The sequence below is a fragment of the Macaca thibetana genome, chromosome 8 (genome assembly GCF_024542745.1).
Source record: "Macaca thibetana thibetana isolate TM-01 chromosome 8, ASM2454274v1, whole genome shotgun sequence".
NCBI lineage: Eukaryota > Metazoa > Chordata > Mammalia > Primates > Cercopithecidae > Macaca > Macaca thibetana.
This window is the reverse complement of record NC_065585.1, coordinates 10,270,446-10,342,534: the sequence shown is the minus strand read 5'-3', so window position 1 is coordinate 10,342,534 and position 72,089 is coordinate 10,270,446. Positions and strand designations below refer to the sequence as shown.

Below are 72,089 nucleotides of genomic sequence, written 5' to 3'. Positions count from 1 at the left end.
CCACCACGCCCAGCTAATTTTTTTGTATTTTTAGTAGAGACGGGGTTTTACCACGTTGGCCAGGCTGGTCTCCAACTCCTGACCTCAGTTGATCCACCTGCCTCAGCCACCTCCCAAAGTGCTGGGATTAGAGGCGTGAGTCACCGTGCCCGGCCTGCCATCTAATTCTTTATAGAACTATAATATAGTGTTCAGGAATCACTGAATATTCTCAAAAATGTATGCCATTTTGATTTTATACACACATACACACGTCAAAGATACTCCTTTGTAGATTAAAAAAATACATATATATATTATTACTCTTTAAACAAAGGGAGGCTCAGGGGTATGGCAACAAGTCATACACAAAAATTACAAATATGAACATTCTTTGTGTGGAAGACAAAAAGTTAGTATCTTTCCTTTTTAATCAAACTTTATAACACAGAATCAAGAGAAAGAGTAAAACACACCTGCCCAAAGGATAATATTTGGTTTTTACAGAAAATTATAAGCTCTTCAAAGACAAAGAGCTTACAAGAAAACTACCATTTTCCCCTAATTATAGCAGTGCTACTTTATCTACTTGTTCTATGAATGTATTTTTGGTACCTTGTTTTAAGATTCAGAATATGTTATAAAATCAACAATGAACTCATGTGCTAATGTTCTTAGGAATGACTACACTTCAAAATAAAATACAGTAAAGGAGCCAAAATTAACAAAATGATAGCTGTTTCTCAATTTCCTTTCAGGATTTTTCAAAATACAAGAATTGATAAAACCTATATCGCTTAAGAGAAGGAATACATCTATTCAAGACCAACTATTCCTATATTAGTCTCTAACCAGGTTTCTATTTAAAATAAGACATGCTGTCATCATGGTGACTGTCAAGATAAGTAGGTCTTACTGGTCAGACACAGATTAACCCACTAGACCTGATGTATCATGGCCTTCAAACTGGCTTATGGCTGGGAGGCAAACAAGTGCAAGGAAAGCCAAACAGCCAAGGCAATATAATATATATTAAATTGAAATGAGGAGCCAAGGACATTCAACTCTATGGGTAACCAGACTCTAAACAGGAACACTTAACAGACACACCCATCATGTCCTCTGCAACACACTAAGCTTGCCTTTATCATATGATGCCTGCACCTTGTGTAGCAACTGTGTACTTGTCTGTTTCCACACTAAGGGAGCAACTGTTCGACACATACCAATATCCTAAGTCCAAGGGTAAGTGTGAAACAGCATAGATGTAAAATAAATGAGCAACAGAGAAGGCAGCAGATACAAAGCAAAGAGATGTCACTATCTTCGCTCATTTCACATTTTGCCTCAAGAACCTCTCATCCTACAACTAGAAGAATAGTAAAATCCAGGTTTATTTTTTAAATGTTTAAATAATGTGAATCACTTAACCCCTTTGAATCTAAGTTCCCTCTTCCATAAAGGAAAAAGGACCAACTCTTAAGGTCCATTCAGCTAAATAATTTCATAATCCTATAATGAAATATATTCTGGCAATAGATACTTGTCACTATTAACCTAATGCTTCTATGTGATCAATCATCATGCTCGTATCTGAAACCAGAGTTGTACTCGTTACTGCTATGCTAGTCAATTGCCACATGGACTTATAAAAGGAAAACAATCCACAAAGCACTATTTTTGAAAACATTTGTAACATCTATAAGTACATAACAAGTCTTAGTAAAATTAAAAAGATATAAAATGGTATTTGCTCTAGATAACCTAGACTTGCCTTTGCTAAAGACTTGCTGGGATTTTTGTATCAGGGAAAATAAGTTGTTTACCTTCATGTTTCTTGGGCAACTAGAAATCCAAGTTGCTAGTATTTAGTTTGCTAATGTTTCACAGCTAAGTTCTCATTTCCGAAACTCCATAGCAACATTTCCATCTCATGATCACACCACCTCTGTTTTAAAACCCTCCAGCGGCTTCTCTCTGCACCTAGAATAAAATCCAGTCTTCTTATTGTGCTCTGTAAGACCCTACACTAGCTTCTCCACTACTTGCAGCACCTCTAGGCTTCATTCAGTTCTCTCAATTTGTCACATTTTCCCCACTTTAGAGGCTTTGCACTATCTCTTCTCTCTGCCAGGAAACTTTTCACTCAGGTCTTCACATGCCTAGTTTCTCCAAAATCTTAAGGGCGTTTCTACTCAAGTGTCACCTTTTTAAAGACGTCTTCCCTGACTACTCAGTCTGAAGTGTGCTCTCACCACAGCAATTCTTTATTACCACATAGTCTTTGATTTTCTTTACACTTCTTATTACAATCTGAAATTGTTTAGTTTATTCCTTTCCTTATCATCATCTTCCTCTTCTGTCAGAACAGCCAAAATAGAGGCTCTGTAAGAACAGGAATGTTGCCTACCTTTTCACTCCTGTAATTCCAGAGTCTGGAACAGTGTCTGGCACACAGTGAGTGTCAAATATTTACTGAATAAATTAAAAAAAAAAAGTAATGGGAGCTGCATCTATTTAGCAGCACTATTCCAGGCTCTTTACACAAAGCATCTCATTTAACTTCATGACAATTCCACAGGAAGTGGATATGACTCCACTTTACAGATGAGGAACTAGAACTCAAAGAAATTAAATGACTTGATCAAAGAAAGAGACTAGTATAAAGGTGATACTTAAAATATGAACCTTATCTTCTCTCCCAAATTTCCTATATCTCTTTTTTTGTAACATGTCTATTTTGCCATTTATGCTCTAAATCGACCTAGAATTTTAATCTCTAAAATATTTAAGGATTGTTACAATCATGTGATGGAAAAGAATAACCAGAACATGGTCCAAACAAAATAAGACAAGACTGTTAAAATGAACTTGCCATTTCTGTCAGATGATTCCAGTAAAAATAATACAAAAAGTGAGAGATTAAGTAACAACATTAGGACTTTTCTTTAAAAAATTTATATTTTTAAAGGATATGCCTAAAAAATAGAGGGTAATCCTAATTTCAGATGAAAAGGCTGCTAGTCATGTGTTCAAGAATAATGAAAAGAAGGCTAAAGTATTTTTTAAAAAGTAATAGTGAACTAGCATCAATCAGAAACTGAGCTTAAAAATGCATACCACTGGCTGGGCGCAGTGGCTCACACCTGTAATCCCAACACTGAGAGGCCACGGTGGGCGGATGAGGAGGTCAGGAGTTCGAGACCAGCCTGGGCATAAGGTGGAACCCAGTCTCTACCACAATAAACTGGGCATGGTGGCACATGCCTATACAGCTACTCATAAGACTAAGGCAGGAGAATGGCTTGAAACTGGGAGGCGGAGGTTGCAGTGAGCTAAGATTGCGCCACTGCACTCCAGCCTGGGCGACAGAGTAAGACTCCATCTCAAAAAAAAAAAAAAAAAAAAAAAAAAAGTATACCATTAACAATAGCATTTTAAAATATGAAATATTCAGGGACTGCAATGATATTAATAGCTAATTTAATGTGTCAACTTGGCTAGGCTATGCTGCCCAGTTGATCAAACACTAGTCTAGATATTGCTATTCTGTAGATGTGATTAATGATAACAATCAGTTGACATTAAGCAAAAGAGCTCTCCTCCATAACATGGGTGGGTCTCATCCAATCAAATGAGGCCTTCAGAGCAAAAACAGGTTACCCAGGGAAGAAGGAATTCTATCTCAAGATTGTAAGAGAAATCCTGCCTGCCAATTTAATGAATTTTGGACTTGCCAGCCACCATAATCACATGAGCCAATTTCTTAAAATCACTCTCTCTCTCTCTCTACACACACACACACAAAACGCACCCTTATTGATTCCGTTTCTCTGGAGAACCCAACTTACAGAGGCATATACGAGACCAAAATATAAAAGACTTGCATCCTATAAACTACCAAATATTACTGAGAGAAATAAATAAAGCCCTAAACCGAGTGCTATACCATGTTCATGGGTCAGAAGACTCAATAATTTTTAAATGTCAATTATTTTCAAACTGACTTACAGATTCACTGCAATTAAAATCAAAATGTCAAGCAAGCTTTTTTTTAAAAAAATGACACTTATTCTAAAATTCATAAGGAAATGTAAAATACCTAGACTAGCAAAAATAACTTTGAAGAAAACTGGAAAACTACATGATTTCAACACTGAATAATCAACGCAGTGTAGCACTGGTGTCAAGATCAACAAATACCTCAATGGAACAAAATTGAGTCCAAAATAGAACTACATATATAACATCAACTGATTATTCACAAGGGGAAAAGGGAATTCAATAGAAAAAGGATAAATTTTCAATAAACGGTATTTTAAGAACATCCAGGCAGAAAAGTTTTCTATACTCAAAACTTAACTCAAAACGGATCACTATATTTACACAGAAAACCTAAAACTACAGGGAGAAAGCACAGGAGAAAACCTTTGTTGACCCTGAATTACACAAAAAACCATTTTTAGATACAGTACCAAAAGTATAATCCATAAAAGAACAAACTGATAAATTAGATATCAAAATTAAAACCTTTGTCCGTCAAAAGACACTGCTAAGAGAATGAAGAGACAAACCACAGTCTGGAAAAATATTTGCAAATCATAAATCTGATAAAGGATTTATACATAAGAACCCTCAGAACACAGTTAAGAAAACAACCAACCAGGTATTTTTAATGGGTAAGAGCTTTGAACAGATGCTTCACAGAAGAGAATGGGATGGCAAATAAACATATGTAAGCATGCTAACCACTAGTAGTCATTAGAGAAATGCCAAATTAAAGCCACCACTACTCACTAATTAGAATGGCAATAATTAAAAAGACTGACCATACCAATTGTTAGCATAATGCTGGTGGGAATGTAAAATGGTACGGCCACTTTGGAAAACCATTGGCAGTTTAAGAAGAAACTAGGTAGGTATAGAACATATAGCTACCATATGATTCAGCCATTCTACCCCTAGGTATCTGCCCAGAGAAATGAAAAGTATATGTCCATACAAAGACATGTACATACATATTCATAGAAGCTTTACTTTAAAAGTCAAACACTGGAAACAACCCAAATAGACCATCAAAAGGTGAATGGATACACAAAATGTGGTATATCCATACAACAGAATACTACTTACCAACAGGAAAGACTAACAACTGGTACATGGTACAACATGGATGAATCTCCAAATAATGCTGGGTGAAAGTAGCCAGACAAAAAGAGCGCATACTGTATTTTAAGACATGCATGCCAATGTAAAGTAAAAGAAAACAATGGTTGCCTAGAGAATGCAGGGGAGGGTTATCAAGGGACATCAGAAAACTTTTGGGGGTGTATGTTTAGTATATTGACTGTGGTGACGGTCTCATGTATAAACACATGTCAAAACTTAACAAACTGCACATTACAATATTTGCCATTTATTGTATAACAACTATATGTCAATGAAGTTGTTTCAATAAAAATAGAGACCTGCCAAAAGTGTTAAGGACAATAAAAAGATTTAAATACATTCTCAACAACAACAAAAAACAAAAGCCAGGTTACTTAATTGGAACAAAATTGCTAACAGATAACCTAAAGAATTGTTTTACTCCTGCCTTGGTCTGGGAATGGGAAGGGTAAGATGAAGGGGGTGAAGGGAAAAAAAAAGAGGAAAAAAGAATGATCTTTTAATCTGGCAAAGATAGGGATTAAAAGAAAAAAAGAAAAAGTCCAAGATAGGAAGGAGACAGCAAAAGAAAAATAATTACTTTACATTTATGTTTATAGGTCAAGAAAAATATTATCCCAAGACATTAAATGTATCTGCAGATTTGGTAATTTCCAAGGAATCACAGTGAAATGCCATGAGAACTGCCCGATTTACGCCCCCTTCCCCCAACATGCCACAAAAGCTCTGATTAATAAGGAACTGGCTTCTCTGACATTACCTTTGCTCCCGGTCCTCAAATATTCTAATTAACTATACCTTCTCTGACTTCTTTCTGGGCTCCTATTCCACCTGTCCCTTAAACACTGGGGCTCTCCAGATCCTTGTTCTACTTCTGGTCTCACTCTACAACAGGGTTTACAACCTTCCAGGGGAGTTTTTGATTTCCTTTGATAATCTGATGAAAGCTAGGGATCAGAACAATGTATATTTATATAAAATTTTACATGTAATTATTTAAAAGGCTTCAAAACTCTTCTGAACCCTGGCCATGTATGTACTCCTTAGGGGATACGTACATGTATCCCCTCGGGGGAGGGCGGGGGGGGAATTCCTTTTGGAATTCTAGTCAAGGCTTTGTTTCTTTAAAATCCCATGCGGAGTGAGGAGCACACATAGACATGGTAATGGGAAATTTAAATGCTCACAAGTAAAATTCACATAGAATCTAGGACATCATGATATCTTTCTGGATACTAAAGAAACAGTTCAACTGGGTAGATTCTTAGCTTGCTGTTAAATGCTGATTAATAGATTTATGAAGGAAGCTCATAATCACAATTCTGTAGAAGTTCATCCTCTTTAACGTTTGTTTTAAAAAAGGTGATCTGAATGAGGGCATAGAAAATATGCTATCAAATTTTGGACAATAAGAGGTTGTGACAGTGAGTAGTGGATCACAAACCCAAGGTTTAAAACATATTGACTGATTCAGCCTAGGGATGAGATGAAGGTCAGGAAAGATCCTCAATCTCAAAGATCCTTATGTAATATTACTCTCCTTTTCCTCAACTCCCAATAACCTGTGGAAATGCAATACATTTACCAAGACTGCAAGCTCCTTTAAGACAATGCCCAAGTCTTATTATCATTATACAGCACCTTCAGTGATGCCAGTATCATCACTTGAACTATATTCTGCTATGGTAACAAATGTCCAAAATCATGGTGCCTTACAGCACAGTATTTATCTCCCACTTATACACCTATCACAGCTTCAGCTCTGCTCCATTATTCTGGGACCAGCCATAGCTAAGGCATGCTGGTTTCATGACAGAGGGCCAAGGGCCACTGGCAGAACCACAAGATGAAAAATACCTGCTCAAACGTGGGACATGTCACTTCCTCTTAACATTTTATTGGTCAAGGAAAGCCAAATGGTCAAACTTGATGTCAACAGAACAAGAAGTATAATCTGACTACAGAAAGAACCTGATAGAGAGAAGCAATAAATATTTTTGAAATAATAGTCTACCACAGTGCCTTCCTTATGAAAAGTGCCTAGTAATTGGTAGTAATTATTTATACACCAGATCATAAACACAAGGATAGAGACTGCAATGTGTCTCGCCCCTGACACACCAGCACCACATGGTACCTACCACATAGGAATGGACACACTAAATGCATATTAAGTGAATGAATAACAATGAGATGAGCATGAGATCTGGAATCAAAAAGCTTGCAATGAAGTTCTACATGTGCCAATTCTAGACTTAGTGGAAAGTCATTTTTTCTGATTCTCAGATGGTTGTTAAGATTAAATAGATGTGAAAACACTATGAAAACTGCTATTTTATACAAATGTTAGTTGATATCTTCAGATAGATAAATTCATTTAAAGTTTTATAGTAATGCAATAGATAATACCCTATGCATCAACTGGCTAGTAAAGAGAGACAAAGATTAGACTTAAAGCAATTCACATGAAAAAAAGACACGGTTTCAGTTGATCATATGCTCAATGTGATCAAAGGATAATGTGGCTGCCAAAAAAACGCAATGCAAATTTCAGACTACATTAATAGAAGCACAGTATCCTAGATAATCACTTCACTGTATTCGGCAATGGTCAGACCACGTCGGAAGTAGTCAGTTCAGTTCTGGCCACTGTATTTTCAGAGGTAAACTGACAAAGACTTTGTCATGAGTTGAGCGATATGGATGGGGAAAGGTCTGTAAACCATATCACATGCATGTGGTTTGGGAAAAAAAAAAAAAGAATTTTTTCCCTTAGTTTGGCAAAAAAGAAGACTCAAGTAGAATAGTCATTTTCAAATACTTAAGAGTTATTGTGTACAAGAATAAGAAGTTTCACATACATAGTCTTAGATTTCCAAGAACGAGTAAGAGAGGAAATACGTTTAGCTCAATGAAAAGCTATTTCTAAGAGAAACCTGAAACAGGGAAAAGTGGATGAAAACATGGTTAGAAATGCACTTGAGGAGATCAAATTGGGTGTGAGTCCTATAAATCTAACTCACTCTTCTGTATAACCAAACATTTTTGAGGCATATGAAAAGGCCCAAACAGTATTTCTCTTTTCTAATTAAGTAACAACAACAAAGAACGAGAACCAAGGTAAGAAGTAAAACAAGAAGTTGTTTGGTCTAACAAACATTTGGAAATGCATGCTGTTGAGGGAAATGAAATTTTAACACTAGATAACATTAAAGATAGATACAGTGTCTTGGATTTTTACAGAGAAAATAAGTTTAATCAAAATTGTATTTATTCTAAAACTTATTTTTCCTAATATGACCTAACTCACCATTTTCAGAGGAAAAGCACAAACTATTTTAAAAGTTCCTACAACAGCTGTTGAGAAAAAATCTCTTAATATTTAGTGTTCAAATTACAAGACAATATTAGTATATCGACCAATTGTATAAGCATTCAAATTTCCCATGGTAGACTATTACACAGCATGGCACTGGCATTGAAAAATGATCCCTTGCTAAGTCTTCCTTTATTTCCTGGCACTATTCAAAATCCAGCACTTTTCCAATCTCCATTCCCAGCTTCCAAATTCCCTTATGTTCTCTGCATACTCTGGACACCCTAGTAGGTCATAAGTAGTAAAGTACCTGGTTTAGCTTTATATCCCAGCCCCTCATCTTCAACTCATTCACAGCTGGCATAATAAACACTAAAATTTATTAAAATTTGAAAAATTTCTGATTTTCAAACCACATTTCCTTCCTATAATGAAATTTTTTTTAAGTTACCCAAATAACTTTGAATATATTTTAATTGTTATGATAGCATAAGTGTGAGAAAGTAAAGGTGGGCTAGAGGGACAGATAGGGGATTGATTATTACAAGAAATATACTTTTATAAAGAGTACTTTATAACTTGGAAAAAACTCTTCTTCCCTTAAATTTTTCTTTGTGTACGAAATGTGCATATTTAATAGGATTTAATAGGACATGGTTCCTGACACAAATTACTAAAGCCCTACCTACTTCTCTCACTGCTGGTATGCATCTTACAAAGTAAGATTAAAAAGCAGCTTCATTGACTTAGGAAAATTAACTTACACATGCCTTTTTGGAATATAAATTCAGATTTTTAAAAAATCTATTCTCCCAAGCCAAAATAAAGGAAAATGTGGGGGAAAAAAAGGGGAACACCTGTTCTCTTCTAAGGAATATGAAAGTTTAGGACTCACTCAGTACAGGTTAAGGATTAAGAACTTGCCACTGGAATCCTGTACTATTTCTCTCCCTGCTCTGTTGTGGACACTACCAAGACCTGTGCAGATCATGGGAACTGAATGCTAAGCTCAGAAATCAGAACTAGTCTCAAATCTCCCATATCCATCCATCCAATGGGAACAGCCTACATTCCACTGGGAGATAGGACAATACCTCAGTAGAGATAGTACTTTTGGAAAGTACTCAAACAGTTGTCAGTCTAAAGCACAGTAACTAACTAAAAATCTTAAGTTTAAAAAAATTAGATGCTCAAGTATTAAAGCAATTATCTTTAAAAGATTAAACAATGCACAATAAATATTGATTTGTTTAAGAAGCCACTTCAAATTAATTACAGTTAACATGTATTGAATATTTTCTGTATGTCAGGCATTCTTTTAAGTGCTTTATACACATTAATTCCTGGGTACTCTTTACCACAGTCATATAAAGTAATATTATCATTGTCTTCATTTTACAGATGAGAAAAAGGAGGTATAGAATGGTTAAGTAACTTCCCTAAGACAACACAGCTACCGAGAGACAGGACAGTGATAGGAACTCAGGGCGGATAGCTCCAGGTTCCATTCTACCTTTAGAGTTGGTATTGCTGTATTATATATCTTGACACTTGAAGGCCCCTTTAAGTCTATTAGCTTTAATCACATATGAAATATTATCACAGGCAGCCAAGGCTGTATAGAATTATTATTAAAATGCTTTCACAATCAACTTTTTTTTTTTTTTTTTTGAGACACAGTCTCGCTGTGTTGCCCAGGCTGCAGTGCAGTGGTGTGATCTCGGCTCACTGCAAGCTCCACCTCCCGGGTTCAAGCAATTCTCCTGCCTCAGCCTCCGGAGTAGCTGGGACCACAGGCGCCCACCACCACGCCCGGCTAATTTTTTTTTTTTTTTGTATTTTTAGTGGAGACGGGGTTTCAACGTGTTAGCCAGGATGGTCCCGATCTCCTGACCTCGTGATCCGCCCTCCTCAGCTTCCCAAAGTGCTGGGATTACAGGCGTGAGCCACCGCGCCTGGCCCACAATCAACTTTAAGACCAGATGACTGAATCTAAGACATCACTTAAGCCACCAGAATCTAACATAATTTTTAAAAACAGTTTGGCTTTATTATACTTCATCATAAGTGCAACTGGGTGTCTTTTACATATTTAGCATAATGTCTGACACTGTCACTAAGACTCTTTTGCACAGATCTAGATCTGGGATATTTTATTCACATTAGTATTTATTAAAGTAATTTTACTACTTCTCAAATTCTAAATGCAATAATTTAACAGACATTTGAATACTGAATAAACACCAAGTAGTATGAATATAAGATAAATTAGATGGTCTCTGCTCTCAAAGGAGGCCACGGTTACAAAACAATGTAATAATTGCTTTTATGGAAAGATGACCAAGGTTCCAAGGGAATTGAGTGCTGCCTAGCTCAAGTGAGAATGGTGGCAGTTCCATGTGCAAAGGCATGTAGATGTCAAAATAACATTTTCCTCTCAGGGAACATCAAACAATTTAAGTAGAACTAGAATGCAGGGTTTACACAGAAAGCAAAAGAAAGTGATCAGAGATAAACAATGAAGCTGGAGGTAGGAAAAGAAAAGTCTTATCAGTCATAATAACAATAAAAAACATAGCAAGGATTTAAGCAGGCGAGTGATAAGATCAAATATGGTAACAATAGAGGCTATCGTATTTTTAAACAACAGAACCTTGCTCAACTAAAATACTATGCAAACTTCCACGCTTAAAATTAATCAAAATAAAACAGCACTGGTTGAAACCGGGATGAACTGCTTGACTTCCTCTAGCACACTCTCGGCAGAAAAGTTTCAAAACCACTGCTTTAGAAAGTAAAATTACTATCTCTACACAAATATGTTCTACTTCATGCCTCTCCTGACATGATTCTAACTGCTCAAGTACAATAATTCATTCTAGTAGCTGTTCATCAATTACAGAAATAGTCATATACAGAACTAATCATATAGCATGAGATCTTCAAAATTAATGACAAAAAAAGGAAGATAAAAATTATCAGCTTTTTCACTCAAGTTAAAACTATAACTTAAATGAACACATTTTCTAACCTAAAAGTCAGAATTCATATTTGGACAAATACTAGTGTATTTATGGCCACAGAATATTCAAAACTGGTACAGTGCAGTGCTGAAACATATAGAATGTAACTGGCATAACTGTAATTTTTTTCCAAGATTGGTAAATCTGAATTTTCCTAACAATGACCTTCTGTCCAAAAGCCCTTCTCCATCTATAGCTATGGCGTCTATTCTTCCACCTTATAAAATTTGGAAATCTAAATGTGCTTACTAAAAATGATCATCAATGTGAAATTGTTTATCTTCCTTATGGCCATCTAATATGCCCAGCAATACATGTAAAACTGGTTAAAGAGGTACATATGCCTCTCTTGCAATTCACTACTCCTCACTCTTCACAGTGAGAAGGGTGAATTAAAAATCAAGGTTATAATCCCAGGGAAAAGGCATACAATGATTACCTCAACATGTTTTAGAACGAAACAATTATACTTACTTTATACAATCTAAACTAATCCCTACTATCTTTCTCTTTACCTTTACCCCCTTCCCTCCCAGCACTAACATTTGTGGGGAACATAATCACTCAGTCTTAAGAATTTTTAAAGAATCATCTGCTTTATAATTAACAGATTGAAAAGAAATGTTCAAAACAATGTTTAACACACAATAAGAGTTACACAATGATCTCAGATAGTTATTTCTTTACTCCATCAGATAAAACATTAGAAAACAACAACCCTGGAGCACTCTATCGTGCATTTAAAGTTCGTGCATTAAAAGTTCACTCTCAATACTGCTGAAGACTACTGACAATTACTAAAAGGAGAAAGGAGTGAGAGAAGCATACGCTACAAATTAAAGCTGTCAATACATCATTTGACCAATATGTGTAGTATATTTACTTACAGGCATGCTTAAGAAATGGTCCTTAATCAGAAACAGTATGTCATTACAAGCAAAATACCATTTCCATATGGATATTTACTCAATCAAACACTTGGCAATCAACAGTTCATTTCTGGGCACATTCCAGATTCCCTAAATTTGCAAAAAATAGCAAATGATTCCGCTATAAATTTGTCTGGGATAAAGACATCTCTGTACATTATGGTAAAAATAAATTACATCACATGCTGCAACTAGTCATTTTAGATAAACAGCTTAATAAATCACTCATTTCTACTTCTTTGAACTACAAAAGTCTGAGGACTACCATATAATCACGAAGAACAAAACAACTTTTTTCTTTTAGAGAAGCTTCTGTTTGTAAATCAAAATTAAAACCTACTTAAAAGTAGTTCCACAGAAACATATAAAAAATCCTCACGCGTAAAATAAAAACAATCAAAACAATACCAGTATCACACATTTAACTATATATTCAATTTAATAGTAAAATTTCCACTCCATCTATTTAAGGGCAAGTTTTTTAGGTCCTTCTGAAAAATACTCCACAGACAAATAGGTTAGTTTTTAAAAGACTGTACACCTACTACATTGATTTTAACAATACAGCAAATAAATTTAGAACAAATGCCAATAGAGATATTAAATTATACATACTGTGCTTAATTGTCCCCACAGGAATATAAAAATGTTCATAAACTTAAGATAAATTTATATTTCCCCTAATTTGTGAAAATTGCAATAACCTTTCTATTTAGAGTAACTGATTAAACTACATTTGACAATTGAAGTTCAAACAATTTCTCAGATGAAACAGCTGGGAGAAAATAAACGGAAAAGTTTTTACAAATGAACTTTGTATTGACGCCACAGGTAAGATGATCCAACACCTAATAGTAAGATGAGTGGAATCAGGAAAATACAAACATGTAACAGTAAAAGAAAACCCTTTAGGGAGAAAAAGAAAATGCAATTTAGAGTCACCCATGACTAAAACTCCGAACTCAGCCTTTCTTTTTTAGAGGTGTCCAGGGAGGGAGACAGGGTCTTGCTCTGTCACCCCAGACTGGAGTGTAGTGGCGTGATCCCAGCTCACTGCAGCCTCAACCTCCTGGGCTCAAGCGATACTCCCACCTTAGCCCCCCAAGTAGCTGGGACTACAGACATGTGCCACCACATCCAGCTAATCGTTTTGTATTTTTGTAGAGACAGGGTTTCACCATGCTGCCCAGCTGGTCTTGAATTCTTGAGCTCAGGCAATCTGCCCACCTCGGCCTCTGAAAGTGCTGGGATTACAGGCATGAGCCACCACGCCCGACCTGAACTCAGCCTTTCTTATTTTTAAAAACTGTTGTCTACATTTCTGCAGATCACAAAATCTAAACTTTTTAAAAATCCCATGCAGTGGACATACATATACATATTATTAGATAATATTTTATGCTTAAGAAGTCTAGTAAATTGGCTGGGCACAGTGGCTCACATCTGTAATCCCAGCACTTTGGGAAAAAGGCCCAGGCAGGTGGATCACCTGAGGTCAGGAGTTTGAGACCAGCCTGCCCAACATGCTGAAATCCTGTCTCTACTAATACAAAAATCAGACAGGCGTGGTGGTGGGTGCCTGTAATCTCAGCTACTTGGGAGGCTGAGGCAGGAGAATCGCTTGAACCTGGGAGGCGGAAGGTGCAGTGAGCCAAAATCGCGCCACTGCACTCCAGCCTGGGCGACAGAATGAGACTCTGTCTCAAAAAAAAAAAAAAAGTCTAGTTAATATTATTTTGAAACCCTAGTTTACATAAAGTACGGTGCATAATGATTGCATTTTATTGAAAAGAACATTGGGAACAGAAAAATTAAGTGACATTTTAAAAGTGACATTGTCTTAAATAATGAAATTGAGAACATAAATCAGTCTAACTTCCAATTATAATTTCGAATCATTACGGCTAGCCTCACATATCTTGGCACAAATATTTGTAAACTGCAGTAGTACACTTACCTTTTTTACATGTATTTTTTAAAAATTGTAATTGTGTCCTCATTAATCATAAATCCAATGTACTTTTTAATCTCACTATGTTCTGAAATTAGCAATCATTTGAGACAGTCCCTTGGGATTTTTTTAAAAAATGGAAAACGCTTCCTTTAATATCTCTTGTTTAATCTTCATTTTTACTCATTTGTTCAATTGAGGAACTAAGAGCCTGCACTAAAAAAATCAATGGCACCATTCAAGCTGTTCCTTCCATTTTTACAATATTCAATTATGCTAAGAGGAATGAAATTGTGCCCAGTATCCCAAAGTTGGGCTTTTGACCCATATTCAGTATTAAAATAATTTCTTGCATTCTGTCTAATGTATAAAAACAAAACAAAATACTATTAAGCATTCTGAAGGTATTTTTTACTTCTTATATGCCCTGATGCTTAGCTCTTATCCTTCAAACCCCTTCTCTAAGAATAAAATTTCTCGAAAACTAGGAAAAGGTGAAGGTGTCATTGTTACCCAAGCCAGGCATGAACTGTATAAATCAAATGAAACTTGATTAGTTATCCTTAATAAAGTTTGCGGCTACTTCCTCCCTTTCCTCCTCTTCCCCACATGAAGTATGAACTAACTCACAAATAAGTTCTCCTATTAACTCACATTCCTTTTTTTCCTACATGACCAAAGCAAAATGATTTCTGAATTAAACTTCCCAAATACTTCATTCATCATCTCCTGCAATTTCAAATAAACGCAAATGCATTAACACAAAGGGAAAAAAAAAACTCCTTTGAAAGAATACATAGTTGTTCTTTTACCAAAATAGCATTTTTCACAAGTGACTCAAACAGAATTACAGCTTGGGAAAAACAAGCCTTTAATTCTGCAGAATAATTTGCACCTACAGAAAATTTCAAGGTAACAGTTTTTACTGCTCGTGGACTTTAGACCAAATCCATTTATTTTGATTTTGCTGAAGTTTGGGTATAACTGCTTGTTGGCCTCTGCTGTGGGACCACTGTCCTAGTGAGAGTGTCTGACAAGGTGCTTTTGATACTCCACTAACTAAACTACCTTGGATGAGGTTCCTGACAAACCTGATCATAAAATTTTACTCAATGGTGAAAAGCATTTTAATTAGGCTTCAATATATTCCTTAAATCAGGCTTGTCCAAACCGTGGCCCAGGACAGCTTTGATAGAGGCCCAACACAAATGTGTAAACTTTCTGAAAACATTATGAGATTTTTGTTGCAATTTTTTAAGCTCGTTAGTTATTGTTAATGTACTTGATGTGTGGCCCAAGATCATTCTTCTTGTTCCAATGTGGCCCAGAGAGGCCAAAAGATTGGACACCCCTGCCTTAAAGGATATGGGATAAATCAGATGACAATATTCCCACTCAGTTAAACCATTATAGGTGGCATATAAGTGGAACAACACTGAATTTAACTTTGTCCTTAAACACTTTTGGTAAAGAGATAACTCAAAGAACACACCGATAACCTTAATGTATGCCAAAAATCTGTTCCTAAATTGTTGTATGCTGACTGATTATTCACAAATCAAATCACATTTGATGAATACCATATAAAGGGATTAAGTACTTGAAAGCAACTTTTAGTGAATTCCTTTTGCAAAATTCTCACGTAATATAACCAACTAGTAATTAATTTGTTTTGTAATCTTAAACTTCCAAATGTCAAATTTCTTAAAGTAGAGCACAGCTGTTTTCATAAGCTGAAACATTCATACCACAGTACTGCCCTTCTTTCTAGTGCCCTTCCAGCAAGCTCTAAAAATGTCACCCCAAAAACGAGCTGTTCACCTGTGGTAGAATATACAAGCAATACTAGAAAAATCGAAAAATAAGCAATTCTTAAAAATGTAATACAGAAATGTGTGTACAGTAGTTCAAAAAAAAGTCAAAGAATGATTTTATTTTTGGCCATGATCACAATAAACGCTCGATAAAAATGATTTTTAAAAACCAAGATACGCACAGCCCAAATCACTTTCGCATGTGTTTTTACCACCTGGAGTAAACCGTTCAAGAACGGTTTATCTCCATGAACATATAACCTCCAGGATGCCACCAAGGTCAACAAGACCTACAGAAGGGGGATATGCTAATTGTTGATTTGTCCAATTCTACAGTTGCCTTGAAAAAGAGAGGAGAGAGAAAAACATAAAAATTTATTTATATATTACAAGAAACAATACTTTCAGGCTGTAACAATTAAGTACCCCATTACAGCACCGTATACAGACATATGTCAGCTATGGCCAATAGGAGCATGATGTAAAAGAGACCTCACAGCACAAAAGTAGCTGCACAGAAATAACAAGATCCCAAATGGACTGATCTTTCTCTGCATCTGGCATTGAAAACTTTTGGTATCCCGGCTACATGCCCCAAGGACTCAATTTCAAAGTGAGGGTACTCTGTTGAGGGAACTTTTTGAAAATGACAAATAACCAAAGAGACATAATTAACAGAAAAAGCACCCACATATCAGAAATGCTTAGGTAAGGAGCAAGTGTGTATATGCTGAGACTGCTGGTTAACACCAAATTCACAGGTTGTTCTCTTATTCTCCACCAAAAATTCTCTCTGCCATTTCCTCACCTATCATCACAATCCTGCATCTTTACAAACCAGGAAGTTTTCTTAGATGAGATTTAAATTTTAAAACACATCCACTTGGGATAGTGTTTATGCTAGACTTAAGCTCAAAAACTCCCTATCGGCTTGAAACCACTGTATCGGTAATTTCCAGGTAACATTCAAATTTTGTTTTAAAAGACATGCCACAGCTAGTACCTGATTTAGTGATTTAGTGGAGAGTTTATGAATAATTCATTCTAACGTTTGGTAAACAGGTAGTATACACAAACATTATGATAGTGTAAAATTAAAAAGGAAAAAATCAGCAAAAGCACTGGTTATTCAAAATCAGCACAAGACTGTCTCGTAAATTACTTTCAGAGAAGCTCCAAACTGGTGGGTGGCACTGGGTCAATGCGATTACTTAACCCTGGCAGTTACAACTAAACTTCACTTTGATGGGATCCAAAGCTTATTACAAAAAGATGAATGCTTGGGCATATCAAGTACTTCGGTGTCCTCCTATTTTGTTCCCACGGAACACGGAGCCTGACACCTGAAACTCTTCAGACACACATCACCTTGCTTCGGGGCTTTGGAGTTTTGTGTACATTATTTGTAAAGTCCACTGGACATAAATTCAGTTGTGTGTGTACAAGAACTTATTTCCTGCATGCACAAGGGAAGAACTCATGTCAAATCAAGCAGTTCCCTCTCGCCAAAGTAACTTTTTTATCATTTAGTCCTAAAATAACCATAAGCAACAAACATTAAACACTGGCATGGCAACGTGCACACATCATGCCCTGGTGCTACACACAGGCGGATTCGTTCATCTCTGGTCCCCATCCAGACGGGTGCTCCCGGCCCCTCTCCCTCCCGGCCGGTCCAGCCTGGCTTCACCCGAGTTTTTGAAATCCGCCACTTTCGCTGGCCCCGGCAGAAAGCAAGGCGCCTCGTCCCGAGGGCAGAGTTTCTTGCAACTGCCGGACAAACATATCCCGAAAGCTTCTCGCGGCCCCCTCGCCCGGTCCCCGCACTTCACGAGCCCCGGGGAGGGGCCCACCTGCCTCCCGCCGCCCGCCCCATGCCCAGTCTCCGCGGCTGCACTCCGGGGCCGCACCGCAGCGCCCACTCCCCGGCCCCGAGCCCCCGACGACTAGGGCGCCCGACCCTGAGGGACGGGGGCTCCCAAAAAGCACCCCCCGACACTAGTGACCCCACGACACCCCCAAGAGGCCGTGTCCCGAGAGCCTGTCAGCGCCCCCGGAAGGGGGTCAGGAGGGGGGCTGAGTGCCCGGTGTCCTCTCCGCTCCAGACACCCTCTCCCGCCCCAAGGCACTCACCTAGCCCGGGGTCGGGGGTCGGGCGAGGAGGCCGCCCGCCGCGACCCCCACCCTCCCGCTCCCGGCGCCCCGCGCCCCGGGCCCGACGCGCGCCTGGAGCGGCCGGGGGAGGGGGCGCGGGGACGCGCCAGCGCCGGGGTGAGGGGCGCGCGAGGGGCGGGGGGCAGGGGGCGCGGCGAGAGCTGGGGTTCGGCGGCGTCCGCACTGAGAAAGCAGCCTCCGCCGCGTCCGTCATGGCGCGCGGCGGCGGCAGCGGCTCCCTCCGGTCTCTCTGCTCCCTCGCCTTTAGTTTGACCTTTCCCTCCAGTGTGTCTGAGGGAGAGCGGCTGTGCGCGCGCGTGTGCATGTCTCTGTGTGTGTGTGCGCGCGCGCGCGCGTGGGGAAGGGGCCGGGTTCGCTCCCCGACGCCTGACGTCACTGCCATGGCAACGGCAACCCCCGCCCCTCGCTTCCCATTTCCTGTCCCCGCCCACTGTGCACGTTCTGGAGCCCTCACGTGCTCACTCACACGCACGCACGCACGCACGCACTCTCGGGGCGCGCGCGCCCATTGCGCTGGGGGTTGGGAGGTAATTTGGGCTTCCGCCTCCTTCCCTTCCCTTCCCTTGCTGCCTCCCGGAATTTGACCAATCCCGTGAGGAGGAGCCGTGGGCGGGGCGGGCTCGGCTCCCGGAGCGGCGTGAAAAATTTCCCGAGGCAGAGCGAAAAGTCTTCCTGAGCTACTGAGCATGTCCGGTGGCCAAAGGGGCGCTTTGGACGCGAGAGAAGCGAGGAGAGGAGGAGAAGGAACTGAGCGGGTAGTTGAGGGAAATCTCGGAGGAGGTCACCTGCGATCAAACTGGGGCTGCCTAGTGTTAGGGTCAGGCAGCCTTGAAGTGGAATCCAGATCCGCCACTCTGGCTGCGTGACCTTGGGCATGCTATCAAAGCGCTCTCAACCGAACGTCTCGGGTAAAATGGGATTAGTAAAGTCTACCAAGGTGGTAGTGAGGATCAAAAGAGATAAACGCGGAAAACGCCTCACCTGGCATGTGATAGATCCTAAATGCCTAGCTATTATTATGGATCCCACAACCTCCATATTTTACAACTGGGAACACGGGACTGAAAGAGATTAAAAAACTAAATGACTCGCTCAAGGTCAGGTAGTGGTGGAGACCCAGGCTTCAAGTTCAGTACTGTTTGTCCTGCAACGCCTTCCCTTAAGCGGGCGTAATAAAACATTTCAGAAAAACCACCTTAAAGAGCATCGCTTGGGATCTGTGGATCACTTGGTAGTCCCCACCTCCCTCCCATCCCCACAAAGTTTAGAACTGGACAGAAGGGCTGAATAGCCTCAGTGCAACTTTTGGAGGGGGGTTGTTCAGCTTCTGAATTTGCATCTGAACGAGCAACAAGCTGGTGCTTTCCTCAATTCCCTTGGGGCCCCTACAGGCCTTCTAAAGTTTTGGTTAAAGTGTAAACAGCAAGGAGCTCCAGGTCCTCCACGTCTCTAACTACTTGAAGAAAGATTAACTCAATTAACCAGCATTTACCCAGCGTCCACCAAGTAGTAAGGTTTTCCCAGCCGGCAAGGAGCCTGTGACCTCTGGGCTGTGCAGGCAGGCACCTTGGGATTCAGACACACTTAGGCTTCCAGCCCATTCCTCTAACTTAGCTCTTAATCACTGCCAAGCAGTATTTCTTGAATGTTGTAGTACTATGTAATTTTAGCTATGCTGTTAACTTTTTTAAAAAGTATTTGTCTGTCTCCCTTTCTTGCAGCCACAAACCTATACCTGATCTTGGTAAAGGATATCACCCAGTACCTTAAATAAGCCCTGAAGTTTTCCATGTCTCAGGAATTATTCACTTGACCCTCCCAAGTTAAATGCAATCTCTTCCAAAAAATCTTGGTCGTCTACTTAGTTGGAATAAATTAGTATGTTTTCTACAGCATGTGGCAGCCACCTTGCTTTAGACACTGTTTCTAGTTTCGTGTTCTACTATTTATGCGCTTTATCACCTACAAAAAGTTTCTCGAACATTCATGTATGAGTTGGCTGTTCATATGGATCAATATATCACTTATTATCCATTCCTTTAAGGCTTGATTTATTTTCCTTTCCCTTCAGATTGTAAATCTCTTGAATGGCAGGAACCATGTCTAATTCCACATCGAATTTCCAGCCTCTTCCTCAGTAACAACACCACTCAACAACTAGCTGTTGAATGGCTGAGTGAGCTCCCTTCCTATCTTGTAAAATTATTAGGGGCATACTTTATTTTTATGTTTATATCTCAAAACCAGGGATTTTCTGGGAAGTTAAGAATTCCCAGTAAATTTTGGACTACTCTAAAATGCACCAGAAATTACATGGTCACACTCGTGCAGTGAAAGAAGGCTTTGGCAGTAGCACAAGACATCAAGCAGAAGTAGGAAATGCAGTGAGGAAGAAGTCGTAATGTTTTCAACAGCTGCCACTATGGATCTAGGATGAGAGCTCTCCATGTGTTAAGAATGAGAGAGAGATTACTCCAAGGTATATAAGTAATGTTGCTCCCAGGAAAGGGGAAAAAACATGCAAAGAGGAATTTTGAAATCAAACAGCATTTGCTTACTTTGAACTTGTACTATTTGTCCCTTTGTCTAATTTGGCACAAAAATTGAAAGCCTGGTAGTATTCTTACATCCAGTATTAGAACTCTTGATATGCTGTTTAACTCTCTACATGTGTAAGTCCTCACCATACCTAGTCCTTTTATCTCTCATCGTGCTATGGCACCAGCAAATGCCCAATAGCATGATCTTGAAGTTATTTGCAGTTTATCCTTATCTTTATTTGTCAGTCTTCAAGTCCCATAAAGTCTTCCTCTTTTTTTTTTTTTTTTTTTTTTGAGACCGAGCCTCGCTGTGTTGCCCAGGCTGGAGTGCAGTGGTGCGATATCTGCTTGCTGCAAGCTCTGCGTTCCGGGTTCACACCATTCTCCTGCCTCAGCCTCCCGAGTAGCTGGAACTACAGGTGCCTGCCACCACGCCTGGCTAACTTTTTGTATTTTTAGTAGAGACAGGGTTTCACCATGTTAGCCAGGACGGTCTCAATCTCCTGACCTCATGATCCGCCCGCCTTGGCCTTCAAAAGGGCTGGGATTACAGACGTGAGCCACTGTGCCCCACCAAGTCTTCCTCTTAAATGGTAGTGAGAGCGATTAACTATCCTCCATGCCCTTGGTCACTACCTTAGGGTGAGTCCTTGTATCTCTCATCTGGACTCTTACCAAAACCTCCTTCCTAACTGGTCTTTTTGCCTCATTTTAGGCCCATCTATCCCAACTTCCAACACACCCCAGACTCTAGAGAGACCTAGAACTTACATTTAATGTTTTAGAATGTAAATATTGAACATATAAGGATAAGATGTTTAAAATTTGTGTTTGGGATCTGAAGGACCCATCTAAGGCTTTTTTGGAGACTAAACAATGAGAACTTTTTTGAATTAGTGACATTGTTAATTAACAGAGCGCTAAGGTGTCTCTTGGTATTTAATAGGCAATCCTCAAAAAGTTGGGTTAAAAAAAATGCCACCATGTGCGTGTGTTTAAGTACCTCATTACTAACAGAGAAAGAATATTCAGTTCACATTTTAGGGGATCTCCTGCTCCAGGATTACTGAGAGTCCTCTGGAGTTTGCATGGGCTCAGGTGAAGTTATAACCACACCGTTGACAGGAGGGCATTTCTATCAGGGAAGGCCAGTATCTTTACAAGAACGTAAGCTTGTGGGAGGAGGTGGTAAACGAGGAAGCAGTGGGGACATGAAGTGAAAACGCACTACTCAGCCAGACCAGCTCAATCAGTCCTGGTGATGAACAAGGTGAATCAGCTGCTCTACTCTTACGGCCTGTTAGGACTGATGTATTCAAATTAGGCAGCTGCATACACAGTATGCACTGCACAAACCCAGGGAAGCTATTTGCATGGGAGTCTGTGTGAATACCATTCTCTGGGACTGTGTAGTGCTAAACCTCTATGAATATATGTAGCAGTCCTGAGTGACATGTACGTGGCACATCTCTGTCTACTTTGGCAATCTAAATTATCCTGATGATATCTTTGATAATAGAAATAAACATTTATGGGATATCCACCAATTATCTCAAAAACTTATTTTAATGTACAAATTTTATATCTAAAGATTTGCGCATATTTCAAAATGCTTATTAGACTTCTGTCACTGCCATTCATTTATTTGTTCTAAAAAATAACAATTGAGCTGCTAAGTTCCAGGCATGATTCAAAAGCCTGGTTCTATAAATGTATTGAGCACCAACTACAAATCTTAGAAATACCATTAACTGGCTGGGTGCGTTGGCTCACGCCTGTAATCCCAGCACCTTGGGAGGTTGAGGCGGGAGGATCACGAGGTCAGGAGATTGGTCCCATCCTGGCTAACGAGACGGTTAAACCCCATCTCTACTAAAAATACAAAAAATTAGCTGGGCACGGTGGTGGGCACCTGTACTCCAAGCTACTCAGGAGGCTGAGGCAGGAGAATGGTGGGAACCCGGGAGGCGGAGCTGGCAGTGAGCCGAGATCACACCACTACACTCTAGCCGGAGTGACAGATCAAGACTCCGTCTAAAAAAAAAAAAAAAAACCATTAACTGATTTCTTTAAACTATCAGCTTATGTTTATATATTTTTCAGTTTATGCCATTTTATAATATGAAGATGTCCTCTATATCCTCTTTTTTTTTGAGATGGAATCTGGCTCTGTCGCCCAGGCTGGAGTGTAGTGGCATGATCTCGGCTCACTGCCACCTCCATCTCCAGGGTCCAAGCAATCTCCTGTCTCAGCCTCCTGAGTAGCTGGGATTACAGGCGCCAGCCACCGTATCTGGTTAATTTTGGATTTTTAGTAGAGATGGGGTTTCACCATATTGGCCAGCCTGGTCTCAAACTCTTGACCTCAAGTGATGTACCTGCCTCAGCCTCCCAAAGTGCTGGTATTACAGGTATGGCCCACCATGCCTGGCCTCTAAATCCTCTTTATTTCATAGACAATCATCTATTAAAATCTGAAGATGACATTTGGTTCTTTCATTTCAGACAATTCAATATAGTAGGATGCCTCAGTGAATATAAAGCTTTTATATAATTTTTTTCCTCCTGGCATTATCAGAAGAGGTAACAGAAAGTTAAGTTGGCTTCTTTAGGAGTCTCCTGGGAGCCCTAGGGAAATCTACCCTGAGTAGAGTGGGTGCAAGACCCCGCTGGCCAGAAAAGAGAGTATAATTATGCTTTGTGCCCTGGATCATTCTGTAGAGGAAAGCTGCCCTCCAACCAGAAACATCTAATTTAGATTGTTATATGAGCAAGAAATAACTGAAAATTTGTTTGTTGTTTGTTGTTGTTATAACAGCAAGCTTTACTCAAGGAATTAATTGGAAAAGTAAATAATATGACCATATTTGCACCCCAAATTTGTGGAGCTGCTCATACTAACAATATTAAATTCTTTTTTTCAATAGCTTTTAGGGTACAAGTGGTTTTTGGCTACATGGATGAATTATATAGTGGTGAATTCTGAGATTTTAGTGCACCCATCACCCAAGTAGTGTACATTGTACCTAATGTGTAGTTTTTTTTTTTTTTTATCCCTGGCTCCCCCCTCCCACCCTCCTGCTTCTGAGTCCATTATAGATAAATGATATAAAGTGATATAAAGTCCATTATATCACTCTGTATGCCTTTGCATATTCTAATAATGTTAAACTCTTAATTTCTGAACACGCAATTAAGTGAGCCTCTGCCTCTAGTAGTCTTTACAGTTGACCCTTGAACAACCCAGTTTGAACTTCGTTGGGCTGCTATGCTTGGATTTTCTTCTGTCTCTGCCATCGCTGACACAGTACGACCAACCTCTCCTCTTTTTTTTTTTTTTCAACGTCTCCTCTTTCTCCCCCTCCTCATCCTACTCAACATGAAGACGATGAGGTTGGAGAGCTTTATGATGATCTACTTCTACTTAATGAAGAGGAAATATATTTTCTCTTATGATTTTTTCAATAACGTTATTTTCTCTAGCTTACTTTATTATAAGAACACAGTATACAATACATATAACAAACAAAATAGGTGTTAATTGACTGTTATCAGTAGGGCTTCTGGTTAACAGTAGACTATTAATGGTTATGTTTTTGGGAAGTCAAAAGTTATGCTTGGAGTTTTGACTGCACACGCAAGGGTTGTTCCCCCAATTCAAAGGTCAGCTCTATTACATGGCTTCCAGGTCTTTGATGGCTGTCCTATGCCTGAATGTCACTGCTGGAAAACTGTTATGTGCAGTTCCAGAAGCTGATATACTTAGTAAAAAAAAAAAAAAAAAAAAAAGTGGGGGCTACTCCGGAGGAAGCAGTGTACACATACATATGTAGAATCTCACACACACACACACACACACACCCCTACACACCTACTCACACATGCTACAAAATAGTAGGATGCAGAGTTCCATCATTTGAAACTCTGGAAAAACTTCCACCATTTTTACATTATCATTACCAGCATCAACATCTTTCTCTCCATTATAAGTCAAGACATTGGAAAAAGTCTGAAACAGTAATCTTGACTATTCTCAGTAACTCAGGAACAATGAAGGAGGAAGAATGAACGAGTTGTCCCCTGAAGATGGTGGGCCTCTCCTTTATGCATGATCATCACCATCTCTCTGCTGTGTCTGTCCTGTAACTTCATGAGGGGTGCAGCGTCATGCCAGACATCTGTGTTTGGATGGCCCTCTGGCTCCTCCACAATTACTGCAGAGTCAGAAGTGGAATTTCCGCCTGACGTTTTATGTCAGAATCCGTATGAAAGACTGCAGCATGCTGAGTGAGCTTTCCATTCTGGCTGAGGATGCGATGCAGGGTCCACCCCCTGCAGGCCACAGTTTTGCCTGGAGGCAAAGCATTCGGTCTTTCCATTGGCCTGACAATTTGAACCAAGCTCGAGGCCCACAGACAAAATGCAGCAGCAACTAGAGAGGTGAGTTTTGTTAAATTACAATAACATCCATGCATCCAGGGGAGCTGCAAAAGTCATTCCTGTCAGATGCACTCAAAATCGAAAGCCAAATTATTCCTGCCAAATGCTCTGAGGCTATTGAATAAAGTCTTGGACTATTTTAAATAGTAACTTAAAACCTCTAGTTTCATGGCTCAGTAATAAAATCGTGATAATTCTAATCAGTATCCTCATTAGTGAATGCTGGTGACTATTTATTGAGTGACCACCATGTGCAAGTGCTTTGCTAGATACTTTATGTATGCCAGATATTTAAGCTTCATAATCGCTTTGTAAGGTAGATGTTATTATCCTGTCCTATCGCTGGAGAAACAGAAATTCAGAGCACATAAGCAACTTGCCCAGTGTTACAACAGAGATGTTGTCAGTGTACTTAAAGAATACATGGACTAGGCATGGTAGCTCACGCCTGTAATCCCAGCACTTTGGGAGGCTGAGGCAGGAGGATTGCTTAAGCTCAGGAATTTGAGACCAGCCTGGGCAATGCAAAACCCTGTCTCTACAAAAAAATACAAAAATGAGTGGGCATGGTGGTGGGAGCCTGTAGTTCCCACTACGTGGGAGGCTGAGGCAGGACGATCACTTGAGCCTGGGAGGTGGAGGCTGCGGTGAGCTGTGTTTGCACCACTGCCCTCCAGCTTGTGCTACAGAGAGATTCAGTCTCAAAAGGAAAAAAAAAAAAAGTCTTTGAAAAAAAATGGCTTAAGACTTAAGTATGTAAGAGCTACTTCCTAGCTCAGGGATATTTTAAACAAGCCTTTTATTGGAAAATTGTAAACATACAAAACTAGAGAGCTATACTCATCAAGGAGCTCCTATCAGGAATAATTTGGAAGTAAAGGGTTTTGAATGATTTCTACCTTATTTTTCTTGGAGGAGAGCCAAGTCCTTAATAAGAATTTCTGCAAAAGAGGAGCCTGGGGCTGAATCTTATTTATAGAGGCAAAATACTATTTTTATTTCAATCTCACATTCTTACTCTCCACTTGAATTTTCCAATTAATGCTGAAATAGCAAATAATATGAAGACTTAATTTTGAGTTGTCTAGTCCTCCTCAGCCCTACTGCAAATCCTCAGCTTAGGTTTAAGGGAGGTTTATGCTGAGTCACGTAATAGACTCCTCCCTTGTTATAATCCACAGCAAGACTGCAGGAGTTCTTCATATTGTGGAACAGGCATAAGTCAACTTATATTTAGCAAATAGTTGATTTAAACTGAGGTCGATTCAGTGGTGCGCTGTGGCATGCTCATAGTGGCTCACAAGAGCTAATTGTACATCTCTTCCTAATTTCACATTTGGTGACGTGACACTGGTGACTTGAAATTGGCCACGATGAGAGTATTTATACCATGGAAAATTGACAAATATACAAATCAGGGCTTCTGTTCCTCCAGAGAGGTAGTTGTTAAATATTTAGCAGCACATTACTGGGTAGATTCTATTATTTGCTCAAAAGTATCTGCTGTCCAAGTATCTGCTGTCCTTCACTGTGGGTCTACTCCCCACTGCTCTTCCCTGTGAGACTAGTATATTTTTCACCCATCAGAAGTCCATCTTCGAGGGATAAAAGACTACAAATGGGGTGCAGTGTATACTGCTTGTGTGATGGGTGCACCAAAATCTCACAAATCACCACTAAAGAACTTGGTCATGTAACCAAGCACCACCTGTACCCCAATAACCTATGAGAAAATTAAAAAATAAATAAACTGCATAGAAGGCAAAAAGAAATAAAAGAAGTTCATCCTGACCACGTGACTTGCTTTGGTCAATGGAATGTAGCCAGAACATATGCCATTTGCCATTTCCAAGTAGAGGGATATGTGCCTTTTTTTTTTTTTTTTTTTTTTTTTTACTTTTTACTTTGCCCCAAGCCAACAAGTCCCAGATAATGTCTGCTCCTTCAGTCTAAGTCCTAGAAAAAGATGACATGTTACAAAATGACAGCCAACCAAGGACATGGACATATGCAAAGAGCAAATCTTTCTTTTTGTAAGATTTTGGATGTGTTTGTTGTTACTCCATCACGACTTAGGCTAAGCTAATTGATACAGCAATTAAGACTTATCACTGAGTTACTACCATAGCAGGAAACCTAAATTATGTTGCATTAATTCTGAGGCTTGGGAGTGGGAAGCAAAAAATAATGTTGTTGAGGGATGGAAAAATGGCAACCTATGTTATCTAGTGGCAAGGTATTGGGTAAAACTGTCACCTTTAATCCCTAGGAAGACAGATAATGCACTAAATGAGCTTATGGCTTTAGGCAAAGTTGTGAAACGGAATGTTACTCTCATGCCTAAGTTGCTGTGGGCTGCACGTAGTGAAATGATATGAAAGTTGAACTTAGGTAGGAATTGTCCATTTCGGGGAGATCAAAGGGAGTAGAAAGGTCCAGAAATTTGAGAACTCAGAGGACTAGAGAGTGTAATTGATTTTGATCACCAAACAACAAAAGATAAAACCGGAAATGTCTTAAGTGACAAAGACTGACTAAAATTCAGCCTTGTGGCAAGGACCAATCAAAGGTATTGTTCCTCAATTAAAACCTCTCAACTGATTACAGTGGCACCAATTACATCCTTCCAGTTGGACAAAATGGCTTAGGGAAGAGAGATTCTAAGTGTAGTTCTTTCACTGGAGCCAGATAAATTTAAGTTACCTGCAATTAAGTCTAGAAGGAAAGTCGCAACTAGAAAAGAATTATGGATGTGGCCATTGGCACATGAGGCTGTTTCGAATCAAATAGATAAGAATGTGAGAAAGTTATATTGCCAAAAGAGTCACCGGCTCATGCTAAAACAGATTATAACTGAGATTTGAAATGACCTTTGGATTTCCAACTTTCTGTGGGAAGAAGACAGAGAAGCCTGGCCAGCTTCCAAAGAGGACATATTGTCCTTTACAAAAAATGCTTTAGGAGAACAATTGGAAAGGAAAGACCTCCCGGAGGACAGTGCCAAGCACCATGCCGAACAATACATCAGGTGTTACTGTTCTAGGTCCAGAATCAAGTCCTAATCAAAGAACATTTCCAGTCTCCATGGAAGGTAGTCTGCAACTTCTGCCCAAGGGCCTTTCAGAATTGCCATGGACAAGTGACTTCTGCGTTCTTCCTCTCCTCTACTTTCTGAATGGGAGTGTTTGTTTCAGGTATCCTGTTTCACCATGATACACTGGGCATATGAGGGGCAGATAACTTGTCTTTTTGATCCATAGGTTTTGCTCTCAAGAGAATGAACATCTGGGCCTAATGTAGAGAACTCCATGAGATCATGGAATTCAAGTCTGATGCTGTAACCGAATGGAATCTTTAGGTTATTTTTCTTGAGTAGGGCTGCCAGATTTTGTAAATTAAAATATAGGATGCCTAGTTAAAATGGAATTTCAGATAAACAATGAATAATTTTTTAGTATATCTCACTGTGCAATATTTTGGGCATACTTATCCTAAAAAATTACCCATTGTTGATCTGGAATTTAAATTTAGCTGGGCATCCTGTATTTAATCTGGCATCCCTATCGGAAAGAATAGATGTATTTTGCTTACAAATAGAGGAAAGTGGAGACTCATGACCCAGAATTCTGGTAGATTGCACTATTTATCCAAAACTTTGTTTCTCTTTTTTTTTTAGGGCCTGCCTGGTGGCCCTCCCCGTAAGAAGGTATTCTTCCTGCTCCATTGACATCAGGCTTATTAGCCATGTTTCTGGATTTGATCCATGTTATGTGAGTGAAAATGATAATTGCTGCTTCCAGATAAAAACTTTAAGTGCCATCCTCTGATTCTAACATTTCTCGTGGGCCTCTACCACAATGCTGGTGTGCCACAGCTCAAGGTTGTTCCTTTGGTCTTGATTCTAGAATAAAGAGAACATGGAGCAGGGCTGCAGCTGATCTTCAAAGAGCATGAACACAAGCCAGACAGAAGCCATTGTTGTAAACCCTGAAGATTTGGGGGATATTATTGCAACACAACTCAGCCCAAACTGACTAATACAACAAGTTTCTATGTATACATGGAAATGTATGTGGTCTTAGCCTCCAGGTGGTTTTCATCATAAAACTAAATTACATCCTAATTGAAAAAAAATACAAGCATAAAGACAATAAAAATCACATGAAAGATTTAAATGTTTGAAGTTCTGTTTTTAAAAAAGGATGAATTTAGGGTGGGAATACAATATGTTTTTATTAAAATAAACATTTTATATCTTAATAAAAGTTTTCTTACAGTAGTAACATTTGAAATGGATAATATTTATATTGGAAGCAAATAAACAAAAATGCACCTAAAACTTAATTAAGGTTAGTGCCGAAAGAAAGTGATGTGTTTTCTTTTCTCTGTGCCGTTGATTATAATACATACCATTGTTTATTTATAGATTCAAATTACTTTTATTCATTCACTATTCAACATGCTTGTAGATGTGTGAAGGATAGGAAAACGTAACCCCCAATAGGTGCCCGGCATTCTGACTCAAAAGTAGAGTTGCAGGAACACTATAGTTTGGAGCCAAACAGACCTGGGCAACAATCCTGACCCAACTACATCATTACTTTACGATCTCTGACAAGTTTCTTAACCTTTTTGAACCTCAGTTTTCTTATCTGTAATGGATAATAAAATGATAATGCCTCTGTTTACAAAGCCTCTACTGTTTGCCAAGGTACTTAGGTGCTCCGCATATATTATTTTCTTGAAGTCTCACGACATGTAATGATGCAAGTATTTTCATCTTCATTTTACAGATGAGAAAAGTGAGGCTTCATGGTGTGGAGCAATTGGATATAAGTTACTTAACAGGGAGTAAGTGGCAGAACCAAGGTCCAACCCAGTTCTGCTTCACTGCAAGCTTATGTCCTTCTATTGGGAAAGCGAAATAAAAGCATGCTTGGCATCATTTGTCATCAGGGAGATGCAAATCAAAACCGTCATGAAACACCACTTCACATCCACTAGGAGGGCTAGTGTAAGAAAGCCAGACAGTAACAAGTATTGGCAAGAATATAAAGAAATTGAGATCCTCATATTCTGCTGGTGGGGATGTAAAATGGTGCAACTGCTTTTAATAGTTCCACAAAAAATTAAACATAGAGTTACCATATAGCCCAGTGGTTCCACTCCTGGAATAAAGCTCTTCAACTCCGGGACTCAAAATCCCCTGGGGATCCCCTTGCTGTAGGTCTTGAGAATTGCAACTTGGGGGCAGGGAGCAGTCCTGAACTGGTCATCTTCCTCCTCACCACCTCGCTGTGCCATCTCCTCACCTCATTCTCCAATCCCCAAAAGATGACTACTGATGACCAGTCTCCAGGTCAATGGAGAACATATGTGGAGGAGTGCGGGAGGGATAACAAAGCACCCTGGGTATATACCCAATGATTATACACACACACACACACACACACACACACACACACACACACACACACACATATAATGAAAGCATGTCCATAGAAACTTGTACATGAATGTTTATAACCCCATTATTCTTAATGTCCAAATGTGAAAAGTTCAAATAGATGTGAACTGAAGAATGGATAAACAAATGTGATATGTCAATACAACCGAATATTATTCTGTCATCAAGTAAGTGAAGTTCTGATATATGCTTCCATCAATACAGATGAACATTGAAAACATTATGCTGAGTGAAAGAAGTCACTCACAAAAGACTACATATTATATCACTTATGAAATGTCTAGAATAAGGAAATCTATTGAGACAAAAGGCTGACAGTGGTTTATTAGGGCTGGAGGGAATGGGGAGGTCAAGAGGAGAAATCCTCCAAAAGGTTTCTTTTTGAGCTGATGAAAATGTTCTACATTCGACTGCGGTGATTGTTACATATATCTGTGACTATAGCAAAAACCATTACATTGTAAACTTCAGATGGGTGAATTGTATGGTATGTGAATTGTATCTCAATAAAGATTTTTTTTTTTTAATAAAAAGAGAACATAGAGCAGGGCTGCAGCTGATCTTCAAAGGGCATGAACATAAGCCAAGAAGAAGCCGTTGTTGTAAGCCCTGAAGATTTGGGGGGATATTATTGCAACACAACTCAGCCCAAACTGACTAATACAACAAGTTTCTATGTATACATGGAAATGTATGGGGTCTTAGCCTCTAAAAAAAAAAAAAATATATATATATATCTGAAAATCCCTAGAACTCGGGGCTCATGGTGCATAGTCAATGAAATGAATGGCTGTCTTTCTTCATCCTTCCCTCTCCAATCTTTCGTTTTCATTCTCCTTCTTCTCATTCTCCTTCTTCTCCCTGTGATTTACAAAGCTGGTCATGCAAAAAAACAAAACAAAACAAAACAAAACCCATAGGCTAGGAGTCAGAAGTCTTTGATTCTAGGTTCACATGTATGAGATTTTTTGGAAAAAACTCACATACTCTCAAGAAGCCTCAGTTCCCTCATCTTCAAGGGGGGATAATAACACCCTCTTTACCTATTCTGCTGGGTTCTTTTGTAGATCAAATGAAAGAGAGGCTATGGAAATCCTTTATATATGTTTTGAAAATTCTATCCAGTTGCTATGGGCTGAATGTTTGTGTTCTTCAAAATTTGTATGTTGAAACCTCATCGCTGACTTGATGGTGTTTGGAGGTTAGGCTGTTAGAAGGTGACTGGCACAAATCCCTCATAAGAGAAGCCCCAAAGAGAGCTAGCTTGTCTGTTTCACCATGTGAGGACATGGTGAGAAGAAGCCACGTAAGAATCAGGAAACAGGTCCTCACCAGACATGGAATCTGCTGGCACCTTGATCTCAGACTTCCCAGTCTCCAAACTAGTGACAAATTACTGTTCACTAGGTGCCCAGTTAATGGTATTTTATTATGGTAGTCTGAACTGACTAAGACACTGGTTATATGATGAAAATACCGTACTACTATCACTACTGCTACTACTTCCTATATTAACTCATAGTTTTTTGAGGTCTTATGTTCCAGGTACGGTTCTAAGTTCTTTTCATCAGTAACTCTTCTAAGAGTCGATTTTAAATTTAGCAAAGGCAATAAAACACTTTCCCTGGTTTAGTGAGGAGTATTAACTAATTGGGGGTATAAACATAAAATGGTTTTGTTTTTCCAATAATTGCTACTACTCTTGTTCTCCATAGCAACCTTGGTTTCAATTCCATAAATTTCCTGTGGTTTTTGGTCAAGGGAACAGTTGCCTTTAGTTCCTCAGTCAATTTTAATATTTTGACCCTCTCCATTCCTGTCAGGACAGGTGGAACTTGTGGCATGGGAAGTTCAAGTGGCAGAGGGGGCCCAGTCTGTACTTGTCTCTACTCCCCCAGAGGAGGAAAGAAAGCAAGACAGATGCTCCCTCACGTGGATGTCCATGGTATAGTTGCTGTCCTCCCCTTGGGTGCCCATGACTGCTGTTCCTGTCCACTGAGCTTCATGAGGGCTGGGGTGCCACCCTCACCAGGAGCAGACTCTGGGGTGCCTCCCTCACCAGGAGCAGACTCTGGCTGGGGCCCCCCAGCAGGAGGCACCATGTGTATTCCTCTGTGGGCCTTGTATGGACCTCCTTCCCCTTCTGCTGTATGGGTTCCTAGGGATGCCATTGCTCCAAAAATACTTGCTTTCCCAAGCTCTTCAACTCCAGGGCTCAAAAATTCCCTGGGGATCCCCTTCCTGTAGGTCTTGAGAATTGCAACTTGGCGGCAGTCCTGACCTGGTCATCGTCCTCCTCACCATCTCGCTGCGCCATCTCCTTACCTCATTCTCCAATCCCCCAAAGATGACCACTGATGACCAGTCTCCAGGTCAGTGAAGAAAGTGTGTGGAGGAGTGCAGGAGGGATGACAAAGCATCCCCAAACCTTGCAAATTCTTTCCTTGATTTTGGAGAAGAAATCCACTGGGTAGTGCCCGCCTCCCATTCACACAGCTCCGACTAGGAGTAACGATTTACTCCCTCCCTACACTCCTCTTATTTTGTCTTTGAGGGTGGGAGTGCTGGTTTTGCTGAAATGACTCTTTTCAGCCAGGCTTGTGAGAGTGGGAGGGCAGGGGGCAAAGGCAGGAAGGGAAGCAACCAGGCCTTTCTCTGCCTGTTCTCTGAACTCAGAGTATGGGGTACTAAGGACCTGGGTTCTCCGCTGTGGGCCCAAAGAGGAAACAACAAGATCCACTTGATACCTAATATCCTGTCACACAGAGGTACAACATCTCCAGCTTGAGGTGGTGTCCTGTGAGTGCTAGCAGCTCCAGGATGGTGCATTTACCACTGATGAAAACTAGAATGAGCCCTAGCGTTGGGGGAGCGATCTGGGAACTGCCCTCCTCTTTGCTCCCACAGTATCCTGCAGGTTCTATGATACAGGTAGTTAGAGCTACTCACTAGGCTGCCTGTCTTCCCCTCCACTGCAGGACATGACTGTATTTTGTCCTCATCTGTTGCTATAGGTTGGATGTGTTATTTATTTATTTTTTTTCCTTTGCTTGAGTTTCCATGCAAAACACATGTTGGAATTTAACTGCCAATGTAATGGGTGTTGGGAGGTGGGGCCTTTATCCAAACTTTAATTAGGTTATTAAGATGATTAGCATCCTTCTCTGGAGAGACTGGATTAGGTCTCTCGGGAATGAATTAGTTCTCGTGAAAGCCGGTTGTTATAAAGTGAGGCTGCCTCTCATGTTTGGTGTCTTTGTACACTCCTGCTCACCCTTCCTTCTGCTTTCCACTGGGAGTCAAAGCAGCACCAGGTCCTCACCAGATGGGCTGCTGGATCTTGTACTTCCCAGGCTGCATAACTGTAAGCTCCATAAACCTCTTTTTATTCCTTATAAATTACCCAGTCTTAGGTATTCGACAGAATTGAATTGCTTGGGTAGCAACACAAAACAGATGAAGGCGTCTGTATTCCCAGGACCTGGGACAGCACCTGGTAAATGCAACCTATTCAGCAAATGTTCTCTAGAATCTTTAGAGATTTGGGAATATGAAGAAAAAAAAAACTAGAAAAATGGGGTGGCAGATATTCCGGTTAAAAAATATTTCAGGTGAATTCTACAAACCAGGGTGGGTTTCAGACAACTGTGAATCATGAGTATACTTATTGGGAAAAAAATTCACATACCTAAGACAGCTACTCCTTGCGGTAAGCATTGAGGGACTGGGGCAATGAGAGGCATAAGCTGACTACAGATAGTTAACTCTGACATTTTCAATTTTAAAACAGTTTCGTTTCCTGTTTGAAAACTTTGGGCCGGGCGCGGTGGCTCAAGCCTGTAATCCCAGCACTTTGGGAGGCCGAGATGGGCGGATCACGAGGTCAGGAGATCCAGACCATCCTGGCTAACCCGGTGAAACCCCGTCTCTACTAAAAATACAAGAAAATTAGCCGGGTGCGGTGGCGGGCGCCTGTAGTCCCAGCTACTTGGGAGGCTGAGGCAGGAGAATGGCGTGAAACCGGTGGGGCGGAGCTTGCAGTGAGCCGAGATCGCGCGCCACTGCACTCCAGCCTGGGGCACAGCAAGACTCCGTCTCAAAAAAAAAAAAAAAGAAAAGAAAACTTTGGGGGTCTTTTTCTGAACAACTTTTTTTTTTTTTTTTTTTAAATAGAAGGGGCAGGTATCAATTTTTTTAAAAATTTCAAGCTCTAGGTTTTGTTTTTAGAAAACATTTCTCAGAGGTTTTTCATCATGGATATTTGAAAATGCTGATGTAAAGAGACACATCTCAATTTCAATGCTGTCACAGCCATATTGTCCTTCTTTGGAGAGTCTTTGAACTAGAGTAAGCCATGGAAGCTTGATATTGTACAATGTGGTTGCCTATGATGACACACTGACCTGTCCAAATTTGTAATCTGTACATTTTAATGTAAATTGAGTAGTTGATGTAAGGACATAAATTATTTTTAAAATCAGTAGACTATATTACAACAACGACGACGACACCCTAGGATTTCAGCATTTTCAAACTTCAAAGAATACTGAAAACTGGCTTAGGCTTTTGTTCTGGGGATGCTCAGCTATGCAGAGGAGATGCTGGGATTTCTGGCAGCCATCTTGTCTGCTACATAGTGAGACCTTATACGGAGAACGAAGTCAAGGAACACCAAGAAGGACACAGTCCTGATAGATGTCTAGGGGTCCCCAGACCCAATGTAAATGGAGCCAAATTAAGACAAGTAGAGCAGAGAGATCAGAGGGAGACGTCCCTGATTATTCCACTGGAAGTCCAAATCCAGCCATGCTTGAAGTTAGTGCATCCCTGGTTTTCCCATTTTCCCAGTTTTCTGAGAAATAAATTCCCCTTTCCTCTCTTGGTTCTGACTTTAACTAGTTTGATTTCTGATTTAATCACCTGTAACTAAAAACATTCTCTGTAATAAACTGCATCACGAGGTTATTGGCAGGATAAATTGAGATTATATACATAAAGCATTTCTTGGTGCATAGTAAGGGTTCAATAAATAGAATTTAAAAAATAAAATCTATTATAATCTGAGAGTAGTTATTGTAACTAACATAGGTCAGACAGCAAGTAAGAAGTAGCCAAGATTTCACAGTTTAAAAGTTCAATACTTATAATTTCAGCAAATAGAAAGGATCCGGGATGGAACCAATATGATGTGGTGGATAGAACTTGGGTCGTAGAGATAGATAGACTTGAGTTTGAAGTCCAGCTCTGCCATTTAACCATCTGAATTACACTGAGAAAACTGCAAGCAATTCTGAGGCTTTGTTCCCTCATCTTATAAAATGGGGATAATAGTGATAGTGGCAGAAGGCAGTCAAATGCCTAGGAAAATAGGGACAGGTCCCTGGTGAAACCGGACCTTCAAACCAAAGAGAGTTTAAAGCCTGAAAGCCAAGCTACAAGTCTCAGATAAATCCACGAACTGGATTGAGAACCTCTCTTCCTATTTGGTGTGCTTTCCTCTGATCGATCCCCACCCTTCACCTATTTTACATACACCTACCCTTCCCTTGAGCTGTGCCTTTTTTAGCCATTTTTTTTGCACACTCACAAACCAATCAGCATGCACTCCCCCATTCTGAGCCCATAAAAGTTCCAGACTCAACCATAGTTGGAGGACCACCCGCCTTCAGGTGGGGGAGACTCCCCAACTTTGGGTAGGGGGAGGCCAACTCAGGTCCCCCTCTCCACTGAGAGCTGTTTCATCACTCAATAGAACTCTTCACCTTGCTCACCCACCAGGTGTTAGCATAACCTTCAACTTCCTGGATGTGGGACAAGAACTCAGAACCCGCCAAACAGTGAGTGTGAACAGAGCTGTAACCCTGTAGCACTCCCCTCCTGCTCACCAAGCAATGGGAGAGGGAGCTGCTGGGTGCCACATGCACCAGTTTGTTGGGGCAGGACTGAAAGAACTGTTAACATGCTGTAATACCCTCTTAGGGGCTTTGGGGTCGCTGGCATCCCAGAGTTTTTCAGTTGCCACCATGTTCCCCTCTTCCACATGCTGGCACCTAAAGTGGGAGCAGACCAAGACATGCCCGGCCCACCCATAGGCTGGAGTGCAAGCCAAACACAGCTGCTGGACCAAGTGGTGGAGTACCTCCTGCAGCAAGCCCAGAGCCAAGCATGGCCCCGGGCAGGGGCATTGCTGGCTGCGGAGGTCACCAGCTGGTGAAGCGACACCCAAAAAATCCTCCTTGTAATAATTAAGATAATCAAGAATGTAGCATTATTCCTGGCACATAGACTTTCAGTAAATGCTGGCTGCCTCCCTCCTCCAGCATCTGCCACCACTACAGGCTGGCCCCTTTTACAGGTTAGAATTTTATTTGTTAAAGTGAAGCACAAGGTTTACTGCCCCAAAGTATCTTTCCTTATGATGCTTCTGAAGGTGTAGTAAGGCTGTTGAAGACTTGTAAAGAGGGGTTTATTGTTTTATATCCAAAGTGCTTTCTAATGAATATTTTATGGTTTTTCTCACTGTTTGATAATTTTGTAGGATTCAAACAAGTGAGGAAACTTGATTTGTTTTGGAGAAAAAAAAGAGAGAGAATCACTATAACTAGTGATAGAGCCCATCTGTTCTGGGTACCAGAGAACCCCAGTTGGTGACCCCATCCCTGACTGCAGCATTAAGTCCTGAGTAATCTAACCCAATCAGCTGGTAGCATTCTTCTTAATGTCTCCTATTGTTTAAGCATGGTCATTTGCCTAAATCTATACAACAAGACTAAATTAAAGGATATATACTTCAGTATTTTACATGCTTCAGGTAAAGATTTCTCACCCATGCTGACATGAACATGGAGCACAAAGCTTTAAGACCACGAATTTTTTAGCTCCTGTCTTAGCACTATGAGGGGACCCACCCTTAGGATGAAGCCAGGTGCTGAGGACAGCAAAGCACAGGAATGGAAAGAACTCGTGTCTATGATAACATCTTTGAGCTGATAATTATACTGCACCTGGATCCCTCCTACCTCTGGACTTAAGGTTATGTGAGGCAATGGATTTCCTTATTCTTATGAAAACCAGTTTCTGTGAAACTGATCAATATTAAGCGTGAAGCATGCTTCATGGAGCACCACCAGACTATAGAAAATACCAGGGCAGCTGCGGGTCACAGCCCTGAAATCTAGCCACCTGGGTTCATATCCTGCTTCCACTTGTGCCAGCTGTGTGGCCTTGGGGAACATACTCAACCTCTGGCGGCTTCAGTTTCTGCATCTGAGAAACAATGATAATAGTAGTGTTCCTCACAGGAGAAACGTGCGTAACACACACGATGTAGTGCCTGACCCGTGGTAAGTCTCAATAAAATCTGACTTGTAATTATGGTTCCCCCTAGGTGTGAAGATCATCTCAGGATCCACAGATTGATTCAAAAGTGGATTCCCAGTCCTCTTCCTTTCTATCATTGACTCTGTGTCTCTTTATTACTTTGGGTTTTTCTCACTTTTCCTCTCCTGATCTTCTCTCCTCTCATTCCTTTAGCCATAATTGGGATTGATTGATAACTTTATTTGTTGTATTTTAAAATATGTAAGTTTACATTTTCCCTTTTTAATTTAAGAAGTCAAAGAATGGAACATTTTATATTTCTTTCAATAAAAAAGAACCTCTTTATTTGCTTTATATGTATATCCCCATTCAATTTCATCTGCTTGGCTTTGGTCCAGTGTTCCACCCTGTCAGAATCATTTTCCATCTTGACACTGTCAGTTATTGGCTTTGCCATCCTTCCTGGCTTTATTTCATCTGCCTTTTAAACCTTCACCAAGTTCTTGACAAAACCTGCAATTTAGGATGGCTCTATCAGTTATCAGGTAGGTGTATGTGCTGGAAAACTCTAAATCAATGCTCCTTAAACTTCAGTGGCCATAAGAATCACCTGGAGAGCTTGTTAAAGCAGATTTGTGGGCTCCTCACCTGAGATTCTGATTCGGTGGGTCTGGAGTGGGGACTTGGCATTTCCAATAAGCTCCCAAGTGACGCGGAATAGGGCTGCCACAAATAATAGGGGCTCAGTCAAGTTAGTATAATAAGTTTCTTTCCTCTTACGTTGACGTCCGTAGGCAGGTAGTCCAGCCTAGTACCAAGGTTTCAAAACCTAGGTTTTTTCCCTCTCCTTCCTGCCTTAAATGGCATTTGGTTTCCTACTCACGTTTCAGAGTGTTTGCTTGAGCTACAGCCATCATGTCCACATTCAAACCAGTAAGAAAGAGGAAGGGGGAAAGGATGTCTTCTCTCTTTGTAAGGACATATCTCAGAAGTTGTATGTGACACTCTGCTTACCTCTTCTTAGCCAAAACTTCCTCACAAATCACACTAGCTGCAAATAAATCTGGAAAGTATAGTTTTTATTTGGGGTGTCATATGCCCAGCTAAAAATCAAAGTTTTATGACCAAGGCAGAAGAGAATGTGTTTCTGACATTACTAGTTTTTAATGTTACAACAAACCTTTCCCAACTCTCCAGCCAGAGGTTTGCAATCTAAAACCTGCAATGGGCTAGGAAGTTCCAATAAAACTCTGAATTTCAAATTCTGATCACCCCTCCACAGGTAAGTATTATTTCTTTCATTTCTGTGTTCAGGAAATTGAGTCTCAGAGAGCTTCAGTGACTTTCTTGAGATCTCTCAGTAACTAAATGCCCCAAACAAGATCTAAACTCAACCCTGCCAAAGTCCAGGCTTCTAATGTGTCATTCTACATCACAGGAATCATACATTTGTGTGCAGGATGAGCCTTGAGTCAACCAACTACTGTTGCATGCTATGCAACCACAAAACTCTGAGACCTAGACACTTATTTTACTACCATGTCTATAAGTCAACTGGAGACCAGCTGCTCTAGGCTGGGCTGGACTGGACTCCTCCAAGCCACAGCTGGGTCTGGGTCTGCTCCATGGTTCTCCATCCTTCTCAGACTTGTGGGCCTACCAGGGTAGAGCCTTCTCATGCCAAATGCAGAGAAGCACATCTCACTGCTGCTTGTAGTGCGGTCTGCTTCCATTCCCTTGACTGAAGGAAGTCACATGGCCAAGACAAAAGCTAGGCAGTACAGTCCTCCAGGAGGGAGTAAATATTTCTCAATATGTTCTTATCTACCTCAAGTCCCTATGTGATGCATTGGAATGGAAAGAGCCCCAGACTGAGAATCAGAAGTCCCTAGTTCTAGTCCCAGACCTGCCATGAATGACTTGTGTGACCTTGGACAAATTACTAGCCCCTTCTGGGCCTCAGGTTTGTTCTAGAGATCTCTAAGGCATATGCAGACTTTAACTTAAGAAGCTATGGCATGAAAAAACAAATCATTGCCTCTCAAAATTCTAATCTCCTCTGAATGTAGCTTAGTCTGTATGCAAAAATAAACACACACACTAGAGTCTTTTCAAAACCACTGGGCTAATAATGTTCATGATTCTGCTAATGACCAAACTGGAGCACAGTGCAGCTGGTCCTGCTGGTCACGGGAAGGCCCTAGAAAGAAATGAAGCCATCAAGAAGCTATTGATGCTGTGACCTTCTGTTCACAGGGCCTGAATGCAGGCTGCTCCTCTACTTAGACAGGTGAGATTTAATTTTGGTGATTTATGATAATGCCTCTAAGTGCACGGGTAAACATATCATGGCTTATTTTGTAGAATTAATGAAGTCTGATTAATCTCTCGGTCCCCAGCAGATTCTGCTCTGAGAAATGGAGCGAGACTACCAGGCTTTTGTGCAAATTATGGCGGAAGGATTGATGGCATGAGAATCATCTGAAATCCACACAATCTGACCTTTTTTAATCCCGTGGATCCTTTAGTTGGATTCGTTGCCATCATACTGGATGACTGCTGACCAGGGAGAGACCCTTCTGTGAACACAGTGTGCAATACCACAACTGCAGCTAAAGTTAATCAAGCTAGTTCCATGCATCAGGTACTTCACATGGTCCTTTATCCCAAGGATTGAAAAAAGCCACGCTTTTGACTTGGATGGATAGCAGTTCAAATCCTAGTCCCACAATTTAGAAGCTGTTTGATCTTGATGCATAGTGCAGGCACTGTTGGTGTTCTTCTGTGCACATTCAACCCTGTGTCTTCTCTGTCCATATGCATCCTACAGCATGGACAGTTCCAGCATGTCACCTTTTCGTATTTTGGTGGGAGAGAGAAATATGTAAGCAACAAATTATATTGGAAATAAAACCCATGAGTGACTCTAAGCTGCAGATGGAAAAACTCAGTTTATCCACAACACTGGGGTTAAATCCTTCTTACTAAGAATTGGAGGCCAGGCATGGTGGCTCATGCCTGTAACCCCACCCCTTTGGGAGGCTGAGGCAGATGGATCACTTGAGTTCAGGAGTTAGAGACCAGCCTGGGTAACATAGTGAAACCTCATCTCTACAAACACAGACACACACACACACACATACAATTAGCCAGACATGGTGGCATGTGCCTGTAGTCCCAGCTACTTGGGGCTGAGGTGGGAGGATCGCTTGAGCCCAGGAGGTCGAGGCTGCAGGGAGCTGTGATTGGGCCATTGCACTCTGGCCTGGGCAACAGAGTGAGATACCGTCTCAAAGAAAAAAAGAAAAAAAGAATTGGAGATGGTAAAGATTCACAGCCAAATTTAAGGCTTTTGTGTGTCGAAATACACAAACAAGGTGGGAGAGATTGTGCTGCAGCAAAAGGAGTGCTGTGATAGCCATCAGGAATCTGGATTTGAGTCTTGATTCTGCTGACTACAAAAGATGTGACTGAGGGCAAAGTTACAAAACTGGAATCTCGGTTTCCTCATCTGTAAAGTGGGAATGATAATGCCTGCCCTGCCTATTGCACAGACCTTCTAATGGAGATCCCAGAGATAAAAGCCGTCAATGATTAGTAACTCCATTTTACAGATGAAGAAACCGAAGACAAAAATGTAGGCGGTGGAACAGAGACATGGATCTCGTAGTTCTTCTCCTACCTCATCTTGTACCACTGTTTTTCCCACTCACTCTGCTCCAACCACACTAACTTTTTGTCCTTCCCTTGAATAAAACAAGCTCATTTTCACCTCAGGGACTTTGCTGTTTCCTCTTTCTAGAATGTTCTTCCCCTATGTCTTCATGCACTTCGAGGAGGAATTGGCCTTACTTTCTTGATATGCAGGAGTCAGTACAAACATCTCTTCCTCATAGAAGTCTTCCACAGACCCCCATTCAAGGTGATCTCTCTGCTAGGCTCCCTTTTGCATATCATCCTGTTATATTTTTGCTCTATCACTTCCTGAGATGATGACATTTATGTATTGACTTGTTAATCATCTCTCACTACTCTCTTTCCTGGAGAAGAAAGATCCTGAATATCTCATTTTCTGTTACATTGTCAGTGCCAAAAACAGGACTTGGTACATTGTGAGCAGACAGTAAATATTTTTTTGAATGAACAAATTAGTATGTATAGACTTATTTTTAATGACTTTATAATATGTTGCATGGATATACCATCATTCATTTAACCAGAGCTTTAGAGATGGATACTTGATTTTTCTTTTCTGCTTTTACTTATTTTTATTTTCAAATTATTTTGCTACAGCAAACAAATGAGTATAATCTGTGTATACTTACTTGATTTTATCCATAAAGCATATTCTTAGCAGTGGGATTGCTGGATCAAAGGACAAGCGCATTTACAAATTGTGATACATATTGTCAACTTCCGCTATAAAATATTTTCATCAATTTATGCTCCTATCATCTGTGTATGGCACCACCAGCTTGGCATTCCCTCTAAGTCCCTGACAATAACACATTATTGCTGAGAAGCCTTTGCTGCCTTTCAACTTGCTCTCCAAGTGCTTCATCTACTTTACTCATTACCCAGTGAGAGGCTGTGTGTGCAGCAGCTCTGCTCTATTTCTCTGAGATCTAAGTGCTTTGGGTGATTTTCTCCTCTCATTTAGGTTGCATTCTCTAGCCTGCTGTGGCAAAAGAAGGGACATTTAAAATATATGGTAGTGTCTGTAAAGATTAGATTATTGTTCAGTAAATATTCATTATTTTCCCCCTACCCTGTGGCAAGAAAGTACTTTCTGTACTCCCTAACTTTGGCCTTGGCCTGGTGATTAGTTTTGGCCAGTAGGATGTTCGCAGAGGTTATATGAGCAGAAGATTCAAATATGCTAGTATTTTTGGGCTTGCTCTTATGCCTTTGTTTTTTTGCCATGAGAATAACATGCCTTATTTATCTAAATCAGCTAGATCAGATGAACTCCAGCTGTCATGTAGATGTGTAAACGTCTTGTCATATGACATCAAGATTTTTTTCTTATTTGTTACACAGTGAAAGCTGATACAAATTCCAAAATGAAGCTAGAGCTCGCATTTTGCAGCACTTGGCACTTTCTATGTTAAAGATTAAATATTCCCTAGGGCAGTGGTAGCAGAGGAATATTTGAACCTATTGACATTTATCTTTGTGTGGGTTTAATTGAGTCTTGAAGAAAGCATAGGGCTAAATGAGTCCTAGGTGAGGACTCATAGCAGGAGGAAAGGTATAGAAGAAGGACTGTGCAAGGCCTGTCTTAGGACTAGTGAGCAGACTAAAATATAGGCTATATGTCAAAGAGTACTGTAGTAGCTAAGGTTTGAGTTAGGAAACAAAGAAATTGAAGAAGTTAGAGATAGCTTTTATTCTCAGGTTACTGATTCCAGCAAAGAAATATAAACTGCAAGGGAACCCTGGATGCCAATTATATGTCAATTATACCATAAGTCATTGACATTCCGAGGTCAACTACGTAATGAAAACCGGTAAGAGCCTAAGAATAGGCTGGCTGTGCCAAATAGAACAGGCCGGCAGGCAGCTTTATTCATACTTGTATTGTTTCCATTTAGAACATCATTATTAATTAAGCTGTATTTAATGTAGTACCAGCCCACACTTTTGCTCCTTAAATATTGTATGACTATGGCCCTGTCTTCACAGAAACAGACATCAATTGCAGTACTCAAAAGTTATTCTGAACGTAGCCTCATATTTATCCACTTTTTGATAGTATATTGTTTTTTTTAGACAGGGTCTTGCTCTGTCACCCAGGTTGGAGTGTAGTAGTGCAGTCATGGCTCACTGCAGCCTCCACTTCCCAGGCTCAAGTGATCCTCCCACCTCAGCCTCACAAGTAGCTGGGACTACAGGTATGTGCCACCATGCCTGACTAGTCAAAAAAAAATTGTTTTTGTAGAGATGGGGTCTCACTTGTTGACCAGGCTGGTGTTGAACTCCTAGGCTCAAGCAATCGTCTCACCTCAGACTCCCAAAATTATGGGATTGCAGGTGTGAGTCATTGTGCCCAGTTGAATAAAATTTTAAACAATTATTTTGTGAGTAGTTTTTGGTATTTAATCCAATCAATTGTGGTAATATTCATTCATCCATTTTTAAATATTTAGCATCATGAGAAGTCATATGGATGCGAGTCTGAATTCCAGGTTCATCACTTACTGGTCATGTGCCCTTGAGCAAGTTATTTTACCTTGATAAGACTTTCTTCATCTGGAAAAGAGGGTGAATAAAATGCACCCCATAAGGTTGCTGTAATGATTAAATTAGTCAATGTGTATGGAGCTGTGTTAGTCCATTTTCACAATGCTGATAAACACATACCCCAGACTGGGTAATTTATATTAAAAAAAACGGTTTAATGGACTCTCAGTGCCTCGTGGCTGGGGAGGCCTCACAATCGTGGCAGAAGGTGAAAGGCACATCTTACAGGATGGCAGACAAGAGAGAATGACAGCCAAGCTAAAGTGGAAACCCCTTTTAAAAACATCGGATTTTGTGAGATGTATTTACTACCACAAAAACAGTGTGGGGTAAACCACACCCATGATTCTATTATCATCCACCGGGTCCCTCACACAACACATGAGAATTATGGAAGCTACAATTCAAGATGAGATTCAGGTGGGGACACATCAAAACCATATCAGGAGCACATAGCATTATCCCTGGCCTAAGGGAGGCTCAGTAAATGCCATCTCCTGACATGCAGTTAAACACTTATTGAGAAGCATGAAGGGCTATGAGTCAGGTACCACGCTGGGCACAGTGAAGGAAACAGAATGTTTGTCCTCAAAAATCTCAAAGGCCAGGGACAAACCAGCCAGGGCTGACTTACAAACATAAGAAGGGAAGTGAGGGATAAAGCCTCAGCGTAGCAGCCCCTGCCTTTTTGTCTGCCTGTTGTAGAGGGACGTCCATAAGTAGTAGCCATGATTCAATCACACAGCCACATGCTTGGATGCCAGGTTCTTAAAACCCCACCATTGTGACTGACCCAAAGCTGGGCACCTGACCTCAACGGGGTCTTCAATTCAGTCTTCTCTGGAATTTTGTATTTATTCCAGATGGCAAATGGACTTATTCCAGGCTGCAGATCATTCTTTTTTCTCGAATTTGATTTTTTGGTTAATAAGAGTGTCACATACACCTTGAAAGCAGTACCGGATCCTTTGCTGCCTGCCCTACCTCTGTTCCTCCTTGAGGGGAAATGTGCGTTTATTGGTTGGAGCCTGAAGTACAGATTAGGCTACACTCACAACTGCCACTGGGGGGTTCACTGTGTGTTGAAGGGTAGAGACTTGTTCTCATGTCCCTCTTCTCACTTCCCTTTTGCAACCAGAGCTGGTTGGGTAAACTGAGCTTTGCCTGACCCTCTGAGACAGAGGGTCTGAGACTCTTCTCCCCACTCTCTTTCTCTCTCTCGTGTCCTCTTGCTGCAGTGATGGAAATTGCCTACATCTGCACTGTCTGCTATGGAAGCCACTAGTTGTGTGCGGCTTTTGAGTACTTGAAATGTAGCTAATGTGACTGAAGACTTGAATTTTCAATTGTATTTAATTCTAATTAATTTAAGCCTAAATCTAAATAACTTCATGTAGCTAATAGCTCCTGTATTGGACAGCACAGCTGTGCCACACAGAAAAGGCTGGCAGGCAGCTTCATTCACAAATTTTATCGTTTCCACTTAGGGGAGCAGTATTAATTAAGCTGCTTCTAACATAGTGCCAGCCCACGTTTTTGCTCCTTAAATATGGAGGAGAGAGTGAGAAGAGTCAAAATTGGATTTTTTTTTTTTGGCTGGGGCCAGGGGCTGGGGTGGGAGAGGCTACACTTAGCCTCTGGTCTAATCTGTGTGTTTTAATTCATCTGTACCAGGGAAGATTGAATTCAGGTGCCAGTTGCTGGCTCAGCTAATAATGAAAAGGTTTTTTGTGTGTTTGTGTCGTATATGACCACTGTTTCTTGTAGATCTATCTTTCGGGACTTCCTTACTCAGGAAGGTAATTGGTGGGGCAGGATTCAGGTATTCCCATGGGCTCCAGAAATACTACCAGAGCTTAGACGATGTCACTCCCTCTCAAGTGCGGCTTTATCAGATTTAAAGGGACAAGGCAGGCCGAGGAACAAACGTGTCCCAGGAGTGCTGGCCCGGCTTGGGAGTTTGAATTCCTGGTGCACCATCTCTTGATCGCATGTCCTTGGACAAGTTACTTTACCTTGATAGGACTCAGTCATGTATGTATTATAGGTTGAGGGGTGGGGTGTCTTTTGTCTTTCGCCAAAGTGATCTCCAGGTGAGATGACTCCAGTTTGTCCAAGGGCCATCCTCTGGAGAAGGCTGCAGGTGGGAGGTGTCAGCATTGTTAGCTACAACCGCCTCCCAGTTTCTAGATCCCTCCCCTTATTTCTTTCATCCATTTCTGCCAATCTTGACTCCAAAAATTTCCCCAGATATGAGTTCTTATGCTTTCCCCAGTACCAGTTACCTTCTATGATACCAATTCTTTGATTTAAAAAGTGATTAACACTCCCTAAAAATTGTGGTTTGAGTCTCCCTCCTAGACGTGAGCTCCTTAAGGGCAGGAATCTTGTTTCTTATCTTCACGTCTGTATTCCATTATGGAGAAATGTGCAATGAGGCTCCATCATGAACCTGGTTTTCCTGGATCCTGATGTAGTCTGTACTCAGCTGGGGGCGCTCAGGACCTGTTTGGAATTAAGCAGACCCAACAGCCAATCATGGCTCTGCTGCTAACTAGCTGAGACTGAGTAGATGAGTAGGTGGCTCCAAGTCTGTTTTCTTACCTGTGGAATGCAGATAGATGACAGCTACCCAACAGCGGGGTCATAAGAAAGGAATGTCATCAGGTATGTACAGTACTTAGTCAGGTGCCTGGCACACGGCAGACACTTAATAAGTGGAGTTACAACCATAATTAAACATTTATCACAGCTTGCTTTTGTTAGAAATCAGTACTAACCTGTTGTCCCTCATTTGACTGTCAGCTCTTTGAAAACAGTAACTTTGTTTTTTTCGTTTTGGTATCCTTGTTTATCCTTTCCATCCCCCAAGCACTCAGCAAAGAGCTTGGGACGTGGAGGGGATTCGTAAATACTTACTAGGTTGAAGTCTTAACACATGACAGTTCCTACAGTAGGTGGAAAATGGAGTGGAAATAGAGTGAGACAGTTCAGGGAGGATGATGTAAAAAGACCTCGTGACAGTAGCATCTCCTTAGAAAAATATAGGAATGAACTTATCTATATACTGCATTCCTCAAAAGGAATTTTTGTAAATATACTTAAATGCCTTACATTCCCTAAAGGGGACTGTTTCAAACAGACACAAATACTTGACTGTATCTTCTAAAGGACCTGTTTACTTAATTCGAGAGATGAAGAGAGAGGCAGGTGGCTGAGATTTGAAGGCAGGGCTGCCAAGAATTCCATTCTGCGGCTGATGAAATGCAGCACTTTCTTTGATGGATGGTTCTTACTTTCTTTTACACAAGACAGGAAGTTATTTCCAGGGCAGGTATTGTGTCCTTTGCAATTTTGCACCCCCACACCTAGCTCAGTGTTCGAGTGGTATAAGATACTTTGTGTTGGTAAGGTACTTGTTTAATTTTAATTAATGAGTATTGGATCAGTTGGGTTGCGTTTCTTCATCTTTGTTTTCATATCCTAAGAAAGGGTTCTCACCCTAACTGTACATGCGAGTCCTCCAGGGAGGTTTTAAGAAGACTACTGCTCAAATCTGCTCTGCAGATGTTCTGGCTTACCTGATCTAGGGGAGAACCTGAGCGGGTGGGTGATGGTCAGTAGCATCCCGGTGATTCCTCTGTGTGGTCCGATGTTGGGATCCACTGGTGAGGATGAGAGTCAGTAGAACTGGATTCCGGTCCACGTCACCCACTTGTTACGTGACCTGGGGCAATGACTCTCTCTTTGGGTCTGGGCCTTTTCATCTGTAAAATGAGGGCGTTGGATTAGAACAGGCAGTTTTAATTTTTCTAGTTCAGAAGTCCATTCAGAATGGGTTTTCCTTCTCTCCAGGAAAATAAGCATACTTACGCAAAATTTGCATATATTTCAAGGAATTGATGAAATTTCCTGTATTGGTTAGGATTCTTTTCTTCACAAGTGTCAGAGACCCAGGTCAAATTGGCACCTACCAAAAAGCAATGTAATATTCATGGTCCTCATAAATCCTGGAGTAGAAGTGGTCTAGGCATGCTGGAACCAGGAGCTCAAAGATGCCAGGAGGAACTTAGCTCTAGATCTTGCCTCTGCTCTCTGAGTTTTTGGCTTTCTTTTAGGAAGAGTCTCTCCCAGTGATGGCAAAGATGTCCGTCAGCAGCACAGGCTGGTATTTTACCCACCTAGCAACCCCAATTGAAAGAGCGCAACCTTTTTTTATGGTCCTGGTAAATATCTGGCCCAGCTCTGACACAACCTCTGTGGGTAGGGGGTTGGATGCTCAGCTGGCCCCATGCTTGTCACTATTACTTGGAGTGGGTAGGCTCCACTTGCTCTTGGTGGAGGGCAGAATGGGGTGGTTTCCCAAAAGAAAATTAGGCCGTTGTTACCATAAGACAGAGCAATAAATACTGGGAAGGCAAGGATACAGATAACATCTTACCTTGGAAGGCTGTACCTCTGTGGAACCCATAGAGGTGCATGGCCACAGGTTGAAAACACCTGGACCCATGAGGTCTGAAGTCACTCTTAGTAATGTACAATGATAGATAAGCGTGGTGTTCTTATCTTATTTTTGAAAGCTTTTGGAGATATATATGAGATATATATACTATTTAAAATTTATATGTAAGAAGGGCTATTGATTTTCCTTCCATGTTTAATTTTATATTCCACTCATTTCTGGAGTGCCAGTTATGTGCTAGATCTGTTCACCCCATTTGTTTTGATGGCAGTAATGAAGCTTGCAGGCAGCTGGAAATTTGCAAAAACTCCACAGTGAGGAAGTAGAAGAGCTGGGATTCAAATATAGGCCTCCCAATCCACACACAATGCTGCTTCCAAGAAAATACTGCCTTGTGTTCCGTCCTGTTTTTTTCTGTTTTGAGAGATTCACCCCATAGACTACTGTTTAGCTTGAATGAATGGTTCCTGAAAGTGCTTTCCTAGCGTCAAGGCCTTGTAACCCATTGTCTGATGAAACGGGGTAGTTTTGTCTGTTTAAAGTTGACCTTTAATAATAATACACCCAGTGCTTTCTGCCTATCTCTTGGGACTATACTTATCTAGATTGTATTAGCCCCTGTTGTCTAGTATGTGAACCCGAGAGACATGCCTGCAACCAGTGAGTGTGGCAATTGTTCCTGTGTCCAGAAAACCATAGGTGATTAGTGGAAGAGGGGTTGTTAGGTTTGGTGCCCTGGAGCACCTCAGGTTTTTTGAAATGCTAAGACCAGAATACATAACTTGTCATTTTAAAGAGAGTATAATTTTAAAAGCAGTGGTCCAGCCCAAAGAAAGTGGACGTGATTTTTGTCTGAACTCTCAAATAATTTAGCTTCTTAATCTAGGATCTCTAATAGTGATCTAATGAAAAAAGATTCACTGCTTAAGTTACCAAAAATGTGTTGCTCAACTTCCACAGATATCTGGAGAATGAGTCTAAAGGAAGAACAAAACATCCCGCCTTATTATGTGCAGAAATATTGTTGAAGAAAAGGAATAAAATGAATGATCTAGAAAAAAGGCATTAACTATTAAAGTCCATGGTAAAATACATGGACACAAAGTAGAGCTGACTTCTCTAAATAGGTTCTCTAGGCCCATGTCGTAATTCTAATACTTCTTTGCTTTTGAACTTTTCAGGATATTTGGGCACTTATTATCACATGCATATTCTCGAACAACTCACCCACATTCTCTCTAAACAGGGACACAGGTTCAAGTCCTAGCTCTTGCACTTAGTAGGTTGAGTCAATGAACCACTATTAACATCTTGTGATATCTCCTTCTAGCCTTCGTCTTTAGTATTGTCAACCATTGAGATACTAGTGCATGATTTTGTATGCTGGCTTTGTCACCAAATATAAGCTCTTTATTTTCAGATTGTTGAAAGCTCTGTTTTATATGTCATTTTAAATAGCTGCATATTACACCTTTGCATGGATACACAATGATTCTCATGTTTCTTTCTCTGCCATCAGAAGAAGTTCAACCAGGGAGGGACATGATGAGATTTGTGCTGGAAGCTTCCTGGAGGGTGACTGGAAAGAGTGTGGGTTCAGAGGGGCCAGGGCTACTGAGAATTCCTTTCATTAAATGATTATTACAGGAAAGTCTGAGCAGTATCACTGACGAAGACCCTAAAGTCTATCAGTACAACTTTCTTGACTTATAATTGAAGAAATGGAGACTCAGATTGATAAAATGACCTCACCAAGGTCTCCCAGCCTCACCTGGGGGATTTCTAACTCTCTGTCCACGGAGCTGTTTCTATTCAAGTTCAACATCTGCCACAGCCGTATCATAACTGAACATAGGCTGAACCCACTCCCAGGGGGCTGTTTCAGTAAGAAGTAGATAGAGATCTAGTCTTGAAATGCATTTAGCTGTTCTTTTTTTTTTTTTTTTTTTTTTTTTTTTTTTTTTTAACAAATTGTCAGTGTTATTAGTGATTACTGGCTGCTGGCTTCAAACCATTCCTTGCCTATCCAAACATAGCAAATTAAGGAGAACGAATGATGTAACTTTGTTTAAATAGAAAAAAGCCATTGAAATGTCCCCCAAAGAGAGGAAGCTATTATTATCCCAGACTTCTTAATGGGAAGATGTGAATAGGCTAGGCAACTTCTCCAAAGTAATCAGCTAGAATTAGAAGTCAAAATTCCTGATGTCCACCAAGGGGCAAGAGCTCTGCTGGCAGTTTGGCTTTGCCCGCTATAGGGAGGGCCAAGTCAAACAGGATACAATTAAGGATAGAATTCCCATGCCTTCTCCTGCTCTGTGACCCCCTGACCAAGCAGCTCTTGCCAAGTTTTTTTGCTGCTGTATAAACCTTCTGACTCTCATGCTGTCAGCAAGATTAAGCAGAAACAATGGGGTGGGGCTGACTCTTCCACTGCCTCCTAGCCGAGCCCCACCCGGCAGTGGCTTCACCTCTTGGATCACAAATGTTCCATCTGGAACTGGAGATGACATCTAATTGCCTTCCCAGCTCCATAATCCAAGATGTAAAGTGAAGGCCCGGCGTAGGGGCTCATGCCTGTAATTTCAGCACTTTGAGAGGCCAAGATCATTTGAGCCCAGGAATTTGACACCAGCCTGGGTAACATAGGGAGACCCATCTCTACAGAAAAAAAAAAAAAAAAAAAAAAAAATTTTCTGGGCATGGTGGCTCATGCCTGTAGTCCCAGTACTTTGAGAGGCTGAGATGGGCAGATCACTTGAGGTCTGGAGTTCAAGACCAGCCTGGCCAACATGATGAAACCCTGTCTCTACTAAAAATACAAAAATCAGCGAGGTGTGGTGGTCCATGCCTGTAATCCCAGATACTCGGGAGGCTGAGGCAGGAGAATTGCTTGAACCCAGGACACTGAGGTTGCAGTGAGCCGAGATCACACCACTGCTCTCCGGTCTGGGTGACAGAGCAATACTCTGTGTTAAAACACACACACACACACACACAAATCTGAGGGTGGGGGTGTGGTGGCACACACCTGTAGTTTCAGCTACTTGGGAGGCTGGGGTGGGAGTATCTCTTGAGCCCAGACGCTCAAGGCTGCAATGAGCTGTGATCATGCCACTGCACTCTAGCCTGGGTGACAGAGTGAGACCTGGTCTCCAAAACAAACAAACAAACAAAAACCCACAAAAAACCCAAAAACAAACAAAAATAAGATGTAAAGTGAGAAGTATGCTTTCAAAAGGCATTTGCCAGGACTTTCTTGGTGGCAGGTAATAGAATGTCAATTCATAAGAGATTAGGCAAAAGAGAAATTCATAGCAGTTTAGTGCCCACCTTTCCCTGCAAAACCTAGGATAATAATAATAATCCCTGCTTATAACTGCATTAGATGGGGGCCCAAGCCTTGAATGATTTGTCTCATTAAATCCTTGCAAACTCTGAGGTGCCTAGACTTTTTTGTTTGTTTGTTTGTTTGTTTGTTTGTTTTTTAGAGATAAGGTCTCACTCTGTTGCCCAGGGTAGAGTACAGTGGTGTGACCATAGCTCACAGGAGCCTGTAACTCCTGGGCTCAATGGATCCTCCTGCCTTAGTCTCTCAAGTACCTGGGACTTCAGATATGCAACACCACATTCAGCTAATGTATTTTGTATTAAAATTTTCTTTTTAGAGACAGGGTCTTTCTATGTTGCCCAGGCTAATCTCAAACTCCTGGGCTCAAGCAGTCCTTCTGCTTTAACCTCCTAGATTACTGGGGTTACAGTCATGAGCCACTGAGCTCAGCTACTGAGGTGCCTAGTTTTATCAACCTCGTCTTATACGGGGACAAACCAGGGCCTGGGGACCAGAAAGCTGTCAGGCACAACCCAAAGGCCAGTCTCTCTATGTATCAGGCTCCAAGCTGCCACTCTCTCTGCCTTCTGCATCTGAGGAAGGACAGACACAGGCATTTGTAAGAACCTTGCATCCTGGCATTGTGACAATTCTTTAGGGGAGGTGTGATTATCTCCAATTGACAGACAAGAAAAGTGAGGCTGCCTCTACAAGAAGAAAATATTTGTTTTATATTTAAAAGAGCATAGGGATGGTGTCTTTTTCTGGGTTTTGGGATCAAATCCAATCAGGGTGCAAGGGTGTCTATGACTGAGAGGACAGCAGCTTGAGCCTGAAGGGCTTGTGCTGAAGTCGGGCAAGCTGAGAATGGTAGTTCCCCAAGACTTGCAGGTATCTGTACGCATAAATGAGTGAATTAAAATTTACTGGTACCTTTGTTGGTCAGACCCTGTGCTGGTCAAAGTCACACTTGCCATCTCATTTAAGGTTCACAGCAACTGTGGAGTAGTATTATTTCCATTCTACAGATGAGAAAATTGAGGCTCAAAGAGGTGACATGCCCTGGATCATTGAGCTAGCAAATGGCCAAGATAGAATTTAGACCCACGAATGTCACATTCTGGATTTGGGACTCATTCTGTTTTTCCTCAATGGTTTTATTTGGAATGAACACCGAAACTTTCTAGGTCTTTGGCCAAGAGGAGCAAAACAAACTACAGAAACACTTTATGTCCCACAGAATTACAGAATACCAGAGCTAGAAGGGCTGTTCAAGACTAGGAAATTTTGTATTCCTTGAATTTTGTGGAGTTTCAAAATGCTTTGACACTTTTCTAAGAAAAATCAACATAGCACAGATACACAAAATCTTACTCACAAGTCTGGGGGGGAAGAATCACCCTTTGCTTCATTTTCCTGTCCTTCATATCCAACACGATTTAACATGATGAAAAGAAGTGGTAAAAAGAAGCTAACTAGACTATGAGCTTCTATATTATTACTTGTCAGGATTCTCCAGAGGAACAGAACCAATAGAATGTGTGTGTGCAGATTTATATTCAGGAATTAGCTCATGCAATTCTTGGGGCTGGCAAGTCTGAAATCTGCAGGACAGACCAGCAGGATGGAGACTTAGGGAAGAGATGATTTTGTTGCTAGAGTCCAAAGACAGTGTAGAGGCAGAATTTTCTCTTCCTCAGGGACCTCAGTCTTTTTCTCTTAAGCCTGTCAACTGATTGGATGAGACCCACCCAAATTGTAAAGGATAAACTACTTTCGTCAAAGTCTATTGATTAGAATGTTAATCTTATCTAAAGAATACTCTCATAGTGACACCTAAACCAATATTTGACCAAACATCTGGGTGCCATGGTCTAGCCAAATTGACACATAACAATTAACTATCACAGCTGTGCAAAGCAGAGCCTGGGTCTGATTCACTCTATGTCTTCGGGGCTGAGTGCAGTTCCTGGCAGAGAGTGGCTGCTCCTGACCTGTTGGCAAATTAATGAGTCAAATTCTAAAGCTCCCAGAATGACCTTGGAGGAAGCATGGTGGAAGGCAAAGAAGGCTATGCTCAGCCCAGAAGATTAGGTGTGATTCCAAGAAGCAATTGGGAAGCAAAGAGTTGTGGGCTAGAGAGGTGACATTCAGGGACTTTGGCAGAGGTGTGGACTTCCAGTGACCCTGCAGGTGTATCTCAGTGGAGCAACCCTGGTGGGGGCTCTGCGCCTGCTGAGACGCTGCAGAGCGAGGGCTGGAGTGGAAAGTGGCTTGGCCTGGCAGCGGGAGCTCCGGTCCTTGTGCTGTCTCTGGTGATCATGCGCTGTGGGCCTGGCAGATTGTCTCACCTCTCTGGACTCAGGTGCTGCGTCTATGGAAGGGTCACGAACTGGCCATCTTCAGGCAGGATCTGACCGACAATCAGGTATGTTTGACCCAGGAAACATTTACAAAACGGTTTAAATAATCGCCAATATTAAAACATTGGCGGATTTTGGCCAGGCGTGGTGGCTCATGCCTGTAATCCCAGCACTTTGGGAGGCTGAGGTGGGTGAATCAGTTGAGTTCACAAGTTCGAGACTAGCCTGGGCAAAATGGTCTCTACAAAAAATACACAAATTAGCTGGCCGTGGTAGTACACACGTGTAGTCCCAGCTACTTGGGAGGCTGAGGTGAAAGGATAATTAGAGCCTGGGAGGCAGATGTTGCAGTGAGCTGAGATCTTGCCACTGTACTCCAGCCTGGGTGACAGCCAGACCCTGTCTCCAAAAAACAAAACAAAACAAAACAAAAAAATTATATAAAACAATTGGCAGATTTCACACACAAAAAATGAGGATTTATGATTTCCCTGAAAATTTCCCTGAAGTCAGGCCAACAACTCTAGGCCTGGCTTTATCTGGTAGCCACCACGCAGACAGAGGAGCCACTGTGTCCTTAGCTGGGGAAAGTCCTTGTGCTGTCCACCACGAGGCTCCCATGGCTCTATGTGGTCTCCCTGAGGCTGAGGTTGCAGTTAGCTGCCAGTCATCACTGAACTTGTATGGTGGTTTTTCACTCTTCTATGTAACCCCACCAGGCCCTGGAGACCTTGGAGTTTCTAGACCTTGTTCTAGATGCTCTTCAAGGTCTCTAGGTCTCTTTACATGAATACCAGTATGTTCCTCCAACTGGGCCCCAACACATGTCAGGCATAATCCTAGGCAGTTTATGTGCATCACAGAGGCAAAACATTCAAAGATTCTTAATTAAAATGCTGGGCAGGCTTGGTATGGAGCAATCACAGGGTGGGGCTGGCACAGAGTGGGACGGAGCAGTGAAAGGAACAACACTGTCTGGCTAATTGCATGACTTGCAGTCTGAACAGCACTAAAATGATGTTTTCTCATGGTCCAGCTGCCCTGAGAGTTCTTGCATAACATGCCTTCTAAATATATATCTCTATACCTTTCCCAAAAGAGTTTGAGAAAATTTCATTTATTTCTCTAAGTCCTTCGAATGCCTGGGCTGGACATTTGCACAGCCACAGCCATTCCTTCATATGAGAGTGCCCAGGCCATGTAGCCTTATTACACCCCTCTAGTTGATCTTTTGAGGCTCACTCTTGCTCAAGAATCTATGGCTGTACAGTAAGAAGTAAACCTCCAAATTGTATTTTCTACGACTCTTTTGGTGGCAAGAAATCTCATTTGAAATAGATCAGGTGCAAGGGAAATTTTATAGGTGAAGTTTCACCCATACCTGACTTTAAACAGTTTTTGGGACAGTAGATGACAAGAAGACATAATCCTAGGACTCAAGAAGCCTGTGCTCTTTCCCATGGGCAAAGGGAGCCTATAAGAGAAAAACATTACATTTGATTTTGGCATAGAAAGAATATGGGATTTGGGGCCAGGAAGCCCTGGCTTTGCCATATACTAGCTTAGCAAACAGTGCAGTCTCTACAGTGGGACATTGATACTCCTTTCCTTGCATGTTGGTTTCGAGAATGGGCACAATGTGTGTAAAGTGTCCACCACGTTGTCGTCTGTCACACACTAAGAGCTTAACAAGTGACAGCTGTGGTTGTTCTTATTACCATAGCCAGTAGGTAGTCTTGGAGTTGTGGAGACCCCTGTGGTCTAATAGGTCTGGGTGGTTTCAGAAAGGAGCTGGGCTCTTGCTGAGGCTTAGAGGATGGGTAGGATGTGGGTGGGTTGTTAGCATTGCAGGTGAGGGAACAGCGTGTGCATGGGCGGAGGCAGAGGTCAGCACGGCATGTTCAGGGGACAGGTCAGACTGGCCTGGCTAGACAAGAGGGTTCACATGGAGGCAAAGGGTTAGAACAATGCCTGGCTTTTGTGATAGCTGGTTAGAATTGCCCCGTGCTCCTCTCTGAAATATCTGTCCCCTTTGCCAAGTGGAAATTGGCATTCCTTGCTCTGGCCAGATACCCTTTTCTCCCCTGCCTGCTTACCTGTAGGCGTAGGCAGTGGAGCCAATGAATTGTTCTTATTCTCTGCCAAGTTTCCAGTTAAGTGATTACATACCTGGCGTTTCTATGGAGCCGGCCTAGGAGTGTGTCCTGAGTGAGAGTCAACCAGACCCAAGGAGCCCACCAGCATGCAGTGTTCAGGGACAGTGGAGCAGACCAGGCTGGGGATCCTTTGACTTGGGATGGCTGCTTCCCAGGTTTCTCTACCCCTTTCTGTGTGGACAAAAGAACTGGCAATTCAGAGAGGGAACTCTTCACCCTGGTACTCAGGATATTTTACTGGGAAGAGCCCAGAGAAGACATCCAGTGCTTAGTCCAACTTCACACCTGACTTTGACTGCAGGAAACACTGCAGAGCTTTCTGAATAGGTGGTTGCAGCTCCTACTTGCAGACCCCCAGTGCAGGGGCTCACTCCCTCCACAACAGCCCTTGCTTCTGTTGACGGCTTTAGCAGTTTGCAAGCTTGTCTTTGTATTGAATTATGTACCAAAACTCCTTGTGTTTTCTTGTACTGCTTTTTGTTTTATTTCTGTTTATGTCTAGTTATGAGATGGATAACATTATCCTAATAGCACTTCATAGAGAGAGCCTAAACTCTAGGAAGGGAGATGTGTAAATAAGAAATGCAGGCCAGGCATGGTGCTCACACCTATCATCCCAGCACTTTGGGAGGCCAAGGTGGGAGGATTGCTTGAGCCCAGGAGTCTAAAACCAGCCTGGGTAACACAGTGAGTCCCCATCTCAACAAAAAATACAAAAATTAGCCAGGCTCGGTGGCATGCACCTGTGGTCCCAGCTACTTGGGAGGCTGAGGAAGGAGGATTGTGTGTGCCCTCGAGGTCAAGGCTGCAGTGAGCCATAATTGTGCTACTGCACTCCAGCCTGAGCAGCAGAGCAAGACTCTATCTCAAATTAAAAAAAAGAAATGTGACGCAGAGGTTGAGAGGGGAAGGGAGTAGGGAAAATTCTGGCTGAGGGTATAGGCAAGACTTTCTCAGGTTCCACACTGGGCACTCATCTTCAGGGGGCTTGTGGAGGCATGGCCAATAAGGAGAGGACCACTCAAGTTGTGGGAAAGGAGAGCAGGCTTGCTGGGGATGACTCTTCCTAGGTGCCCCTTCCCCACTGACCACGGCAACCATCTTGTTTGTTTTCATTCCCTGGAGCTAAAGAACAAGTGTGGTCTCTGTCATACGGGAGAGCTCTTTGACATTTCCTTCCTTGGGGTGAGTAAGACATAGTCCCTGGCCACAAGGAGATCATAGTCTAGAGTAGAAGAGAGATCTAAGAGGAAAAGTATGCGAAGATACTCTGTCCTGGGATGGGGTGTATGTAACAGCCAAGAGAAGGAAGATGAAGGCCCCTAATCCACTCTGAGGCATGGATCTGTCCACCCTTTCTTCTCCACCTCTAGTCTTCTCCTGTACTTTGCTGATAGCATCAGGGGTCATTTTTATCTTTTCCATTTCTAGCACTCTCTGATAGTAACATTTTACTGAATACTTAGTGCATGCTGGGTCCTGTACTAAGTGCTTTGCATAGATTATTTCACTTAACCCACCAGCAAAGGATTGCTCTTCTCCTTCTTTCATGACTGAAGACACTGAGGACAGAGAGGTGAACTAACCTGCTCCAGGTCACACAGCAAGAAGGGGCAGAGCCGGAATGTGAATTACGGCCACCTAACCACACAGCTTCCATTCCTTCCCCCTATACCAGTCTGAATACCTGATAGATAATACCACAACAGGGTTCTCCCAACAAATTAGGGTTGGCTGGGGAAGGGTTATTGAGAAGGAGAATAAATGGGTGGGTGAAAATTGTGAAAAGCCTTCTATTTCATGGATTCCATTTGGATTCAATCTATAGGCATTAGGGAAGCATTGCAGTGTCTTAAAGAGAGCAGTTATGTCAGGTTTGCATTTAAGGACTATGTCTCTGGAGGTGTTGTGAGGGAACTGATTGCACAGAGGAAAGTAGAGGCAGCAGGCACGGTGGCTCATGCCTATAATTCCCAGCACTTTGGGAGGCCAAGGTGGGCAGATCACTTGAGTCCAGGAGTTTGAGACCAGCCTGGCCAACATGGCAAAACCCTGTCTCTACTAAAAATACAAAAATTAGCTGGGCATGGTGGCACACGCCTGTAATCCCAGCTACTCGGGAGGCTGAGACATGAGAATCGCTCGAATCTGGCAAGTGGAGGTTGCAGTGAGCCAAGATCACAACACTGCACTCCAGCTTAGGGGACAGAGTGAGACTCTGTCTCAAGAAAAGAAAAAGAAAGGAAAAGAAAAAAGAAAGTAGAGGCAAAGAGATGGCTGGGAGGCTGTTTGGCTTTCCAGGTAAGAGTTAAGGTGCAGGGAACACCATTTGGCACTAACTGGGTACCAGGCATGGCGCTACACACTTTGCCTAATAAATAATTACATTTGATCTTTACAACAATTTTGTGAGGTGCAAATTGCAGCAGTGTTTCTCAACTCTGGCTGCCCCTGTAATTACCTGGTGAGCTGTAAAACAGTGATTCTCCAAGTGTGGTCCCTGGACTAGCAGCATCAGCATCCCTGGGGACTTGTTTACAACGCAAATTCTCGAGTCCCACCCCAGACCTACTGAATCAGAAACCGTAAGGGTGGGACTCAGCAACTTTCTGTTTGAACCAACCCTTCAGGTGATTCTATGTGAACTCGTGTGTGAGAACCACTGAACTGCAGGTTAGGTGTCTTCCCTAACCTGGAGATTAGGTCTCATTGTTCCTCCCACATTCCCAAAGCGAGTGGCTGGTCTGAAGTTGTGAAGGCAGCGACATTGTTCCAGAGGCACAGAGACAGCTGCTCGATGGAATGCTTCAATCAGGAATTTATTAAGTGCCATGTGTGTACTCAGTGCCTTGCTACGTACTCTCAGGAATTCGAAAGTTAGGTCTCAGAGCCCACCTTCAAGCAGTTGAAAGTATGTTACTTATTCATCCATTCCTTCTGTAAATATTTCTTGAGCTCCTATCATGGGTCAGGCATAGTACTGGATGTGGTGAACAAGATACACGGTGAATTGTGAACAAGACAGATAAGGTTGCCACTCTCAGTGTCTTTTTTTTTTAATTTTTAAATTTTTATTTCTATTTTTTTTTGAGACAGAGTTTCACCCTTGTTGCCCAGGCTGGAGTGCAATGGAACAATCTCGGCTCACCACAACTTCTGCCTCTCAGGTTCAAGCAATTCTCCTGCCTCAGCCTCCTGAGTAGCTGGGATTACAGGGGCCTACCACTAAACTTGGCTAATTTTGTCTTTTAATAGAGACGGAATTTCTCCATGTTGGTCAGGCTGGTCTTGAACTCCTGACCTCAGGTGATCTGCCTGCCTCAGTCTCCCAAAGTGCTGGGATTAAAGGCATGAGCCACCATGCCTGGCTCACTCTCAGTGTCTTAATCCTACCTTGGAAAAATAGAAGATGAACAAGTGAACAACTACATAAATGTAAAATGGTGATATTTACTATGAAGGAGAGGAAGCAAGGTCAAATGTCAGAGTAGGAGAGAGGTGGAAGGCAGGGGTGGGGGTGTCTCTGAGAAAGGGTGATTTGAACTGAGACCTGAATTACAAGAGAGGCTTGCAAAGATCTGACACAGGGCATTCCAGACAGAAAGAAGAAGGTTTGCAAAAGCGCTGAGGTGGGTGGGAGCTCCGTGAGTGTGAGGAAGAAGCAGGAGATCCACGTGGCTGGATTTTGTTGGGGGCAGAGTCAGAAGCTAGCGTGGACGAGCACAACAGGTGGGCACCAGTGGTCCAGGTGAGGACTTCAGAGGTCAGCCCCTGAGAAAGTCTGGCAGGTCCACACAAGACTCGGAGATTATCCCCAGGCTGGCCAGACCCCTTCCTGTGATCCCCACACTTGGAAATCATGGGATCTGTCTTTGGTTCCTGAGATCCAAGGAACCTGTGGACTCTTCCAATCCAAGCTCAGTCTCCAGGAAACCCATTTGTGTGCATTTCTTTTTCTCATTCTCTTTCTCTTTTAAAGAAAAATAAACCTGGGAAAGGCTTCCTTCCACAGGGGGAACCTGGAAGCCTGTTGAAGTTCTTGTAAGGGTCACACTCTCAGAAGCTCCAGTGTTAGAGATTACTCGTCTAGTGCCTAAGTCCAGCGTTCCAATTTTACAGATGAAATTGTGGCCCATAGAGCAGGGGCTTGCCACTGTAACCAGGAGATTGCTGACTGCGTGTTTAAATCTTTTTAGGGGTAGATTCTCACCATGTTGCCCAGGCAGGAGTGCAGTGGCTATTCACAGGTGCACTCACAGTGCATTGTATCCCTGATCTCCTGGGCTCTTTGGCCATGTTTCAAAGTTTCCTCAAGTTGCAAGTGGTGGAGCCTGAATGACTTCAGGTTCTTTGACTCCAAGGGCACTGCCTGTCCTTCCAAAGCCTGACTGCTTGTCCTAATTACAAGGGAAAAATGAAGGATTCCCACCTTGACTTGCAAAAATGAGGTTATTGTGTTAAGTGATCCTCCTGCCTCAGTCTCCCAAGTAGCACACCACCACACCTGGCTCTGGCTACAGGTTTAATACTTTATCTTTTTGTGTTGGACATTGAGTTACTGACTCTCAGCTCCAAACCCACCCTTTGCTACTCTGATTTATGATGCTGGGGCTGGGACTCTGCAAACCACATTTCTATCCTGTCCACTGGCTCTGAGTTTAGGTTCTTGGATGGGGGTATGAGAGAGGAAGAAAGCTTTGGGAATCTCTGTATCCTCTGTCCAAGAATGACCCCAGCAACAATAGTAGACTCCGGGAATCCCCTTGGTTTCAGGTTGCAGGTGTTCCACACTCCTGGGATCAGCCTCCTTGCACCCCCAGTACCTACCAACTGGAGCACTTTCTTTAGACATTTGCATTCAAGCTCCAGAGGGCCTCCCTCCTCAGAGATTCTACATTCTAACAATCCCGATCTTTTCTTCTGTTTCTTAACCCTTGGGTTGGGAGCTGCTTTGACAGTTGCTGCTCTTGTATTCCTTAGTGCTCCCCCAACTTTTTTTTCTACCCAGTACTTGGTTAACGATTCTTTGTATCAAGGTCTCTCTGTTAAAATAACTGGTAGAGTTTCTGTCTCTTGATAGGGCCCTAACTAGACAGGTTGTTTCTTTCTTTCAAATACGGTTTTAAAAGCCCCATTTGCATCCTTTTGCCTCTTCTGGTCTTTATTCTTATCTCATGAAGCAGGGTGTGTTAATATTATCAGGGAAACTGAGGCTCAGGCAGCTTTGGCCAGGTTTAGAAGTTTCCTCAAGTTGCAAGTGGTGGAGCCTGAAGGACTACAGTTTCTTTGACTCCAAGAGCACTGCCTGTCCTTCCAAAGCTTGACTGCTTGTCCTAATTCCGGGATAAAAATGCAGAACTCCCACCTTGACTTACAAAAATGAGGCGATTGTGTGCTCTATTACAAGCATTTTAAAGACTATGCTTTAAATGATGTATTCCTTGGAAATGAAAGGGCAAGAACTAGAATTTGTTAGTAAGTCTTCATGATAAATTCCAAAATCCCAATAAAATAGGATTATTCTATGAGGCTTGCAGTACTAAAAAAATTTTACTGTGGAAATGGTGTAGGTTCTTGTTTATTTTTTGTTCATCTCTATAAGACATTTTATTGGTTATATATTTTAGGGGCACATAATTTAGTTGTGTATTTTTCTATATATCTTGTATTTTGAGTGCATAAAGAATATGTGTGTTATCTGTGGTATCAAGGAATTGGGTTTCTCCTTGAATATTCTGTTGGAGTGACTGTAATTGTTATATTGGCTAATCATTTGAAAATAATTAGAATAATGTGGCAAATGTAGTATTTACAATGTGCCATGCACTGTTCTCAGTGCTTTACATATATTAAATTAACTTATGTAATTTCCACAAAAATGCTGAGAGTGGATAGTATTGTAATATTTTTTTCATTTATACCATTAAGGCACAGGGAGAATAACGAACTTGTCCAGAGTTACACAGCTGACAAGTGTGAGAGCTGGGAATTGAACCCATATCTGGCTCCAGAGTTCATGCTCCTATGCTGTATACTGACTCTGTTTCTAAGATCACTCCTTTTTTGAGTCTGCAGCTGTCATAGTCAGGTTATTTATGAGTGCTGGAAAATAAGAAAGAAAACAGCAAAGGCAAGTCTGTAGAGCATATAAACAAGATGGTACAGGGCTGCTTTAACAAAGGGATGCCACCACCCCCAGCGCTTAGAGAGTATGATGGATTGATTGCATTAATAGCCCCGATTATTCATGCCTCTTTTTATTCTACTTTTTGGTAATGCTCTCCCGTGCTGACTCTGGGATTAACAATGTCAACTGCTGTATTAGATGTCTATGTTGTGTAACACATTACTACAATCTTACCAGCCTAAAACAATGTATCTTTCTTATTTCCCACAGTTTCTGTGGGTCAGGAATCCAAGCAGGGTTAAAGGGGCCCTTTTTCTAGGGTCTCACGAGGCTGCAATCAAGGAATCAGCTGTGCTGTCTCCTTTCTGCAGCTCAGGTTCCTCTTCCATGGTCACATCATTTGTTGACACAAGTTAGTTCCTTGTGGCCACAGCACTAAGGTCCTCCTTTTCTTGTTGGCTGGTAGCTGGGGACGACTCTCGGCTCCTAGATGTCATTGGCTCTTCCTTGCCACACGGCCCTCTTACACTGTGACAGCTCACTTCTTCAAGGCCAGCAGGAGAAACTCTTATTCACGTTCGCTATGATGGAGTCTTACAGGACATAATGAAATCATGACAATGAATATTCCAACACCTATATATACCATAGGAGAGGACTTCCAAAAGTTCACAGAAAAATGGAATTAAAAGATACAAATTTAAAAATATAAACTTTATTTCCCAACACAAGTTCCATCAAGTTCAAGACACCTTTGTAAGCAATTATAAAAGTCACGGCTGGGCATGGGAGCTTACACCTATAATCTCAGCACTTTGGGAGGCCGAGGCGGGCGGATCATGAGATCAGGAGATTGAGACCATCCCGGCTAACATGGTGAAACCCAGTCTCTACTAAAAATACAAAAAATTAGCCAGGTGTGGTGGCGGGCGCCTGTAAGTCCCAGTTGCTCAGGAGGCTGAGGCAGGAGAATGGCGTGAACCTGGGAGGCGGAGGTTGCAGTGAGCCGAGATCACGCCACTGCACTCCAGCCTGGGTGACAGAGCAAGATTCCATTTCAAAACAAACAAACAAACAAACAAAACAAAAAAAGTCATTTAGTTCATCCCTAAAGAACTGAGGGTCTTGGGAATTTAACCATATCAATGCAGTCTTTTAACATTATTAACTGAAGAAAAATGGGTGCCATTTAAATTTTTTTTTAAGATTAGGAAACAAAAAGAAGTCAGCAGAAGTCCAATCAGGAGTGTAAGGTGAGTGCCTAATGATTTCCCATCAAAACTCTTGCCAAATTTTCCTTGGTTGATGAGAAGAATGAGAAGCAGCAGTCTTGAAAGACTCTGGTAAAGCATCCCCAGGCATTTTTCTGCTAAAGCTTTGGCTAACTTTCTCAAAACGCTCTCAGAATAAGCACATGTTCTTGCCCCTTGGTCCTCCAGAAAGTCACATAAAATTCCTTGAGCATCCCCCAAAACTGTTGCTACGACCCTTGGTCTTGACCCCTCCACTTTTGCTTTGACTGTAAACTTTCATCTTTTGGTAGCCAAGGCTTTGATTGTATTTTGTCTTCAGGATTATACTGGTAAAACCACGTTTCATTTCCTGTTAAAATTCTTTAAAGAAATGCTTTAGGGTCTTCCCCCCCTCCCCCGCCCCACCGCTGAAACAGGGTCTTGCTCTGTCACCCAGGCTGGAGTGCAGTGATATGATCTTGGCTCACTGCAGCCACAAACTCTGAGGCTCAAACCATACTCCCACCTCAGCCTCCTGAGTAGCTGGACTACAGTTATGCACCACCACATCTGGCTAATTTTGTTTATTTTTTATAGAGACAAGGTCTTACTATGTTACTTAGGCTTGTCTCAAACTCCTGGTCTCAACTGATACTCCTGCCTTGGCCTCCCAGAGTGCTGGGATGACAGGTGTAGCCACTTTATCCAGCCAGTTTTAGCATCCTGATCCCAGATGTTTAAAATTTCCATTGAAAGCTTTCCTCTTGTGTGCAGTTGATCTGGGTGCAACAGTTTTAGCACCTATTGAATGGAAAGTTTGTTCAACTTTAATTTTTCAGTCAAAATTGTGTAAGCTGAACCAACTGAGATGTCTATGGTGTTGGCCATTGTTTCTGGTGTTAATTGTTGGTTCTCTTCAATTACGGTATGAACAAGATTAATTTATTCCTCACGAATTGATGTGGATGGTCTGCCACTGTGGTCTTTCATCTTCAACATCTTCTCGTCCCTTCTTAAAACAAGTTATCCATTTTTAATTTGCTGATTTCGTAGGGGCATTGTCCCCTAAACTTTTCATAAAACATCAATGATTTCATCATTCTTTCATCCAAGCTTCACTGTACATTTGATGTTTGTTCCTGCTTCAATTTTAGTAGAATTCGTGTTGCTCTGATAGGGGCTATTTTCAAACCAATATTTTATCCTTCTTAGTGCCTCAAATTAAATCCTGTTCACATGTTATAACAAGGTAGTATGGTTTTATTTTGGTGCAAAAAATTTTGAAATCCATGCGTAGTTTTTAAAAAATATGTCTTGTCCATAAACTTTTTGAAGGCCCCTTGCATTCTACTGGCCAGAAGCAAGTCATAGGTCCCACCTGTATCCATGAGTAGATTATACATGGGTGTGACTCATTGGGGGCTCATCTTAGAATCCTTCCTACCACTCTTATTTTAGCCACTGGAATGTGCAAACTTAACATTAGCAGAAATGTGCTCGCAGATTTCTGCTGGGCCCCTAACATTGCCCTGTGGCCATGCCTGGGCTAATCTACTGTGAGAGAAAGTGAGAGACATGTAAAGGAGAGCTGAGCCATTCCAGCTGAAACTTAGACCAGCTTAGAGCCAGTCAAACTCCAAAAGTGAGAAAGAGAAAAATCAGAGCTGGCTATCCAACCTGCAGCTGACTGTAGACTGTGAGAAAGCCCAGTCACGACTAGAATCATCACCTACCTCATAAGTTTGTGAACAGTAATAGATGGTTGTTTTTAAGTTGCTGAGTTTAGGTCATTTTTATGTAGCATTGTGCTGTCAACAGATAACGAATACAGTGTTACCATTCGTTGCCTACCATTTCTTGCCAGGTATCATATTAGTTTTTTCATGCTTGCTTTCTCATTTAACCCTCAAAGCAGCCCTGAATGAGGGCTTGTGTCTAATCAGTATTTTCACTGTAGACATTGGTGAGGACGTCAATATTATGATTGCTAATGGCCAAAAAGCTCCTGAAAAGATGCTCAACATCACTAATTGTTAGGGAAATATAAATCAAAGCTACAATGAGATACCACATTGCAATCATTAGAATGGCTACCATAAAAAATAACAGAAAATAACAAATGTTGGAGAGGATGTGGAGAAATCAGAACCCTTGGGCACAGTTGGTGAGACCGTAAAATGGTGCAACTGCTGTGGAAAACAATATGGAGGTTATTAAAAAATTAAAAATAGAATTACTGTATGATCAAGGAATTCCACTTCTGGATATATACCCCAAATAACTGAAAGCAGGATCTCAAAAAAAGTCTGTGCATGAACGTTCATAGCAGCATTATTCACAACGGCTAAAAGATGGAAGCAGCCTAAGTGTCCATCAATAGGTGAGCAAATAACCAAAATGTCATATACACATGCAATGGAATATTATTCATCCTTTAAAAGGAAGACAGTTCTGACACATGCTGTGATGTGAATGAACCTTGAGGACTTATATTAAGTAAAATAAGCCAGCAACAAAAAGACATGTACTGTATGATTCCACTCCTATGAGGTATCTAGTGTAGTGAAATTCATAGAAACAGAAAGTAGCATGGTGGTTGCCAGGGGCTGGAGGGGAGAGGAGTAGGGAATTATTGTTTAACGGGTACAGCTTCAGTTTTGTAAAATGAAAAAAGTTCTGGAAAAGGATGGTGGTGATTGCACAACCATGTGAATCTATTGTCTGTACATTTAAAAATGGCTAAGATGGTAAATTTTATGTTATATGTATTTTAATCACGATTTTAAAAAGCAGACTATGGCTGGGCACAGTGGCTCACACCTGTAATCCTAGTACTTTGGGATGCCAAGGAGGGTGGATTGCCTGAGCTCAGGAGTTTGAGACCAGTCTGGGCAACATGGTGAAACCCCATCTCTACTAAAAATGTAAAAATTAGCCGACATCATGGTGCGCACCTGTAGTCCCAGCTACTTGGGAGGCTGAGGCATGAGAATTGCTTGAGCCCAGGAGGCAGAGGTTGCAATGAGCCGAGATTGCACCACTGCACTCTAGCCTGGGTGACAGAGTGAGACTCTATCTCCAAAAATAAAATAAAATAAATGAATGAATAAATAAACAAATGCAGACTATGATTACCATCTCTTCTACTTGCAGTGCAAATCCTCCTGTAAAAAGCCTACTTTTTTTTTTTTTTTTTTTTTTTGAGACGGAGTCTTGCTTTGTTGCCTAGGCTGTAGTACAATGGTACAATCTCAGCTCACTGAGACCTCCACCTCCCAGGTTCAAGCGATTCTCCTGCCTCAGCCTCCTTAGTAGCTGGGATTACAGGCAAGTGCCACCACACCTGTTTGATTTTTGTATTTTTAGTAGAGACGGGATTTCACTGTATTGGCTAGGCTGGTCTTGAACTCCTGACCTCAGGTGATCCACCTGCCTAGGCCTCTCAAAGTGCTGGGATTACAGGCGTGAACCTCTGTGCCTGTTCTTACTGTTCTTTAAATTACTTCCTCCAAGAAGCCCTCCTTGCTGACATGCCTCTCTCTCTCTTTTTGTTTTTAATATTCCAGTTTATCTTTTGTAGTAAGACCCGAAGTTTAAGGGTAAGTGATGCATGGAGTTTGCAAAGTCTGTAAGTTCAGGGCCTCTGATGTTGGACTCCCTGGGTTCAAATTTGGACTGTACCCTTGATCAGCTATGTGGTCTTGGGAAATTTACTTAATCTCTGTAAGCATCAGGTTTCTCATATGCAAAGTCAAGATAACAGTACAACCTCATAGCATTGTTGTGAAGATTGAGTGATGAGAGACATGTAAAATGCTAGACACAGTGCCTGGCAAGAAGTAAGCACTCAGTAAACATCAGCTGTTGTTGGTACCTGACAAAAGATAATACCTGCCTAGTGATTCTAAAAAAACACAAGATACTCATCATTATGCACAACATAGAGGACGTAATTAAGAACTTGGCAACTGAAAAAGTATAGTGTACGGTTTCCTACCTATTGTGTGATCCTAAGAACAAACCATTTGTTCTTTTCCTTTTAGGTAGTATTCAAAATTAAGGGAAAATTGCCCACAATCGAAGTCTGGACATTATAGAAATGGGTCACAGTACAAAGCCTTCCACAGTCAAATGACTCAATTAGTGTTCAAATGGCCACGTCATGGCATTAGTGGCTCTTCCCTGCTCACCTTATCTTACAGTTGTTTCTCCCCTCTGTTGTCTCTTCCCTCTTGAAGATGTTGGTATGGGATGTCCTGTATGATCAGTGTTGTGCAGTCCTATGTGGCTCAAAGCATTGTGAGCTTTTTGAGGGATGGGGCCACGTCTGATTCACCCCCTGATGTATCACTGTGCTTGACACAAAGAAGGCTCCCGCGAGTATGCACAGGATTGAATCAATGATGTTGTGAGGACTTAGGGGTCATAGTTAGAGGTTTCCTAAGAATCGGGAAACATACATGTACGCATGAAGAGTTGAACTTTAAATTCCACACGTAATGGATCAGAAAAGAGTAGTGCAAAATGTAGCGATTTTAGCATGAAGACACTCAGGCTACCTGTCTTGGCTGGCCAGGGCTGCTATAACACATTATCATGGACTGACTGGGTTAAACAACAGAGAATATTTCTCACAGTTTTGGAGCCTAGGAAGTTCTAGATCAGAGTGTCAGCGTGATTGAGTTCTGTTGGGGGCTCTTTTTGTGGTTTTCCGACAGCTGTCATCTTGCTGTGTCCTCACGTGGTGTACAGCACAGAGAGAGGAAGCAAACTCCTATCTCTTCCTATGAGGGCACTAATTCCATCCTGGGGCTCCACCATCATGACTGAATTACCGCCCAAAGACCCCATCTCTAAATACCACCACACTGGGGATTACGGTTTCAAAATATCAATTTTTGGCAGGGAGCAGGGGACACATTTAGTACACAGCCACTTAACACTTTACTTAGGATTAACCTTTAAAGAGAATGTGAGGATCGCACCATTGCACTCCAGCCCTGGCAACAGTGGCCAGACTCCGTCTCAAAAAAAAAAAAAAAAAAAAAAAAAAAAAAAAGAAAATAAAGAGAAACAAAGAAAGTGGGACCATCAGAAGTTGGCACTGGCTGGTGGTTTCAGTGGTGGTTTCAGTGGTGGTTTGTCGGACTTGGAGGGATGGCAAAGGGAGTCACAGATAGATGATAAATATCACCAGGACCCCACCCAGCTTTCATCAAGGTGGGAGTCATACTGGTTTCTGGGTCCATTGGTCAAGTCATGCCCATGGTGGAGGTAGACACCATTGACTATGTAAGCCTGACACTACCTAGGCTCCAGTTGCATGCTCACCAAGCCTGTGGGTAATCCTGTCTATGGGGAAATCATGGAGTGGTGAAATGGACTCAAGTATTCTTGTTCTCATGTGTGTTAAGTGGAACCAAAGATGTCCACATCTTCACCCCTGGGAATTGTGACTATACTGTGTTACATGGCAAAGGCAAATTAAGTTTGCAAATGGGATTATAGTTTCTAATTGGCTGACTTTAAATTGGGGAGGTTATTCTGGATTATCTGGGTGAGGTCAAGGTAATCACAAGGGTCCTTAAAGGTGGAAGAGGAAGGCAGAAGAAGAGTGAGATTGGAAGGATGTGAGCTGAGAAGGATTCAGCTCAGTTACTGGCTTTGAAGATGGAGGAAGGGGCCATGAACCAGGGAGTGCAGGCAGCCTCTAGAAGCTGGAGGAGAAAAAAATAAGGATCCTCCCCTAGAGCCCCCAGAAGTAATTTTCCTGCCAACAGTGAGACCCATGCCAGGCTTCTGATCTGCTAAACTGTAAGATCATACACTGGTGGTATTGTAAGCCACTAAATTTGTGGTTTTGTTACAGCAGCCGTTGGAAACTAATACACCAGAGCAGTGATTTCTCAGTGTAAATGAGTAAATTAACATTTTTATTTGTTTCAGCTTCAAGATATGTGGCTTAAACTCTCCATGGGATGATACAATCCTATTTCTGACTCTGGAAAGCTGACCAGACTTTGCCCCTTGCAATGAACTGAATGTTTGTGTCTCCCCAAAATTCAAATGTTGAAATCCTGCCCTCAAATGTGATGTTATTAGGAGGTGGGGCCTCTGGGAGGTGCTTAGGTTATGAGGGTGAAGCCCTCTTGAATGGGATTATTACCCTTGGAAAAAGGACCCCAGAGAGAACTCTCTTTTTTTTTTTTTTTTTTTTTTTTTTTTGCCATGTGAGAATACAGGGAGAAGATGGCCATCTATGAACCAGGAAACCCTCACTAGACACCAAGTCTGCCAGCACCTCGAACTTGGATTCCTCAGACTTCCCAACTGTGGGAAGTAAATGTTGTTTAAGCCACTCAGTCTATGGCACTTTTGTTATAGCATCCTGAATAGACTAACATATTAGGACTTTCCACTAAGAGACCATAAGAATTGTCATCATAATATCGGGAGCTTCTATGTGTTGAGTGCTTTACCAGTGTGTTGCCTAGAATTATCTCTATAACCCTATGAATTAGGTGCAGTTATTCCCATTTTATAAATGTGATAACTGTGGTTTAAGTTGAGCCACACAACCTCAGATGATGTGATGTGGATTTAAACCCTGGTCTGGGTTCTCCACTCATGTTCTTTTGAACACCCCTAGCTGCCTCACCGCCATGCTGTCTCTGAGAAGACTCCGTCTCTCAGAGAACAATCTGCCTTGCTGATGGCATGAGGCATGACGAAAAGCAGCTGGGTGGGAGAGGGACAGAAAAATCTCCCATCTTCCTGCATAGCTGAGGCTTTCTCCATTCCTAGGGAGAAGGCACTGGAGTGAATCCCATGAACATTCTCCACTATTTGCAAAATGTTGCCAATATACTTCTGTGTATTGATATTTTGAAACCGTAATCCCCAATTGTATTTTAGCTGTTTTACAAATTGTATATGCTTCATTCTAGCTCGGTTTCTGTCATTCTCAATGATTTCTTTATTTTCTTAAATATTTCTGAATAAAAGGGCCTCCTTAGTTAACCTAAGACAGGTGTATTTAACCTGAACCAGGTGTGGTTAACCTGAATGAAGAGGAGGCAACTGACAAATGGTCAGAGAAAGCTGATTAGGAAATGAACATCCTATATGGTAGAGGTTCTTCTTTATCACACACACAACTCTTGATGAAATGAGAATACATAAAATCAGCACTAGCACACCTGCTTGGTTTCACCTGCTGCCTCCAAGATCATGATTGATCTGCAGAGCAGAGTTGAGAGCAGACACCATTTGTCTATGGTCTGTCCCAGTGGAATCATATGACATGTCATATCTGACTATGACTGCCCAAATCTTCCCGACTCACTTTGCCAAAGAGGGAACTAGGTCTTCGGGGTTGGAGTGACTTACCTAAGGTCTTTCTATGGCGAGGTGGCAGGGCTAGAATTTAAACCCAGACTCTAGGTTCCAAGTGCACACCTTTTCTGCTGTACTATCGTAGCCTGTTTCCCTTCAGTGCTTAGCTCAGTTCCTTGAATGTATTGAGTCAGCTCTGTAAGTGCTTCCTGAATGAAGCTGAGGTTGTACACATGAGAATAGTGAATACGACTTTTTGTTTCCCAGCAGTTTTGCTGGGTGACTGCAGGAAGCACTTGGCTTTCATCATCAGCCAACTGGGGATATCCACCCCTGGAAGTCATTTGATCACTTAAGCTCTCAACTCACTCAGGAGGTTGCCTGCAAGGGCCTTGCAGCTTTGATCCAAATTTTCCATCCAAACAGCCATGTAAACGGAGAGGCTCCTGATTCCACCCAACCCCCAAATTGCCGCTCTCTCAACGAAAAGAAAGAAAATGTGTCTTCCACTGTGGCTGGGCTACCTGAACAGATCAAGTGCTGGAAGGCACTGATTGCTTTGAGTAGCAGGATCCTTTTTAGCTTCATCTTTTTGTTTTGCTGCTGGGCTTTAGGAGACTCAGTGTTTATTGCTTATTATAAGTCTCACCAGAAAATATTTCAATCTCATCATCTTCACCATTCAGGCTAAGGCCAATGAATGCAATTCAGTCCCAG

The 72,089-nt window shown here is 41.6% G+C and overlaps 2 long non-coding RNA genes across 2 annotated transcripts; both read left to right on the top strand.

The window, feature by feature from the left end:
- The first annotated feature begins 25,095 nt into the window (after positions 1-25,095).
- Positions 25,096-29,471, top strand: LOC126961341 (uncharacterized). The gene is made up of 3 exons (XR_007728273.1): positions 25,096-25,336; positions 29,013-29,106; positions 29,242-29,471. It is a non-coding gene; the product is annotated as an uncharacterized LOC126961341 (long non-coding RNA).
- Positions 29,472-38,708: 9,237 nt separating this feature from the next.
- Positions 38,709-70,982, top strand: LOC126961342 (uncharacterized). Its single transcript, XR_007728274.1, has 3 exons — positions 38,709-40,413; positions 70,280-70,376; positions 70,687-70,982. It is a non-coding gene; the product is annotated as an uncharacterized LOC126961342 (long non-coding RNA).
- The last annotated feature ends 1,107 nt before the right edge of the window (positions 70,983-72,089 follow it).